Raw genomic sequence first — 60788 nt, 5'->3', positions numbered from 1 at the left:
ACACGCATATTATATATAGCTGCCACTTACCATTAGTCAAATTCTTTTCTGTAACTTTTAAACCCGATACTGCTGATAGAACTGCAAGAGAGAAACTATGTATATGTAAATGCTAGTATAAAATAACATAACTTCTGAATCAATCAATCCATATGAACATATAAATAAAAACCTGAAATAGCAGGAGTAAGCACACCGTCCCCTATGACCATACAAGCACCGAACAAGACCACGACAAGTAGAGCGGTCCTTAACCTTTTATGCTTCTCCATGAACCTCTTTAAGGCTGTTGTCTCGGACTGCGTCCCATAACCGTAGGATGAGAGTTGTTCATCGGCTGGTTGTTGATTGGGAAGTAAGCTAAACTTGGCATGCCTGCAGAGTAGTGAGTAAAGAGCAAATGTTCCACCTGCATTTATATAATATTGTCATGTTAAACACAGTAATTAGCCAAAAATCAAAAGAAAGAAAAAAAAAACAGATTTAAAAATAAATTGATAAAGATTCCTTTAATTACTTGCCACTTTTCTTATACACTTATAGAGAAAAGCGATAAGTAATTAGGGACAGTGGTAGTAGTAAATACATGCCTTCGCCATTGTCATCTGCAGCCAGCAGGATAAGGACGTACTTGAGCAAAGGTATTAGCGTAAGAGTCCAGAAAACCAAGGAGAAAGCACCGAAAATTGCTTCCTGGTTGTGATGCGTGTCAAGTTTTCCGATGAAGGTGCTCGAGTACACGTAAAGAGGGGAAGTGCTCAGGTCTCCATAGACTACCCCAAAGCTTTGGTATGCTAATACCACATTCCTCCAAACATTTACCCATGATTCATGCTGCTCCTCCTGCATAAATTAAAAGTGAAAAGAAGTTAGGAGCATTGGTAGTATATATACCTAAGGAATGATCAATCATCAAATAAAGCAGAGGAATTCAATACAAGCTGAGTTGGTAGAGAACTAAAATATATACGTATGTAGTAAATGAAAAATCAACCACAGTTGACTTGGATATACAGTCCTCCTCGGACGACAAATTCATTTAGATATTTAATTAGTCTTTACATATGAGTTATAGCAACTTATAACAAAGAAACGCATTGAGAGAGAGAGAGAGAGCACTAACTGTGAGTGGAAATGGATTTGAAGAAGATGAAGGCATCACTAGTTACCAATCTCCCCAGCTATACACTACTCCTTTATTTATACAATAGTAGTGGACTACTTGGACAATAGAAAATCCCGTGCGTATAATTAATTTAATACTTATCCGTCTTTAATTAACTGTAACGTTTATTATGTAAAATATATAAAAAATATGATGTAGGAAATAGTAGTAGTACTTTGTAACTACTGTATATGTCATTGTCTGCATGAGATACGAGTGACTGAGAGAGGGTACAAAATACGAGACCGACTGAATTAATCGCATCCAACCCACCCACACGTAATATACGCGGCTTATCATCAACTTCAACAAAGTAAACTTCAAACCAAAATACTTTAATTAGTTAACACCAACACAAGGTATTAGTACATATAATTAAGTATTAGTGTATCACTACTAGTAATCAGTTATATTCTATTATTATCTTTATATTTGATTAGATGATATTTTGAGATTTTTTTCGTATATTAATATCATCGATTTTTCTTTAAAAAAATATCATAAATTTCAATACAAAAATTATCTTTATTTTACAATTTTATCATTTTTTCTCTTATAAAAAAATTAATTGTGTTGGGAAGAGAATAAACGGAAGATAAAAAAATAAAAAAAAAATAGCAATATTATAAAAATATAATCCATTTAAAAACAAAAAATATTCTTAAAAATATTATATATTTATATACGAAAAAGAATAGCATTTAATAACAGAGTAATTAATACTCCCTCCATATACAAATAGAAGACGTTTTTACTTTTTAAGTTCATTGAAAAATTAATATATCTAATTATCATTATTTAAATACATTAAATTTACGATGAATCTCAAAAATAAAAACGTTATTTATTTATATATGGAATAACTATACTCCTGTCCAGAAAACAAAAACGTAGGCGTGTACTATGGTGCAGCAGCACTAAACAAAGCACAAGACAAAACAAAGCCACTCGTTTCATTGCCTAATCATATCCTTTCTTAACTAAAGTCACATCATATCGACCGATCATGTAATAGATTATTAAAAAGTCAAATCTTATTTTTTAACAGGTCACCGTCGCTCGACTTAACGGCAAAATATTTAATTGGAGCACCTTAATTATTGCGAATCTTTTACTGTGCATCATATTTTTTTTGAAGTACTCTGAAAATTAGGAGCGGACATTACATGGTTTAAACTGAAAAACCAAATCAATTCATCTTTTAAATTTAATAAATATTTATAATTTAAAAATAATTATAAAAAACCTTCAAAAAATTATTCTTTTTTAAACCTGAACCGGATCGAACCGGTTCGATTTGAACCGCACCGAACTGACTGGTTCTATGTTGAATCGGATTGAACCGATTTTTATGACGTGGCATGATGTGGTATAGAGCAAGCCACATGAAATTTGTGTACATGTCCTACGTCACGTGTCTGCATAAGATTGGCTAAACTTCCACGTAATCAGATTTAACGGAAATTAATACCACCTAGCGATTTTTAACGACAGAGAAGTATTAATGTTTAACGGAATAAATTAAGAGGGATATAATCCTCTATTTTCATCTAAAAAGAATTTTTTTTTTGTCATTAAAATTTAAAAGAGACATGAAATTGGATTTTTCAAAGAAGAATAATATATATATACCGTATTTGTTCCACCGTTCGGTGCAAACTGTATATATATTAAAAACAAAAAAAATGAAAAGAGAAAGAAAAGAGAGCGTTCGAGAGAGTGGAGACAGAGCCGGCCCAATGGGTAGACCAACTAGGCTGTTGTCTAGGACCCAAAACTTAATTCATTAGACAATATATCATTTAAGGCCCAAAAAAAATATTCCATTTAAATCCAAAAAAAATTGTCTAAAAAAATGAAAAATGAAGAATAAAAAAATATATTCACGTTGTTCGGGAAAAAAGCGAGTTTTGGAAATCCTTATTTGATTTCTAAATTTTTTTTGGGTTTATAATTTATTAGTCTATCTTTACATTATTATATTTTGTATTTGGTAGTTACTTAGTGCGTTGTCACTTATCTAAATATTACTTAAATTTTTCTTAACAGTGTATAGATTAAGCGACAACGAGGAAGCACGTGAAGACTTCGAACTTCTTATGTTGTTATATAATCTTTCATCCTTCTTAAATAGATATTATTATTCCGTGTTGATAGGGCTGGAATTGTAAAAATATTAATGAGTTCATAAGTTGATTGGTAAAGTATTTAATAATTTATATTTGTGAGATCGAAATTAGTAATTAGACTGATCTTGATGATTGAGACGCCGGTCACGACGAGGGTGGTTTTCGGATCGTGACACAATCATGACCATATATGAATAAACAAATACAAACAAACACAAAACCTTTCATTGCAGCCAACCTAGAACGATCACAAGCAGGGATTTGCAAGCAATTAAGGAATTTTGCCTTGTGCAAATGATTAGTATTATAATTATTATTGTGCCTTAATTTTGGACAAAAATAGCCGGAGTTCTCCATCGGGGAAGATTTGTCAACAGAATTGAAAACCGACAGCTTTGGAAATAGATCATTTCAATCGATATGGAACACCGGAATTGATCAAAATCCGACAATACATTTTGATCAATCACCACGAATCAAAACTCAAAATCGGATCAAACCCAGTTCATGAATAGCAGAATTAACACTCAAAGGCAAATGTTGTTGATGATAGAAGATTGAGTTAGAGATCAATAAGTGTTTGATATTTGTCTCCTGAGAAAAAGAATGTAAGAGAAAGAAGCCAAACAATAGACGAAGCAGAGCGGATGGATGAAACAGTGATATTGTAATTTCCTATCTAGAAAGAAAAAATTATCATGCCATTTAGATCGACTTTCAAAACTATGAAAAATAAGGTAGAGTTATCATTGACATCAGGAATGCTGCCACCCTACTCATATTCATATATACGGCAAGTTATAATAGCAATACGGATTTATTTTATTGTCTTTTTAAAAAAATAAAAATGGTGTATTTATTGTCTACTTTTTTTACTCATAATTTGTGTTTGTCCTTATAATTTGTGATTGTTGGCTTGAAGATAAAGAAATGTTCGAAACAATTGACATTAGTGAAGAAGGGATGTGGAATGATGTTTATGAGGTTTAGTGATATTCTAAAAGACAACACAAAGTTATTGGAAGGGATCAAACCGAGCTGCATTGTTCCTTGAGGCGAAACTGTACAAAGTTATGTCCGAAAATCTGCAGTGCAGAAAAATAAACGTAGGGACCACTAATCTTTCTAATGGAGGGTCAGAATTGACTCAAACTTGCGTTTGGTTCGACTTTCGTTTCAACATTTATGGTCTACATCGTTTTCTTTTAAAATTCGACTACAGTCATTCTCTTTGCTATAGCTAGTCTATTTGGTCCTTCAATATTAAGGTCCTAAAACCATGGCTGCATTGAGCTAGTCATTCAGAATTTAAGATTTGATCTTTAGTGTTGATGTGCTGATATGATTGCTCGCACATGGATTACTCTATGTTGATGTACTTATTAAACTTAACAAATAAAGCATATAAATTCAGATCCGTTAAAAAGATAATTCAGATCAGTTATGAGTAATGTTTTTGTTATTAAAAAAAGGAAATTAACTAAGTCAAAGAGTACTCGACTGTTGTTATGTTTTTGGATTCGCATGCATATAGTTTTGTTGACCACAGCCATGCCTCACGACCTAAAATATACTAGTTTAGTAGTTCAACAGAAATGACCCACTTTGATCACGTTCTCATGTGAGCCTTTTCTAATTTATCTATATACATTTAATTTTGCAAATAATAATAATAATTATTATTATAATTATAAATATAATTAGGTTGCCAAGAAAATCACGTCTCCTATTACATAAATTTTGCACCATATATAGTATTCTTTTAGTAGTTATCGTATTATCTGTTGAACTTTTTTATTAATAATATTATAATTATGTAGATTATAAGATTTAAAATCTTCATCTCACGGATAAAGAGTGGTCACTAATTGGAGCACGCTTTAAAGCATAGGCTCACTCACACTTACATTATCCGTATTAAAATGTACCACATATATGTGTTAACAATTACAATAAAACTGAAAACTTATGACCCAATTCACATGTTTGCTCGCAACCCAATAATATACATCATAATTTTAGGTCATTTTAATATGTCTGTTGAACAGAAAAGTTCGCAACTTCGAAAATAAAGTATCTAAAATATTGATCGTATAAAAATTTATCTTATAAAAATCTGTATTAAATTAAAATGATTTAATTGTATGTGAAGTACTAATATTAGATTAAAAGAGAAAAATAAAAATTACATTTATTAAGTTTAATTCGGAATATATACATATATTAATCCAATTATAGTTATTTTGATATTAGTTTTAATAATTATAAATTCTATTATAATTTTGTTTTAAAATTTTAAAACAATAAATAGAGAAAAAAAAAACAGCATACTAAGAGTCGATTCGCTAATAAAATATACAATAAAAAAAGCTCAATTTTATTCTTCCTCATTATGATCTGAGACAAACTATATCCTTTCGAGTTTAGCATTGGTCTGGTTCCAAAAGTATTGCTGATTATGATCTCAGACAAACTATATCCTTTCGAGTTTAGCATTGGTCTGGTTCCAAAAGTATTGCTTAGATCAAGTGAAAGGAGTAAAATGTTTTTGATTTAGAATTTTTCTCTTGACTTTGCACTTTATTGGTCTAAATCATCAGGTGCATGTTCATGAATTGCCAAGTACGGTTCTAGTTGCATTGCTGCAACAATAAATAAATGATTTGACCTGCATTACACTGTCTCGGAAGGTTGAGGATTCAGCCGACTCTATTTAGGCTCGTTGTTTTAGTTGTTATTATTGTACACTGTTTCAAAAAGAATTATAATCTCAAGATCCTTTGATTAGTGGATTCAAATGTCGAAACAGTAACAATTACTCCCTCCGGTCTAGTGCTTTTAAGTATTGGATAATATTATTTGGTCGAGTATACTTTTAAAAGTATCATTTTGTGAATTTAAGTCACTTCTTATCAGTATAAAAAATTATGTAGCCTAATAAATTCTTTAATTCATAAGAATAGACGACACATTTTTTCGTTCGACTAATCAATAACATACAAAACTTGGTGTCACGAAACATGTAAATGGATCGAAGAGAATATTATATTGATCATTCATTACTTAATACTTTTTTGTATATAAATAGATGATATTTTTAGAGATTTTTTATGTTTCTAAATACATGACGTTTTTAGAATGTCAATATACTTTTTACATTTTTATTTTTCCATTCATTATCTCTCCACAAATAATTAATGATTTAATAAAAAGATAAATGATAAAATTGTAAAGTAAGGATAATATATGTATTGAAATCGGTGATATTGATATATATAAAAAGTTTCAAAGTGTCATCTATTCAAATACAGAAGTAGTAGTTAATACTATCTCGTCTCAAAATACATGATATTTTAATTATACAATAGTAATCAAAAGATCATATTTTTTTTCCTTTTATGTTAAAAGATTACGTATTTTGAGACGAATATAATATTAGATTATAATACTCTTCCCAAAAGAGGGAAGGATTAGATTAAATAAAGAATTAGATAGAAAGTATAGTGAGAACAAAGAAGATAATACAAGCATATGAAACGAATTTAATGAAGAGATAACGCAAAGGCTGAAGTAATCCGACGGTAATTGTCAAAGTTGCAGTTCACATGGACGCGGCTTTGAATGGCTTGGGAGTGTGATGATGACACAATGTGATAGTTACAACTCCCCCAAATCTAAGCAGCCTACAAATGGGACCATTTAAAGTCAAACAAAATGAAACTCCAAAATTTACTTCTCCTTTTTCTAATCGTTTCATGTACACATAAGTAATCCTTCTAAAATTGTTAATTGGGTAGTTAGGTCGAGCAACTTTTTTTTATAAATTTTTATTACAAACCACCCAACTAAAATCCGTTCATTAACTAAAAATTGAATTCATATTTTTATGAAGAATTGTCTAATAATTAGATCATAAGATTTTATGGAATTATATCAATGATGGTTTGTTCAAGCCAATAGTTGATTCAAGTCGTTTGACATTTATTCTCTCAAATTATGAGTTTCGACTATGAAACCTGGAAATGGAGATCAAATGAATTCGTAGTTTTTATTATCACTAATTATCAATATTTTGAAAAAAAAATAACTATATATATTTGATAGAAATTTTTTTTCAAGAAATATGTACGTTTTTTTACCCTGATTAATCAATTTTTTGAAAAATCAAATTTAAAACTCTTGTCATTAACTTTTTAACTTAGGAAAGGTTGATTCCCCCTTGAACACATATGTTCTTGTTTTTGAATCGATGGGTTTGAGATATTAGACTCAAGCTAGTTTTTAGAAACAAGTCTCTTTAACGTCTTTGTCTCCCCCCTTGAACACATGTCCTTGTTTTTTAATTTTTTACCTAAAGAATTCAACGTGTTATTCTTATTATACACTAAAATAAAATAATATTATAACCAATAACTCAAAGAATAAAACATTATCATTTCAAAAAGTAACTTGAATGATTTACTCTGTTTTACAACCAAACCAAATTCAAAATGATTTTAGGACGTTGGATCAATTTGTTCGATTTGATGACAAAAACATATAATTGTAATTTACACGATTTAAAAATAATCGATTTTTTTTTTTTTTTTTTTGAGGAATGCTCATACGTACGTACTCGATCGGTACTATGCCACAATAGCTTAAATACTAATATATATATTTTTTCCATGATAAAAATTTTTAAACTTAGTTCGAATCTTGGTTGATTTTTGACATGAACGCTTTTAATTAACTACTCTTACTAGTTTTATGTGAACAAAAGATTTCCATTTGAATATTTAAATTAATTTTTTTTTGAAGTAATATTTAAATTAATTAATCACGACAAAAAAAGACTACCACATGTCTCTTCTAAATATATGTTCAGTATACTATATACTTTTTGCTAACAGAAGTCAATCTCAAATTATTTATTTAATAACATAAATTATAAAAGGAAGAAAAAGTACTATAAAAAAAAAAAGGGAAGAAAAAGTATTCATTTTATAATTTGAGAAGCAAACTTTATAAAACCTCCCAAGTCGTCTTTGAATTGCACATTCATAATTTCTCCTTTTCACTAAGGATGGCTGATCAACAGAGAATCCATCCAAACCACGACGTCGAGTCACCACCACCGCAACATCAACCAATTCCACCGCCGTCACAGACGTCACCTTCCGCTCCTTTATTACGAGGCGCTTCAAAATCCGACCAAAACGACGCCGTTGATCGGCCAATCCAACAAACCCTACCCGTAGTTATTCGACCAAAGAGGAAACGTCGTCATAGCCTATGTTGTAGATGCTTCTGTTGGAAATTCTCTATCCTTTTAGCTCTTATCATCGTAATCGCAGCCGTTATCGGAATCTTATACCTCGTATTCCAGCCGAAATTGCCTAAATACACCGTCGACAAACTGTCCGTCTCCGAATTCGATCTGAGGAACGACTCTAGCTTATTCGCGGTCTTTAACGTGACGATAACGGCAGAGAATCCGAACAAGAAGATCGGAATTTATTACGAAGACGGTAGTCATATAAGTGGATGGTATAACGATACAAAATTATGTCAAGGGTCGTTGCCGAAGTTTTATCAAGGGCATGAAAACACGACGGTGTTGAATATTCCGTTGACCGGGGAAATCACGGAAGATGCCACTGGATTGCTCAGTTCTTTGGTTCAAACGGAGCAACAAACGGGGAGTATTCCGTTAAATCTTAAAGTGAAGCAGCCGGTGAGGGTCAAACTTGGTGCACTGAAACTCATGGAGGTCAAATTTAATGTTAAGTGCAAGTTAACGGTCGATGATTTGTCTGCCAGTAATCCGATTACTATACAAAGTAGTGACTGCGATTTTAGCTTTAGCTTATGATTTACTATTCTCATTTATTTATCTAGCTACTATAGTCCACCCTTAGATGAGGAGGAATAAATATATATGAGATTTTTTCCTCCATCTTATTACTATTATTATTATTTTCATATATACTCTTGGCGTATAATAAAGTTTTGTTTAGCTTGTTGTAAATAAATACAATATTACAGTACTATTTCCATTGCAATTTATGAGATTTTCTCTTTGTTTCATTTATATACAGAACACATTATTCATTACGGATGTCTATTTCATTTATATATAGAATACAATATGATACATTGATGTTAAGTTTAATACGTATTTCATTTCTACAGATCTTAAAAAATTGTAATCATAGACAATGACGGACTTTCATATATATTTTTGACATTATATGATTTTGTTTAGCATAAATTATGCTTTCGTGGAGGGTGCGTCACTGATTATAGGGAACAGTCTTTGTGGTGCAATCATTTAGGCACATCAATACTAATGCATCAAATCTCAAATTCTTAATTCCTATCAAAATAATATCATTACATTATAGCTTTATAGATTATAATTGTTTATATATAGGTATGGTGAGATTTAATAAAAGTGTTAGGTCTCAAAAAACGCCAACTCTAGCAATCTTTATAAGTTTAATTGTCATAAAGATGTGGAATAAGACCGTTAATAAAAACAAAGATTTACTTGTTTGTTTTAGACTGGGAGTGTTAACGAACTCCTACATCGACTGGGAGCGACACCAATCCCTTATTCACTAGCATGATATAATCATTACAGACATAGAAAGAAAAAAAATTAAACATCTTGAATTTTTACTTCGTCGCCTCCTTCCGGTAATTTGCATCTTTTAAGATTAGATCAAGATTGAGAGCAAAATCAATTAAGATGTTTACTTCTTTTTCAATGTTCGGATCCTATCTCTGTAATCTAAAGAGAAAAACAAACCTAATAAATTTTCACCTAACCAGTTCTCAAACTGAAAGATAGAAATAAACTACGCTACCCTGTGTAGTAAGCTAAAGAGACTACACTACCCCTGTGTTACACAATGGTTGTGTGATTTTTTTATTTGCTCCGATATATAAAGGCCACCTATATCCACATTATAGAAGCTTCTTTTTTATCTATACTCATAGTTAAACTTATAACTTCCTCTCACAAGAAACTTTACTTTATTCGTTATTCATTGGACTAATTCCAGCGTTTATAAAATGTATCATTAGGAAATTTCCCTAGGGAGAAATTTGACTGAAGGTCTCCAAAGTCATCGACATATTATAACAATTATCAGCCGAAGCTTTAATTAATTAACCTTTGACTTTCAATGCTAGTGAAGAAAAAATGGTGCAATATCATCAAAACCGCTTCTTTCCTTTTCTTGGTATCATCAGTTGAAATTGTATGTCAATCATGACAAATTATAATCCAAATACATGGTCCTTACTATTTCATTTAATTTGTTTTACAAGAAGCACCATAAGGACAATTTCTAAATGCTATGATGTCTTATGCCTAGCGAGTCATGAAAATTAAATCAATATTATTATACTATATATTATGAAATCCATTATACCTAAATTTGCTTACATCCCTAAGAAACAAAATTTAACCCTCTATAATTATCATGACATCGGTTACTTGTATATAATTTACGTTATGTATTTCTTTTTTACTCTCTCAATAATGACATTATATTCTTGCTAACCAGAACGTGGTTTAATGATTAACGTATTTCCTCCATCGAGAGGTCATAAGTTCGACTCGACTCTTTAAAAGAGTGGATTTGAATAGGTAGATTTATGATAAGAATATTAAAAACAATGACTATTATATTCCAAAATGATAAATAGGCCGCAATAAAGCTAAATATAGTTGAAGTGGATATATTGGTGTTCGCATATTGTTTTAAAAGGAATATCTCGACCACTAGGGGTCCGTTCGTTTTGCTGTTTACGGATGCTCGAGTATGCTTAAACTTGCTCGAGCATCCGTAAACCGCAAAACGAACGGACCCTAGGTGTTTGATAAATTGCAATGAGTGTATAGGATTGTGTTTGTTTATGTAAATTATGTTCTTATTTTGTGGTCATTGTATTTTTGGTCTGGAATTTGATATGATGTTCATTCGAATGGGGACTATTTGTCCATAATTTATATAATCAGCAGAACATAAAAAAAAATTGTTCAATTTTGAGATATGACGATGCATATATAATTAGAAAAATGAACAATTAAACATATATCCACTTAATTAATTTATTCGACATTAAACTATAAACATTAAAGCTAAAGCCTGCAGAAACTTTAATTCTGTATAGCAAGGCTTAAACAACTTATAAGTACTTATTATATATTTTTTTTGAGGGTTTATAAGTACTTATTAACACATACTTCAAATACTAAATAAATACTCCTAAAAAATTTTATGCTAAAAGTCGAAATGTTTTAAAGCAGACACACAATCAATATATAGGGTTTTAGACTTTTAGTGCCATTATATTATCGGCCGAGCTTCTTTGTTTCATGCCATTTATAACCATCCCCTGGGCATTCGAAGCCACAACGTACATTCCGGCTTCTCTTGACGATGAGTTTAGGAATTAGGAGGCGGATGCATGTGGCGGATAACAGAGGTGGCGTCGTTCGACGTGGGGTAAAATTAATAATTGGTCTTCTGTTGAAAAACTCTGACAGATCTAGGCTGGTGCATTTTTGGGAGAATTTGATCGCAATTCAGTACCAAAATAATTTTCCGTACGTGGAGCTTGCAAGTGATCTCAATGTGGTCTTTTTCAGAGAACAATGAAGTAATAATATGTCGACTATTCAGTTTTTTTGAAATTCAAAGTGGTCTTGCAGGTTTTATTCCCAATGTGGTGCAACTATTGTTATCGAGCAGCATGGCCCTTCAAATGGGTACATTTAATCAAATGAACCCCACAAGGAAGTCTGGAAAGTTTTTTCGATCATCGGAAGTCATGAAAGTTTCATTTTTTCAAGACCAGTACAAGTTATTCATATCATTTGTATTAGTTTTTCTAGATTCCAGATTTCTCTTCATTGCTACATTATCATTGTAATCGGGTACATACCCAATCGATAGTTAGTAATTGGACGACGCTCTCCCTTATCACGTACGGCTCTCGCATAGAGTTTCATCCGGCGCGTCGGGAATAGCTGACTTAAATTAACTCGACACCTTAATTAATTACTAAATCCTTTTTCGTTATCAAAATAAATAAATAAATAAATTTAAACCATATCATGTTTTCTCTTATGTTTTTGGTCATTAAGACTCTCAATCCTGAATTTTTAAAACTTGAGGACTCCCAAACTGTATAAATATATAAGGTGACTATCATGAAAATGGTCAAATATGAGGATATAATCTAGGTAATATACCGAACTTGTATTAGGTAGTCATCTTTTAAGATAATTTTGACAATTCAAATTAAGACTCTCTCTATATAAAAAGGCTCTTTACTTACACAAAATGTATAAGTTCGATGTATTTAATATTTTTGTATTTAGTATTAAGAGAAAACAAATTCACCATTTTAATAATCAAGGAATCAATATAGGAAAAAATATATCAAACTTATCAATTGTATTGATTTAAAAACAAGTACTCTAGACTTCAAAGGGTTTCACATTTGTCACGTGTATCTTTTATATTCATATATTTATTTTAGGCAAATTAAAAGCATAATAATTTAAAAATGCTTTCTTTAAAATAAAATAAAAAGATATAAAAGGAAATCATTACGAAGATAGATATTAAATATTCATATTTGGAACTATGTGAAAGAGTTATTAATCATAGAAGGAGGATTATGGCTGTTTAACATTTTTTTATTTTTTTAGATATTTAACATTTTAACACAACATTTCAAGGAATTTTTATAGATATAGGAAAAAAATTTATATTTTTTTAAAAAAAGGATATTAAATATTTTTGACATACCTCGTAATCATCGACTTCATACATTACGTGTGACTTCTCAAAATATTTCCAATCTTCGTTATAAGATCTGTCAGAAAAAGAAAAGATAATAGATTAAAAAAATAATCTCTTAATTCTGTATAAATATAGCTTTTTAAGAGGTATATCTTTATATCTTTGATGTCGTCAAATGAATGACAATGACGGCGATCCTCCCAAATTTTCTTTTTTCTCCTCTCTTCTTCTCTTAAAAATCATTAAATAATTCTTCAATTCCTTTTGTAGGATAAAAAATCATCAACAAGGATATAATATGGATCCATCCTCTTCAAACGTTATGCTACAGGTATGGAAGTTTCAATCTGTTTGTAATGTGATCGAAAGGATTTCTTGATAATCTTTTTCATTGGAAATTTTAGTTAATCTCTAAGGCAAATGATGTATATTAAAAATGTACAAATATATATAGCACAATTGTACAAATATAAATATCCTCGGTAAGTATATATAGTATAGTGTGGCGTTCATGTCGACAAAGTGGAGAATTGTTAGGGACATTGGTCAGTTTTGAGTGATTGTTAATTATAAATTTTGCACATTTCGGTTGTTTATAGTTAGTTGTACATCTCGGTAGTGTATCATTTTTATTTTGGCAAACTTATATTCGTGGTATTCACGGTATCGCTTTCTTATTTAAAAAATCGTTAAATTTTTAACTGAAATCTGATAACCTCAAACGATTATTATCTAAAATTAAACTGGCCCCCACCACTTATGATGTTACTTTTGTCATATGCGAATCCGATCTGGCAAAGGAAACCACCTTAAATTTAATACGTGATAATTTTATGTGTTAGATGTTAGACACCTAAACCACATGTCAATTGATCCCTTAAGCTTCAGTTTTAAGTCAATAAACCTTATATATTCTATTAAAATAAAAATTATAAAGTTTAATATATGAGATGAAATTCATCCCTATAACATGATTATGTTATTTTTTGCTTATGTGTCCTAGTTAATGCAAGTAACAAATAAAAACCTGTTGTGTGGCTATAGCTCACACTTAAGTACACTTTAATCTCTAATTTTTTTTATAATTACTCCATCTCTCCAAAATTATTACACTCAACTTTTTAGCAGAATTAAATACATTTCAAAATTAATTTTATAATTTGATTTTACAGGGTGATCAAGAAGTTAACCGTGAGCGTAGAAGAGGACCAGTCAATTGGATTAATGTTCTATTAGGACTTATTTTCTTTGACTCGTGTTCTTCTCATCACCTGTCTAAGAATATGTATTGTCTGACTTGTGACACTCCATGTTGCAAGAACTGTAGGGTTTCCAAAACTCATGAGAACCATGAGCTCTTGAAAATATATAGACATGTTTATAAGGAGGTCGTTTCCTTAAGTACAATGGAGAAATACTTCGACTGCTCACAAATCCAGGTATCTTAATTATATCAATTTACATCAAGTTAATGTACTTCTATCGGAGTATTTATTCTTTTTTGTTGCTAACTTGGGGATTTTAATTATTTATGTTATACAATATTTGTTTCAGCCATACAGGTGCAACAAGAACCTGGTCGTATCTCTCCATCCATTGCCTTCTAATGGCTCGATACAAAATCCAGAGGAATTTTGCTGTAAGACTTGCAAGAGGAGACTAATGGATCCCAAATTATTCAGTTTCTGTTGTATTTCCTGCAAGGTATAGTTGATACTATGATGATATTCTTAATTTAGTTCATTAAATTAATTAGGCTTTAATGGTATATTTTTCTATCAAAATAAAAATTATAGAAATGATCAAACAGTATTCATATATGGTGTAGGTAATATCCTTTGGAGGAGATCAAATGGCTGGTATTGCTAATAATGTTGAAGTCGTTAATCCGGTTGCAAACATAGAAGAGCCCCCGGTTCTGGTTCCAAACATTGAAGAGCCCCCGGTTCCGGTACCTGGTCCTACCATTGAGACGACAAACAGAAGAAGAAGAAGTAGGAAGGGAAAACCAGTCAGGGCTCCTTTCTATTAGATCATATATATAATGGTTGGCCTTGAGTCAATTCATGTAATAAATTTCTATCTGTTTGCATAAATTTGATTATCAGAGCTAATTATCGATTAGCAAGACAATGTTTTATTTGTAATTTGGATTGAATTTCAGTTAGCTTAAACTTGTTATCTTGGGGGTGATATCATTTCCAACTTATTGAATGTCATGTCTTTGATAATTTTGTTCCTTCTTTTTGAATTAAAATCAATTAAATAGTTTAAGATATGTCGAAGAATGACTATGAGTCCAAACCCATAAGTTGGTGCATCATGTTTTAAACTATTATTTCGATTACCCCTATTGTTTTCGATTAAATTTGAAACCCCTAACCTTTAAGTAATGAACTCAATATGGTCCCTCTCACTCTCGACCCTGCTAATTGAGACTTGAGAGCATCATGATCAGTGCCTCCTCCGCTACTTCTGCTATATGGCTTTTGCTTCTTGAGCTTCCATCAGCACAACTTCCGCCACGGCGAGGGCAAACGCCTCCTCGTCCACAGCTTGTTCAAAAATCATAATAACCTCTTCTGCTGTCTGGCGCCTCATCATCCTCTCCAGCTCTGAATGAACCCCGTTCTTAACTGTTCGCTTAACAGGCGATCCGGTGGGATTTCGAGTATTACATGGATGCATGTTTCAGCAAATTCAAAGAAATTGATTATTTATTTTGTAAGGACTAAAATCAAATATGATCATATGAACACGAGAGACTATCAAATGGCAGACTATATATATAGTAGTCATGATAATAAGAGTCTAAAAGTAAAAGCTTCCAAATAGAAACATCCACTGTATACAAATTTCCCAAGTTTCATCCCAGTACAAACAACACAAAGTTTCAATACTTAATTCATAATTATTTTCCTTAAACCACGTCCCCTCGTCTCTAATTTTCCTTCTTCACAACAACAGCAGAAGTGCTTGGAACAAACCCAGCAACAAGAGACTCAACCGGAACTTTTGCCACGTCACGTCTCATCCCGATATCGGTAATGAATCTGCCAACACAATACACCCCACATCCAACAACAGCCAGTCCAGGAAAGCTCGTCGTCAAAAATCGAAGAGGCGAAGAAATTAAGCTAACGGCACCAGCAAGGAACGATGCAGCTTGCCCACTTCGACCCACACTGATAGTCGTCATCACGAGAAGACCGGTTTTACAATAAATCGCGAAATCCTCGCAGTTGTTCTTGAAAATGCTGTATGCACCGAAACCATTTTCGAGAAGGACCGAAGCACGGTGGAGGACGTCTTCTATTGGATCGGAGGCGGCAAGGGTGCAGGTCCCACCTCGAGGTTTGGCGAGAAAAAGTGCTGGTGAGACGTTGTACCCGAAAAGGTAAAGATCGCCGCCTCCAAGGAAGCAGTCGATGCAAGAACAGATGACGCCATCGAGATTTGATTGATCTCCACACTGTGGACATGGAACATCAGAACGAGGGGGTGCAGAGCTCAGAATTACATGGTCTAAGACTGTTCCGGTGCCCATTTCTAGGCCTCCTCCCCGAGTGAAGTGGACCACTTTCCCATCACCAACATATATAGCTGACCAAAAAAATAACACATAAGGACCAGTTGAAGGCAATCATAACGAATTCTTCAGATTCCACAGGGAACTACTAAAAATGACCACTTTCTGCATAAAGTATGAGCACATTGCCAAAAATTAATGTTTTGACACTAGCGCAGAAGAGCTAAACCTTGTGCCAGAAAGAATTTTAAAAAATGGTGGTGGTGCATCAAGGGTACTGAAATTTTAACACGAGCAAATGTTACATTAGGTATACATCCAAGTCATACACCAATTTCTTCGAGTCAAAATCATTTATCCTTGGCCATTTTTAAAACGATTGCATTTTAATTTTCTCAAAATCCATCATGAACTTTTTTTTCAGCCAATAGAACAAATAATGACTTCAATATCTTTCTCCTTTCAAATGATTCTTACAAAGTCTTTAAATGACAGGTACAACAATGTCAACAAATATTGATGATCAAGAAGATCGTGATAGAGCTGCCAGATCATGTTTTAAAGGAAAGTAATAATGTTCGCCAAAGCGTGTACAACCTGCTGGTATAAGATCAGAATTCTTTAGAACTATGTTTGCAAATTCAAAACAATCATAGCTGTCAAAGTTCTTCTTTGAGGATGAAGTAAACTCTAATTAGCTAAACATCATTCAACAAGTTGCAGTTCAAGTACAGTTATTTTGTAGATACAGTTTTTCAGAAAAAATTAACAGGAATTGTCAGATTGATCCACAGTAACGACTGAAAAAAAGAATCATCCCCATTGATTGCAATAACTTAATATCTTTATATCTAAACTCGTTATATCTAAACATAAGTATGCAAGTGTGGTGGCTTTCAGCAAAAACACACAAATATACAAGTGTGCTAGACTACAGAGAAGCTCACGAAACAAAATCGGCAGCATAACTCAAACAATAGTCCAAAACCCACAATCAATAGAGCACATATCGAGTTAAATCAGCAGCATTTAATTATCAATAGACACACAACCATATACAAATTCAAATGTATATACAAGCAGGATTGATCGGCGGATCCCATAAACAAACTATCGGGAACTGGTTCGAGTGATGAACAAGAGATTGCAATTGCAACTAACTAAAACCGATAAAGTACAATTATGGGTAGCAGCCTAATTACATCAATCAGCCATCAAACACAAAATGAAGATACAACACAATGAAATTGAAATTGAGAGAGAAAAGTAACCGTGATGGGCATAAATGTACGCTTGTCTCCAAGAGTAAATGTGATCTCCAGGCTTGAGTTCATCTCTCGATACCTTATTAGAGAGCAGCCCCATCTACTCTGAACCAGTAGTTGGAAACTGGAGAAACGATGGGGAAGAAGAAGAAGAAACTCTTTTTCGAATTCCTTCTTCACTAAGAATTCATTTCAATCAGACAAGGAATATTCTTTCTTCATCGTTTTTGGATTTGACTTTCTTTGACTGACCTTCATCGGACTCCTTTGACTTCTTTTTAGAAAAGGATAATGACACTGGAGGTCACTAAACGTTAGTTAATTTACTAACTAGGTCCTAAACCTTCACTCCCTGACATCCATACCCTTAAACTCTCATTCCGTCTATCAAGTGGGCCCCAGACGTTCAGCAGACGTAAACGTTGCATACATGGCACTGACATCTACGTCCCGTTAAGTTAAGAATTGAATAATATATACGTCAGATAATATTATGTTTAAATTATGAGGAAGCAAAGAAAACTTTACTTTTAGGGTTTTTGAAAGTTCTTTTCAATTTTCAAAGGTATAATACATAGTTACGTCGTATATTTAAATAAATCATAAACATCGATATTATAGAAAATCACGGCGTAGTAATATATATATTTCATAAAGCATCAACATATGTTCGTAATGAAAAAGAAAGTAACGCTCACTTTATTTAGCTCATCGATTTGTTCCGTCTGATTTATCGTGTAATTTGTCGACCTATCGAAATATCGATTATTAATTTCATACAAACTAATGCTTAACGAAAAATTATTCGAATTAAATCCTACGCGTCACACTTGTCGATATAATCCTAATTTATTCTATTTTGGTATTTATCTTAAAGTCATTTATTTAATTTAATTATTTAATTAAAAATTTATAAAATAGAAAAATATTATAAAAATTACATAATATTCCAAATGATTGAAAATAATATTTTATCATTTTTAAAATAATTTCCCAAGTTAAAATATTACTGTAAATAATTTTGAAAACACTTAATTACATATAAATTATTTATTGTAACTTAAATTAACTCATAATTTAAAATAAATTAAATTTCAACTCTAAAAATTCTGAAGTTTTGATATTATGTTCAAAATAATATTCTTTAGCTTGCTGTAAAAATTTTATAATTTTTGGACCAGTAGAAATGATTTTATTTGGTTCGGAATATAAAATAGGTTCGGTTTTTATAAAATAACCAGAATAACCTTTGACTTAAAACTGACACATATGTAATTGTGTAATTCTTTTAAAAACGAAAGGGTATAAATGACTTTGAACGTAGGTGCGGATGTTTTTAAATCAAACCGTTTCAATCAGATTGAATCAAATCGAACTGAACCGAAATAAACCGAAAGAACCGATTTAATACTCTAAAAAGACAATAAAACCATTGACGTTTATTTTGACTGAAGAATTTACGTTAATATTTTTATAAATACGTTAGAAATGAAAGGACAGTTTAGTCTTTTAAAGATAAAATCGATTTTCTGTTGATTTGTTATAAGAAGGATTGGACCGATCGGTCCAATCATTTCTTCTTCTTCTTCCTCCGTCTCCCGACTCTCTCGCTTCTCTACTGCTCGACGTCGCCTTTGACAATTCCGGCGACGTCAGAGCCCAAACCATATATCAAACTTCTCGCCTCGACATAATGATCATGAATACACAGCCAATTTTCTCTAATTCCGACCAGGTAAGTTTTAATTTCGATTTTAGTAATTTAGGGTTCTTCGTGTACATTTGGGGATTTTGCCTAATCTATATATATGTTATTATACTATCTCTATACTACGTTTCTATATAAAAATAGACTTAAATATCGTTCTAATTCGAACTGAATTGAAATTGGAAGTTTCGAATTTCTTACTGTTTCAACTGAAATCGTTCTGTTCTGGTGTCGAATGGCTTTGATATAGATTGTAGACGTCGAAGGGTGGCTCGATTTGGCTGAGAACGCCGACTCGTCCGTGACTTGGTTTTGTCTCGCCGCCGATTCAAAACCTCTCCGGTCGGCTGCTGGCTTAGCGACGGCTACGGGGGTGATCAGTGGATGATGGTGGACGCAACTGAGGTAACTTTCTATTTTTTTGGAAATATTTTATTTCTGGATTGTTCTGTTTCTGGCAGATTGGTTCTGTGTTGATTGATGATGATTCTGGTTGTTGCTTTGCTGTGATAATGGCTCTGAGTGTGCTTATATCGTGATAGAAGGCTTCTAGGTTTAGAAAAATAGCAGTAGGCTTGTTGATATTTTGGAGTTGATTTGAGGGTTTACTGTTGAGAGTTGAAGTTGTAAGGTTCTTGTAACCCAACTGCGGACAAGATGCATTTGTGTAGAAGGGTGAATTGTTTTTACTTGGGTGAGATGTCTGTTGTTTTATGTGATGCATGTCCATTATTGTAGGCTACCATGTGGAAAAAATGATTGCCTTGACTTGTGAGTTATTTGGTGTAAGAATGTGGATGACAAGCTATCTTGTTTTTCTTGCAGGAAATGGCTGCCGGATGGGAGTATTTTATGTAGGTAGGATTGTGTACAATTCATGTAATAGTAGTAGGTAGTATTTTGGTCATGTATTTTTGTATATACTTATGCATAGAATTTGCATGTAATAGCTATTGTAATTTGGACTATGAAGTAAACTTTCTTGTATAAATTTTTAATGTAGAAACATTTAATAATATTTGCTTCTTACTTAAATCATCTCAAATCGAAATCAATCGATATTATAAAATTTTTGACTTGACGTAAAAGTAACATATATCTAGCGTAGGAATCGAGATTTAATCGAAAGAAAATTGAGTCGTTACAAACTCTATAATCGAGCTTATGATAGCCATATTTATGCTAAGATTTGAATCTAATATGAGGTTAAATGTTGGAATCTAATGTGTTTGGATCCTAAAATCTAGTTTAGGTTCGATTTTAGTACTAAGGTTATCTCTCAACTTATCAATGCAACAAAAAATTAAAAGACTTTTAAACTAAAAAAAGAAAGATTGATGAACAGTCTTAATAAAAATGGAAAATTGCAGATCTAATTTCAATATTACTAAGAGCTCATAAAAATAAATAAAGAAAGAAAGAGATCTTATATACTAATCTCTACCAACCCTAGAAATCATAAAGTTTGAATTACAAATACTGAAAAAGAGAAAATTACAAGTCATAAATTCTAGAACAAAAGTTTTTTTGGGACCACTCTTAAGAAAATACCACATAATACTGTTGCTCGACCATTTCTTACTCTCTACTTATCCATATTGTCTTTTAATTTTCTGATAAAACTGTGAAATGAAAACTTTTTTACTGTTAAGGCTTCATTTTGATTTCTACAGAAAATCATTAAAGTGCTTGAAAAGTTGACTTGTAGGTTGACTTTTGATTGAGCTTCAAAACTGGCAAACTATTCTTGCATAAAGCTTTACTATATTAAGACTGATGTATTTGAATACAAACAACTTCATTTCCTTATTTCAAACTTGAACTGGTATGAAAAGTGCAGAAAAATAGACTAAATGGAAATCTTGAGCTTCAAAGCCATTTCTGTGAACTCTCATCTTCAAGTCTTCATACAAACATCTTAACAATGCAGAATGTGAGCTTTTTAAATCGAAAACCATTTCTAAAACTGTCCCCAGCAGAAATTCCCAAATCACAGCAGTCGTTCATGAACATTCAGCTAGTCGAGTAGACATTTTATTCCTTACTATATAATTGCTAAAGTTGACTTCATCATCAGACTCAGAGCATTTAATCGACCCTATATACCCTTTCGAATCATCAAAATCCATCAAGAATAGCTATAGATTAGCTAATCCTAATTATTCGAAAAGAGAGAGAAAAACTAGGAATAAAACAGTAACTGAAAACCCTAGTTGATTTGGAGATTTTGAAATTAGAGAACTGTGGATGAATTTCTACATATGTCGTTAATCAGCACGCTTTCTTGAGTCGAATGCACACTGTCCGGTGGTCCGACGATTCGCCGTCTGGCCACAGCAATGTCGATTGTATATCGGTGTTCAGGACTTTCTGAATTTGCAGCGACGTCCTCAACCTTTGACACAGAGACAACAAGATCCTCAACTTTCTGCCGATGAGCAGATTCGTCCTTGACAGACACATATGCAGAATCTTCTTTCAACTTTCCTGTGATGCTATCAATCAACCCAGTCTTGCTCCAATAGAATTGGGGCTTATCAATTAGCAAGAAAATATTTCATTTATAGTTAAGATTGAATTTCAGTATGCTTAATCCTTTTTTCTTTGGGGTGATTTTATTTGCAATTTGTTGAATGTTATGCCTTGGAAACTTTGTTTTATATTGATAAAATCAATTAAATAGTTTAAGATATATTAAGGAAAGGTCAGACTCTCCAAACCCATAAGTTGGTCATGTTGAATTAAATTGTTACATTCCAAATATTAATCCGTCAGATATAAAATTATTTTTAATTAATGTCATGCATATACGCATTCATCATATAATAAAGCGCATGATTAGAATTAAACATTATCGTGACGTTGCGTACATTGTTATAGTGTTACATTAAAAAAAAATATATAATATATATGTGTCCCACGTGATTTTTTTTTTTAAAAAAAAGAAGATAAAACGGGAAGCTAGAAGCTTCCCTTAAAAAAAGTAATTAAAAAAATAAAAATAATAGAAAATGGTGGAGACTAACTCCACCGACTCACCAATAAAGATATATATAGTATATATTATAAAGAGAGATCACATTTCATGAGGAGAGAGAGGAGGAAAAAAAAATAAAGAAGGAAAGTAAAAGGAGTAGGACGAGGGAGGCAGAAGAGAAAAGAAAAGACAAAAATTAATTAGAAAAGAGTGAAGTAGAGTAATCGAAACAGAGATTAGAATGAAAGAGGAGAGGAAGAGCTTTATCTAAAGTTTCACGGAGTAGAAATTATTGAAGGTAAATTATTTATTATATGATAAATAAATTTTGGATTTCCGTTGTTTTCATTTTACATAGCATGTGTATTTTTCTAATTAGTTATTAGTAGGAGGTTATGGTGGTAATATATAATTAAAGATTAAGATGGAATTTTGGGAATTTAATTATGAAATTGTAAAATGTATATATATTTTGATTTTGAGTATTTATATTATATATAATTGTATATGTTTTGATTGGTTAATTACTTACATTTCTATAGCGCAAAGATACTTAATTCGACTTTTGGGGCCATGAGATGTGTCAATTCTCATGATTTGATGATTTCAAGTTCAGGTTATGTCAAGAGAATGAATATTTTGAATTTTTATAGATTATAATGTATTTTGGGAAGTTTTGAAAAGATCATATGATGACTTTTTATTAATACGTTGATTTGTGTGCAGTTAAAGCAATATCAGCTTGCATTTCATGCATTCACGGCATTTCATGTAGAATTATTGGTTGATATTAATTCTCGAAATTGTTATAATAATATTAATATTATAGGTGACGGAGATCGAGCGGGTGACCAGACTTGAGTGGTCCCAGTTTTTAGTGCATTTTGGGGGAGGTAAGTACCGTATATAAGATACTACGTAATATAACGGTTTACTAATAAACCGTTGTCTTAAGTGTTTCCTTAATAATAAATTACTATAGTATATGATTGGGTTTGGGAAGTTTGATTTTAAATTGATATTTGAAGAAATGCGGTAGTTTTCTATGTTATTGTCGAAATATATTTGGAAATTTGATTTGATTCCCATGAATTGTGATATGCCATATGTATAATATCGAGACATTCTGGAAATTTGATTTGAGTTCACTTTGATTTTTGAACCGTGATTTGACTTAAAAATGATTACTTTGAGAAATCTGAGACTTGATTGGATTGGCATGTGTAGGATACGGCCGTATACCGAGTATAGGACTATCAAGTTTTGGGTCCTGTCACTTGCTATCATTGAGGATAGAGTGACCGATTCGTAACGATGACGGGCCCACGGTGAGGCCAAAGGTTGCGCACCTAAGCCAAAAGACGTGGTGGCGTGTCGTTACTCGTACCTAGACATGTTCTAGGGAGCACGTGCCATGAAGATTAACCCATGATAAGAAACTGTGATTTTATTGAGATTTGAAATCGAATTTATATTGGGATTTAATTAACTTATCATGAGATCGTATTTTGATGAACTACACTTTTTGAAATGGATGTTTTGGGAGTATTCAATATTCTTTCAATTATATGATAAATCAATTTGTGATTTCACATATGGTTTCAAAACAATTTTTATAACTGTTTTGGAGATTACTTGGGATTATAATTTATTAGATTATGGTTATATTGCTTAGTATATTATATTCGGTACTTACTGAGTGGCCCCCACTCACCCAAAAATATATATTTCTTTTTAGATTTTGCAGGACTAGGTTCCATACTCTAGACTCGTCTACTCGAGGACTTTCTCCAGAAGCTTAGGATTCTTTTTTGGTATATCCCCTATGTACATTAGTCGTCTAGACTTGTAAATTATCCATGTAAACTTTTGAAATTAGTGTAACTCCGTATTGGTAGAACTTGGTTGTATGACTTGCGATTTCTGGCTTGTGGGATTGTTGTGGGCATAGATGTTATAATGCCGATTTTTGTTTAAGTCGGAAGTCGTTTTGTAATTATTAAACTTTGTTGTTGGTTATATTTGGACGAAATTTTGTATTTTGAGGCTGGTCGTAGTCCCGAGGTTGAATGGATTACGACGCCGGTCATGACGTGGGTTTGGGTCGTGACATAGATAATCTCAAAGAACTTAAAATTGTTGAAAGAATGCTAGCTACAGCAAATAAAGAGAAGAAAAAAGTAAAAGGCAATGACGACTTGCAGAAGAAGAAAGCTGCAAAAAAGAAGATGATCTCTACCAACTTGATCGAGAAGATAATTCTAAACCTGTTTATGAAGTTTTTGAAGTTGAATGAATCAAAACAATACATTGAAGAGATGAACAGGGAAGAAGATAAACCTTTCTGCAGAAAGGATGTCACGACCCAAACCCATGTCATGACCGGCGTCGTAATCCATTCAACCTCGGGACTATGACCAGCCTCAAAATACCAAAATTCCGTCCAAATGTAACCAACAATAAAGTTTAATAATTACAAAACAACTTCCGACTTAAACAAAAATCGGCATTATAAAATTTATGGCCACAACAATCCCACAAGCCAGAAATCGCAAGTCATACAAATAAGTTCTACTAACACGGAGTTACACTAATTTCAAAAGTTTACATGGATAATTTACAAGTCTAGACAACTAATTTACATAGGGGATATACCAAAAAAGAAGATCCTAAGCTCCTGGAGAAAGTCCTCGAATAGACGAATCTAGAGTATGGAACCTAGTCCTGCAAAATCTGAAAAAAAATATATATTTTTGGGTGAGTGGGGGCCACTCAGTAAGTACCGAATATAATATACTAAGCAATATAACCATAATCTAATAAATTATAATCCCAAGTAATTTCCAAAACAGTTATAAAAACCGTTTTGAAACCATATGTGAAATCACCAATTGATTTATCAAATAATCGAAAGATTATTGAATACTTCCAAAATATCAATTTCACAAGTATAATTCATCAAAACGCGATCCCATGATAAGTTAATTAAATCACAATATAAACTCGATTTCAAATCCCCAATAAAATCGCAATCGCTTATCATGGGTTAATCTTCATGGCACGTGCTCCCTAGAACCTGTCTAGGTACGAGTAACGACACGCCACCACGTCTTTTGGCTTAGGTGCGCAACCTTTGACCTCACCGTGGGCCCGTCATTGTTACGAATCGGTCACCCTACCCTCAATGATAGCAAGTGACAAGACCCAAAACTAGATACTCCTAATATCGGTATACGGCCGTATCCTACACATATGCCAATCCAATCAAGTTTCGAATTTCTCAAAGTAATCATTTTTAGGCCAAATCACAATTCAAAAATCAATGTGAACTCAAATCAAGTTTCCAACATATCTCAATATTATACATATAGAATATCACAAATCAGGACGAATCAAAACTGATTTCCAAATATATTTCGACAATCTCATAGAGAAATAACGCATTTCTTCAAATAATAATTAAAATCAAATTTTCCAAATCAAATCATATAATATAGTATTACCATTAAGGAAATATTTAAGACAACGGTTTATTAGAAAACCGTTATATTACGTAGTATCTTATATACGGTACTTACCTCCCCCAAAATGCACTAAAATCTGGGACCACTCAAGTCTGGTCACCCGCTCGATCTCCGTCACCTATAATATTAATATTATTATAACAATCCCGATAATTAATATCGACTCATAATTCTGTATGAAATGCCGTGAATGCATGAAATGCATCCTAATGTAAATTTTAATGCACACAAACCAATAAATCTATAAAAAGTCATTATATAATCTTCCTAAAAACCATTCCTGGTAAAAATATATTATTTGGACACTTAAACAGACACCTAATTCCTTAGCTATATATATATATATATATTTTAATCCCTATTTAGATCCCAACTCATTTATTAAACATAAAATTTATTTGCTATTTAGATGTTTAGATACAACCTCAGGACAAAATAATAACAATAATAAACTTGTTGTAATTAGTTTCATAAAAATTTGGAAACATAATGTTGCGACAAGAATTTTACCTTGGTTGATGATAAATCTATAAATTAACTCTCCTGAATCTACATAGTCTTTCATAAAGGAGGTTGAGAAGATTTTGACCAAAATAATTAGTTGTTATCTTGGATAGCTAAATTCGGTATGGTTTTGGACATGGAGGGCTTTCTTCCGTTTCTTCTTTGTGTAGATAAGTCTCTCTGTCTCTCTCTTTTTTTTTTCTTATCTCAAAGCTCTCTCTCGTTCTATGTTATCTGATCTCCCTTTCTAATAATATATACTATATATATGTCTTATTAGTGAGTCGGTGGAGACAATCTCCACCAATATTTTTTTTTTATTATTATTTTTTATTTTTTAGAGTAAAAAGTATATGTATATGTATATTATTATTTTTCTTCTCCCTTATCCTTTTCTATTTATATAACTAATGATATATTTGTGAGTCTATGCTTCCATATTCGGGAAGTCTCTAGGCCATTTTTATTTATTTTTTTATTTCATGTGAGACACACATATATATTATATATTATATTTTTAACGTAACACTACAACAATGCATGTAATGTCACGATATCGTCTAATTCTAATCGTGCGTCTTATTATATGATGAATGCATATATACATGATATTAATTAAAAAAAATTCTATATCTAACGGATTAATATTTAGGGTGTAACAAAGGATGCCAGAGCACATCGTCAAAACATTAGAGACCTTGGTGTAACAGATGCAAACCTTGGGGGTCCAACTGAAAAAAACAAAGACGGTGTTGGAGAACGATTTGGCGGAGGTCAAGCCACCCACCATCAAATTCAGGATAAGGTCAGGATCATCGACATATCTTCGAATTAGCCTACAATTCTCTCTATCAAAAGATTCTAATTTTTAGGATTCTTAGTTACTGTTCATGTTTCAATTTCCGGTTTTAGTCTACCGAATAAGATTAGATTAAATTAATCAAGTGGGTAGCAACGTTTAGTATCTATGAAGTGATTTGCAAGTTTACTTTGGTCTACCATGGTCTGAGGTTCATAATGTGTGTTCGAATTGGAAACTATGAACTGAAATTAGGGTTTTTCATTAGAAGTTGTTGTAGCTGGCTTTGTTGATTCAAAATCGTTAAGGAAGGTCCATTGATGATGTCTGAATGCTAAACTTAAATTTCTAAAGCTTGTTTGAAGATTGTATTGGTGGGTTGCTCTGTTTTTTCAGTTTAGTCAAGTTTGCATCTGTAACACCCGTACTCTAAATTAGACGCGTAATAAAATTAGATGTCGCGATTAGCCGTAGTTATTTTTATTTTTCGCGTAACGACCCCAAACTAAATTATATTACTTCTTCGTCAAGTTACGATTTTAATGTGACGATTGATTTCGTTTGAGATGATTGTTTTGAGTAATAAATACTATAAAATATTTTTACACTAAAAATTACTACAAGTAAATTGTTTACAATGTCCACTTACAACTTTGACCATCTAATTTACAATGACCAAAATACAAACCATTACAAGTGATCTCAAGTACATAAACCTACCAAATGCTACACTTTTCCTATACATAATACTACTCTACCATTTTCACTTGACAATATACACTTGTGTGAAACTACAGTTTTTCAACTTTGAATAGAAGATCTACAAGGCTACGGGAGACAAACCTAGCTACTTCATTGAGTATTTGGGACTACTCCACCGACACCACATTCACAGCATTCATTCATTATATACTTTCTCCGTCTCGCCATTTTCATCACAGAAGCAAACATTTCAAACATTTCAAACATTCAACAATTCAATAAAAAAAATTTCAAACAACTCAATACAGCCAATATTCAGTCCCAAACACAGTTCAATTACAGTCCATTTTCTTCCGCAACAAGCCTACGGAAGATTATAACTGACGAAAATAAAATCAATCGTCTAAATGATACACAAATTACCTTAATTAATCTCTGCCAAAAAAATACAAATTTTCCAGAATTTCCTCAAATCAAATATGTTAAACTAGAGGCTGTAAGGAGTATTTTTTCGTCAAAGAGATATACCGTTTCGATGGCCGGAATCTGCCGAGTCGGGGCCGAGTGAAATCTGAGTTGAAATTTGGTTGAACACTTTTTGATCGGAATTGAGTATCAGGAGTTGCCAGGAACCCCGGCGACCTCAACCGAACCAACGCCGCCGCGATTCGAGTTGATCGGAGAATCCCAGAGGTATAAATTCAGAGCTTTCCTGTCTTTATTTTGACTCAATTCCAGTATAAAAACCATCCCCAAACACCATTGAACAACATATTAAAAGTTGAGGATCCAATTCCGAGTTTAAACAAATTCTCACCGTAACTAAAAATCCAAATTAAAAGAAAACGAAACGAAATTGGAGAAAACTAACATATAATCGTGATCCTTGTGATGAGACGAGTCGATCGATATATAACTCGGCGTCTGCCGCCGCCGGAATCGTCTGGACGGACGACGAATAGAGGAGACGGTCGGGAGAGAAATCGCGTCGTCGCGAGGAGGAAGAAGAGATAATGACTGAACCGGTTTGGTTCAGTCATATTTATAACAGAGGAGAGAAATCGGTTCAATCGAGTAAATTACTATTTTACCCTTCATATTTTAAAGTATTTACAAAACTACTAACGTGTTTTATTTCGGTCAGTAAAAGTCAAAGGAAACAATTGTCTTTTCACAATATTAAAATCGGTTTCTTTCGGTTCAATTCGAATTGATTCAATCTGATTGGATCGGTCTGATTCTGTTCATCCATACCTGCGTCAAAAGACATTTATACCCTTCACTGTTTTACAAAATTACAAAGATACCAACGCGTCAGTTTTAAGTCAAAGGTTATTCTGGTTATCTTACAAAACCCGAACTTATTTTATCTTTCAAACCAAATAAAATTATTTTTACTCGTTCCGAACCTACCAAATTTTTACAGTAGATTAAAAATATTGTTTTAAACATAATATGTGAAAATTGGAATTTTAAGATAACAGATTTAATTTATTTCGATTTTTAATTAAATTAGAATTAAAAGATATATTGTTAAAGTAATTAATTGTTTTAAAAATAGTAAATCAGTTTAGAAAATTATAACATATTATTTTAAATAATTAGTAATATTGTGTAAATTTCCTAAATATTTTCATAGTATAAAAGTATTTAATTCAATAATTGAGGAAAATTTATTTTATATAATTAAAGAGATGTTTTTAAAAGTAACTTAGAGTTATTTCGACGAGTGTGACGTATACGGATTGATTCGTAGTAAACACTAATACGACTTATAGATCTAGTCTAACTAAAGTAGAACGACTAGACATTTCTTTTATCCTAAAATTAAAAAGTAATGATTGTTATATATCGTCTAGTAGGTAACGAAACTACGGGGGACTTTGGAGAAGTAGCTAATACCGATTAGCTAATTAACGGTCTTCATCACTGTGAGTAGACTTTTAATTATAGAAGGCGATGATATTTTTTATTATGTATCATGCATGTTGTTTGTATATAATATATATAATAACTATTTATGATTGGTATTAGTATATATACATATATATATATACGAATTGGGAAATAAATTGAAATTAAAACTTATATATATGTTTCGGGGAAGATATTATGAACTATATGATAAATAATCATATATATATATAATTTGGGTGAATATCCGGAAATAATTCTAAATATATTAAGTGGATAAATATCCATAAAATTTTATAATAAATTACTATTACATGTAACCCACATGTGGGAACTCGGACGGATACATACATAAACTAATTCGTGAGTTCGACGGGACTCACACTATGAATCTACGCTTGTTCTACGGAACGCCTGGATTTGGGTCGTCATGACGGGGCGCTGGGCTATGGAGGCCACGTGTCGTAGTTCAGAAACTCGACCAGAGCCTGGTTGAGGAGTGGAAAGGTAGTTGTCATGAGTGGAAGGGCAACTAGACTTTATCGATTTATCGATAGAGGTTCGACTGTGGGATAAAGTGGTTACTATATAAATAAATAACATATTTTATTGTTTGAATTGATTGGAAAATATATATATTTTGAAATACATAAAAAAAAACACTATTTGAGATAAAAATCATTTAAAATTTTGGATATGCATTTCATGATAATATTTTTAAATATTAATATGGGTAGAAACTAGAATATATAAGGGAGGGAAAAACCCTCCTATAATTAACGGCCTACTCACGGGATTTTATATCTCATAAACGTTGAACTAAATTTTTACAGGTGACGAGTAGTCGAGTAGTTCGTGTGGATTCGTAGAATAAGTTATCGCGTGGAGATCGAGGTAGATTACTTCACAGCCTCGAGCAGAGCATAGTATAATCCTTGTTAAATAACCCTGTTGGGCGGCACTTGTGCCGAAGTGTGTCTTAGACTTGGCTGTATTATTTTGATAAACTTATTTATAACTAAAATATTTTATTATGTTTTATGGATATAAATCTCGAATAAAGATTTGTTTGCTAAAATGTTAAGTGTTAAGAAACCCCAGACGCCTCTTGAGTGATCTCTCGTCTTTGGAGGGGAATCCTTAGAGGGAAATCGCGAGTGGGGTGTCTCAGCATCAAAATCATTTTAGAAGGTTGTTTCTTGTCAAGTTAAGTTTTGTTCAAGTTAGTAGAAGTATGTTGAAGATGTTCAAATGTCGATGTGTGATTGATCAAGCTTAGAACAAAAGTCCAGCAAAAAGTCAACAAAAATGGTGTCTTTGTCGATTTGGAAAAGACGATGATTCAGCTGTAATTTTTTCTTCTATTACAGTTTTCCTGACTGATAAACACGTTATGGATTACTTTAAGGTGAAAATACAATATGATGTCACGAGAAGATTCGATGAAGAGATCGTGCAAAAGAAAACCATTTTTAGTTTTGGATTTTTGGTTTTGCTTTTTTCCTGGTTTTGTAAAATCCAGCTTGTAGTTTAATTTTTCATTTTCATGTCAATTTAGGTTAAAACTTTGGACACCTATATAAAGTTTTGTAATCGTCTCTTTCATTTTAAGAATGGTATGAAGTAATTTGACATCGCCATTTTTCATAATTTTTCAGTTTCAAAAGCCAATTGCATTGGTATTGAGAGAAATTGTAGATTCCGATCACCAAAATTTAGTTTTAAATCCCAAACACCTTAGATACCTACGTTAAGCTTTAGATTTAAGTTAGAATCGTATCAACATGGAAGAGATGATCATTAATTTTATTTTAATATATTAGCTATTCTGTGTGCTTTGATTTCTCTACAATTTGCTTTTGGATTGCTTCGCTGCAGTTTCTGTGCTGTTTCTGATTAGAGCTTGAATTTGCCGGCGTTCGATAGTTCAGGATTCATCCAATAGATCCATCATGTTTCAAATTATTTGATTAGCTAGACTATGCCTAATGATTTCGAATAGATTTGAAATCCATAACATTTACATATGAATTAAGTATTGTCCCTCTCAGTTAGTCTTAACACCGTTAGTTTCTGTTCTACAACAGGATGGTATTTTTTCTTGAAGATATTTTGAGGATCTTGGAATGTTCCAACTACGGACGCCCAAAAGTCATAGGGGCAAATCCATAATTTCTTGTGATAGAAATAAGACTACATAAGCTCTTTCTAGGGTTCTATAAATATCGGGTTTTATAAAAGCCCTAAGTCATTCCAGTACAAATAAATCACTTTCCACCACTCACAATTACAAACCTCTTGTACATGCGATACCCTTCTCAAATCAATCTCTATCAAGATATTAATCCGACCAATCAAGTTTCTGCTAGAAACAAACCTTGCAGGCCACTTTCATGCCCTAGACAATCAATCATCAGTCCAACCACCTTATGTTTGAAGACTCTTACTAAGAAACTCCATCATGACCCCTATCGTCGTTTCGAAGAGACATTAATAGTATTGATCCTGACTTTTTTCCCTTAAAGATCTAGATCTGTAGGCTAGATAAAATAATTTTTTTTCTATTTTTTATTTTTACAAACAATGATCTAGGACTGAAATGATTATCTCTACTTGCAGATATCATCTCAATCGGTGGAGCATGACAAAGTTTTGACAAAACAGTAAGCTTCTGCTAATTCCCCAAAAAGCTTCTGCTAATTCTACCAATCTCAACCAATATTTGTTTATAATCATGATTGGCATCATACCCTCTCCAATCTCAACCTTATTGCAGAAAATCTATGTTTTTTATGATTCTACTACGACATCGAATTTACGATTTACCAGAATACATATGATATATATCTTTTTACCTCATTATGTCAAAACATTATTTTATTATATATATATATGGGAGATTGATTATTATAAATTTTATTATGTTGTAGTATCTTTCTAGCCTTATGTTATATAACTAGAGTACAGCCCAAAAGGTAGATCATCCATTAGGAATTAGTTATATTTCTCGAGTTGACGTCATTTATACCCGCCATGACCCTTCAGATGCATCACACTAAGCTGTCAGGATTTCTTAAGAGGGCAAACCATTTTTATTAAAGTTTTTTTTCATAACTTACAAATTGGTTGGCAAGCTTTTCTTTGTAACGTTCAATTTGATTGGAATATAGTAAGAATGAAATATTTTAATTTCATTTGAAGATTTTATTGTCAAATTGTACTTCAACACATGTCTATATATTGAGGACCACCTAAAATATTGGCTTTGTGAAGATTGTGATGGAAAAAGGAAAATCCCTTTTCATTTGTTCGGACAGGGACCAGGAAGAGCATTTAAGGAAGATTGGTAAAAGTATAAAAGTGAAGCTCCTGCCTCCTGAAGATGTTGTTACCGAGCCTCAAAGGGATTGCATCCAAGGATCAAAATCAGAGTCATCGGTTGGATGTGATCCAATCGGACATGAGTTCTCGTATCCAAGGTTCCAAGCCAATGGTAAAAGATATTTTGTTGCTCAGAGGAGTTTAATAACTACTCAACAAGAACTCAAAGTGTCAGAGAGAGAAAACAAAGGTGGCTACTAATTCCTTTTATACGTATATGTCTTTCTAAAGAAGGCTACCCTACCCGAAAACCACATTGATTTTTTATAATTTCAATGCTATATCTGAAATTTTTTCTTCATGAATAACTTTAATCTCATGAGATTTTTCATATGATGTTTTATGATCTCTCTGTATCAGGAAAACGGGTTCCGGAGGGTATCTTGAAAGATCATGCCGGTAAGGACCAGCCAATACCTGCGGTTGTATCCCAAAAACGAGTCAGGTTTTCTCTTACAGAAACAGAGAAGAAGACAACTTCCTCACATTCTGAGGAGATGATTCGTCACGGCCTAGGTTTACCGCCTCAAGTAAATAAAAAATTCAAACATATAATTAATTATTCGAGTTCATTAAATTGATTTTCTATCACTTCCAAAGGATGCTATAAATATAATATGGCTATATCTGGGTATTTTCTTGTTGAATGAACTGTAATCTTATGAGACTTTTTCACATGTTGTTTTATGATCTGAATCAGAAAAACAAGTTCCAGGAGGTATCTTGAAAGATCACGCCAGTAAGGACTAGCCAACACCTTCCGTTGTATTCCGAAAACGAGCCAGGTTCTCTCTTACAGAAACAAAGAAGACAACTTACTCACCTTCACCATGGGGTGATGCCACTAGTTAATCTGAGTCAATGGGGTCTTCTTCCACAATTATAAACATCTATTTGATTTTTAACCCATAGATTTAGGTATATGTTCTTACACCAAACTGTAATATAAATAAAGAGAAAAGGTTTTGCATTTAAATATCTCGTATTAATTTCTTGTGTTATCTTTTGTTTGTTTGAATTTATATTGTGTCGCATAACCAATATCATTTGTTCACTTATTTAAAACCAAAAGATAATCAAATAGTTCAACTACTTCAACCAAATCATCTGTGTAAATTGTTTGTCATGATTGTAACAAATAAACGAGTCAATACTTGATTCAGAGTTAAAAGAGCTAAATACTTAATGTTTCCATACTAGCTAGCATAAAAGAGCTAAATATTGTGCCAAAATTTGAGCGGGAAAAAGCGACAAATTATAAAAATATTATACAACCCTAATACCTGAACATGAAAATAAAAAATTTGGGTCACCTGAACACTTTTACCGTTCCCGATTTTCTCGTTACCGGGATCATTAAAATTAATTACGTAATTAAGAGTCTCGGTATTATCGTTACCGGGACTGTATTCCCGGTGTTGGGAACACCGGGATTAAGAAAAAAAACCGATCCTCAGCATATGTTAAGACCAAGCATTAATTAAATTATGGGCCTAACTATATATAATTGATCCCGGTGCTCGAGTCACCGGGAATGAATATGTTGTTTCCGGTGTTCTTGTTACCGGGACAAGCTTCCCGGTGTTGTCGTTATCGAGACAAGACTTAATTAGCATTTCCGGTATTGTCGAAATCGGAAATGGTTATGTGCGTCCACCTTCTAGAGTTACGTCATACAACAGTGTCGTGCCCCGGGAAAAAGTATCCAATTTTGCACATGAGCAAATTTTACATGACCTACATTCAAGTATACACAAATTTCTTCTAATTTAAATCATTTATCCTTGGTCAACTTATCACAAATTACAGTTATTTTCTTCTTCACTAAATTCACCGGGAAAATTCTTTCAGTCAATAGAACATATTCATTTATCCTTGGTCAACTTCATTCTAACTTAAATCATTTATCCTTTGTCAACTTCATTTCTTTTCTTTTTTTTTCCTTTTGTTCCGTTTCAATGACTAACTACAGAAGAATTATCCCCATTAATTCATTGCAATAACATAATCTCTTTACATCTAAACATTAATAGGGTTTGCAAGTGCATACGTGCTTCTACGTTAGTGTGTTGGGCCTCAATGAAAACACCTTAGAATGTTTCTTCCCATTGTAATTAGCTACTATGTAAAAAGTATCAAATACATGTTAAGGATTCTTTCGATGCACACTTTGATTCCTAAAAGTTTCATGCTCTCCTCTTTGCCGGTTGATGGAAATATGGATTGAACCCGACTAATATTGGTCGAGTTGCCCACATATCCTATCTATGGGGAATCAAGTCATCCGTAGCTCTTTCTTTATTCAGTGATCATGACAGTCTTTTTGATATTTGGAGCCGTCAAGAGTCTTGCTACTACTTTGTAGCTATTGCTTGAGAGCATACGAACTCTTGTTTTAAAGTGATTCACATATTGTGCTGTTGTTTTATATTACTTGTGTACGATCTGATTATATACGAAGGGGTAAGATAATTTTTCTTGTCCTTCAAGTAATAGTAGAGTTGAAAAAGAGGAGATATATGAAGAATAAAGGGGGTCATAAGTGTTAACTAATTAAGTTATTTGACCCCTGATTTTGATTATGTTAATATATTTTAGGATATATCAACTATTCGCTACAAATTAAAAAAGTTTTCAAATGACAGACTTGAAGAATTTTAAATTTTTATTTTTTATTTTCGATACAAGAGACAAGCTAGAACATTAAAGAGTACGAGACTTAAAATTGAAAATAAAACCACAAAAAGCAACAGGAAAGAAAACTTAAACATCTTGAAGGGAAAGTTTTTGCTTCATCAATTGCTTTCGAATAAGTTGCATCTTTCAAAATTAAATTATGCTTAAGACCAAAATCGATTGTAACCTTTGCTACATCTTCAATGCTTGGAGCCGAAGGACGAGAGGGAGAGCAACATAATTGAACTATTTGGCAAAATAGTTGTATAGTTTGATTGGCGATTTTGAGTCTGATACATTTTAAAGACTCGTATATTGATTTGTGCAGGTGATTCCGATGATGACTTTTTTCCTTTTGTTTGCCGTCTTACGATGTTATGGCTAGGTCTAACGTTATATCTTTTATTTATCGCCTTTCTGTATTGATGCGACTTGTTTTGCCTTGGTGCCACAAAGCCGAACTTTGATCTTTCTTGTTCACAGTATATAACACAGACTTTAATCACTCTGGCATACTCTTGAAACAAAGATAAAATTATGGCTCATATTAGGAGGCAAATTCCCAACAAAGATTGAATAAAAGCGACACAAACTTTCTATTTTACAAGTGTGCGGTCTTGTCGGTATGAAATTTTCCTTAGGGAGAGATTTGACGGAAGATCTCCTTGTCATCAAGACACGATAACTGTAATCAGTCAATGCTTTTAATTAATTAGCCTTTCCCCTTGTATTCATATAAGTGGAAATTGAAACGATCCGAGTCAATGACAAACTAATCCAATTGCAAGGTCCTTACAATTTTATTTAAGCCTTTCACAAGCAGTAATCATAAAGGCAATTCCTAAACGTAATGAGTTGTTATGCTTCACGAGTCGTGAAAATTAAATCAATATTAATTACATTATATTACGAAACCCATGATACCAAAAATTGCTTACACCCTAAAGAACCATATTCAATCCACCTCACTATTATGACATCGGTTACTTATATATCAATTTGCGTCTTGGATATCCATTTGCCTCCAGTATATGTTCAAGATTAATTATTATATTCGAACTTCGAAGCATGATAAATAGGCCACAACAATAAAGCTAAATATGGTTGAGGTGCATATATGGGTGTTTACCATTGCTTTTAACAAATATCTTGACCAGAAGATGTTTGAAAAAATTGCAACAAGTGCAGGATTGTTATATGTTCTTATTTTTGTGGTCATTGTATTTTTGGTCTGGAATTTGATATGATGTTCATTTAAATGCGACTATCTGTCCATTAAATATTCAGCATAACATAAAAAAAATTACTCAATTTTCAGGTATGACAATATGCATAATTTAGAGAAATGCACAATTAAACAATAAACACCTACATTTAATCGACATTAAGTTATAAACATTAAAGAGAAAGCCTGAAAATTTAATTATGTTGCAAGGCTTGAACAACTTATATTCTTGCTGTAATGTAATAAAAGATATTAGAAACTTAATGAACTCTTTTGAGGCATGTAATTTTATTTTTGTTAGGCTAGAGAGAAATCACCTATCTCACAGTGTCGCTAATTCTAAAAGCAACTGATTAGGTGGTCTTACCTCTTCGATGTAGCTACTTCCGATACTTAATACAATTGGTCGTTTACTTCAAAAAACTTATATGTTATAGATATAACACATGACTCAACTATGCTCAACATCTTCCCCGCCGTCGCCATCCCTTTTTGGGTGGTGGGGAGGCATCTAATTTTTTTCTCCCTCTCCTTATAATAATCTATCTTTCCTCACTCCCTTAATCTGGAACGTTCCCATTACTGGACGCCCTAAATTGTCAAGGGAAAATCTGTCATTCCTTTTTTAAAACTATGGCATAAAACTCTAAGTCATTCAATCCAGACAAGTCACTTTCCACCTCACACGAATACAAAACTCTTGTACAGATGCAATTGTTCCCAAAGCAATCTCTATCGAGATATTAATCGAACCGATCACATTTCCGGCCACAATGGCCCTTGCGAGCTGAGTTCAGGTCATAGAAAGTTGATCACCGTTCCAACCACTCATGTTCGAAGACTACGGCAAATAAACTCTATTATGACCCCCCAGTTTGCTTTTCCAACGAATCAATATTATTTATCTCTATTATTTTTTTATTTTTTTTGTTTCCTTAAAAGATATGAATTTGTATGCCACATAAAATACTTTTTTAAATTTGTAAATTTTTTAATTCTTACAAATAATGTGTTTTAGAACTGAAAAGTTATTGAAAAATGTTAAGAACATTGCATTAGACCATTCATTGCTAGCACTCATCATCATATCATTTATATATATATATATATAACATTAAAAATTATTTATCTTTGCTTATTTCGTTTACAAGGTGTGTCATAAGATCATAAAACTAACTTTAAACAAGATTTTAAAATAATAATAACAACACTACTAAATAATTTGTAATTTATGTACGTTGGATGAAAAGAAATTGTTGCTAAGGGAATTAAGATTAAGTCAATAAAAGGGTGAGGGCCAAACTGTTAAACCTAGAATAGGTAAAGGACTGGATTAAAAATAGATCCTTATAATTAAGATCTAGGGTTTGTGCCCCTAGAATAAAATTTTTCGGCAGCCTCAAGTCAAACATCTTCTTCTTCTCTTTATCTTGTTTTCGCGACTGTTTTGAGAAAAAGAGGTGGTGAGTCCTTATTCAATTCTCAATGATGATTAATTCCCAATGAGTTAATTAATTATTTGTCTTTTGTGCATAATATAGAATTAATTGGCCAATCATTACGGCTAGAAATTTGATAATTCTTGTGGGTTAAAATCAATAGACGGATGAAGAGTAACATTTTATGGTTTTTGCATATTGAAGGGCATATTGTCGATGTGTATGAAGAATCTCACTGTACCATTCTTTTTTGTAGAGCAGCTATTCTCAAATAAGGCATACAAAGTCAATTTCTATAATATATTTTCCTCAATTGACTTTCATTGGTAAAGATCTATTATCATTCTTTTTTGTAGAAATAAATTCAATGTTGACATTATAAATTAGGCGGTGTACATGTTGATTTGTTACAAGTGTTCCTACTATATCTATCTTGTGATATGTAATTCTGTATGTCGACTATGCTATACCAGACATTGCATTCATGGCACCATTACGTATAACATGTAGGATCGATAATTTATAGTTTCTTGTCATGATTATAGGTGACGATTCTATTACAGTCGCGGAAGAAGATCAGGAATAGTTAACTTAACAAATTGGTGAGTAGACTTTTATTTATTATCGAATATATATTTAATGTATATATAATAACTAGTACAAGATATTTGTATTATATATATGGAGAATTACCTGAACAAACTTAATTAATAAATAATAATTGACATCATAACCTCTTTAATTTAAAATATTAAGATTGGCTAATTATCCATTTCAAATTTCTTACTTGCATAAATCATTTTTACTCCTATCACATGTACATCATATATGTTGCTTCAATGTGCTCAAATAAGCTATTTAAACCTTCAAACAGTAAGCTCTAACTAACCACACACGTAAGTATAAATTATTTTTAAGTTATCAACAATTCCATCTCTCATCCAAAACCCATCTTACAATATTAAAAGTAGATCTAAATCGATATTATATTCAAAATTATTGATGTATCACTCTTCATATATTAAAGAATGAATTCATTATATGAGATATTTATATTGTCTTTTCACTTATTTATTGCCCTGATTTTCAAAATAAGCAAATAAATTTATTCTACATGCCAATTAATTACGAGTAAGATACTAAACGTCTAATTTTGAAAAAGTAATTTTTCACCGTATTTTATTATGTATAGGATTTAATAATGATTATTGTGGAACTTTTTTTTCTAAGATAGAAGATAGATAATTAGATTGTATCCATCATAATGGAATCACGTCTTTGTTTGTTTGTGAATGATTCTCTAAATTTTGACAAAGAAATATTTTCCTTCATCCTAAACGAGTTAGGATTTGTCTTCTTCTTGTCCTCTAATTAAAGAAAAAAAACTAAATATATTTTAATGAATTTAATAAATTTAATTTCTGCATAATAGACATACCTAGTTTGTTTAGCCATGCGATAGGTTATGACATTGTTTTAGACTTGAGCACTCATTTTTAAAGATGCTTGAAATTAAACTCTTTATGATATGCTTCCGACTTGAAACAAATGTCAATAATTAATTAGACAATTATTGTTCCATTCATTGTAAAAGTGGTCAACATGTCACACCTCAATTAATTTCGAAAGCAATGAAATATGGGTTGTTATGTTTGAGCAGCAACTACTTATAAACAATCTTTTCATGACTTTTAAATTTGCATAATTATAATCCAGTATTTCTTCAATAAATTTTTTTTGAATTTACATCATTTCAATCACGCCTTATTTCAGTCACATGTATACCACCAAAACATTTAATTGGCATTTGATGCTTTTGCCACTTTAGATTATAAATTTTGATACCTTTAATGCTATTGATTATTGTTTTAACGGAGAATGTATATAATCGTGTAGGAATCGAGGAAACAAAAATGGGAAAGAATCTATGTTATTTGTGTTTCTAGTACTACAACATCGGATAAACGATTTATCAGAATGCACGTGGTACGTGTCTTTACATCTTTTATTGTAAAAGTAATTTTATATAATTATATATAGTAATTGAGAGATTTATTATTATATATTTTATTATGTTAATGTATGCACATAACATATATCTTTCTACCCTTATTGTACATAACTATAGAGTAGGACTCAAAAGCCCAACCAAGATAGATGATCAATTAGTAATTAGTTATATTCTAAGGTTGACCTCATTCATACCCGCTATGACCCTTCGGATACATAACAATAAGCTGTCAGGATTTCTTAATAGGAATTAAACGGTTCTAATTAAATTTTGTTTCTCAAGTTACAAGTTGATTGGAATACTTTTTCTTTGAAAGTTCAATTTGATTTAAAAATTTTATATCTAATAGACAATTAGAGAATAACATTGTGTTGTTCCAATTAAAGATTTTCTTGATGTTGCTAATTTTGATCACTTAAAGAATGTATAAATACATAAATGCAATCTTTTTCTGCTTTATTTATGTGATCATCAATTTATACATTACTGGATTTCGCAGGTTGATCAAGAAGGTAATTAGAAGAGCACCCCTCGAATGGGTTAATGCTTCATTCGGGCTTCTTCTTTTTTACTCCTGTTCATCTCATCTTCTTCCTAGGAATGAGAAGAATGTATATTGTATGACTTGTGACACTTCATGTTGCAAGTACTGTATGGTTTCCGGAACTCATGAGAACTATGAGCTTCTGAAAATATACAGACATGTTTATAAGGATGTAGTTTCCTAATGGAGAAATACTTTGACTGCTCTCAAATTAGGTAATTTATATATAAATATTAAAGTTAATTATCTACCAAGTGTGTTTTTTTTTTTTAATAATAACTTGGGAATTTTAATTTATGTTTTACATTGATGGTTTCAGCCATACAATTGCAACAAGAGCCTGGCCGTATCTCTCCATCCATTGCCTTCTAATGTCTCGATGCAAAATCCGGAGGAAGTTTGCTGCGAAATTGGCAAGAGGAGACCAATACGGATCCCAATTTGTTCAGTTTCTGCTCTATTTCGTGCAAGGTATCTAAATTAGTTAATACTACTTCATGGTGATGTTCTTTAAATAATTCATTAATTATATATATCCTAATTATTTAGCTTTAATACTACTGTTATTTAAAAAATAAATATTTTTCCTATTTTATGCGTGATCATACTGAATGATCAAAACAATCATGCTGGGTGCAGTTAATATCCTTTGGAGACGAGATCAAATGGCTGGCATTGCTAATAATGTAGAAGTCGTTGATCAAGTTGCAACAGAAGAACCAGTAGTTCGGGTGTCCGGAGCTATCATTAACGAGACAGCAAACAAATGATGAAGAAGTAGAAAGGGAAAACAAGCCAGGGCTCCCCTCTTTTAGATCATCTATAAAATGGTTGGCCTTGACTCAATTCATGTAATAAATATTTATCTGTTTGCGTAAATTTGATGAATTGAGGCTTATCAATTAGCAAGTCAATATTTTATATATATACTTAAGATTGAATTTCAGTTTGCTTAATCTTGTTATCTTGAGGAAGATTTTATTTGCAACTTGTTGAATGTTATGCCTTGGAAATTAACTTTGCTTTTGAAAAGTAACTCTATCATACTTCTCAATTTTTCAACTTCAAATTTTTTATGAAGATAATAAAAAGTTGGATATAGTTACTTTTCAAAATCGTTTCAAAAGTTGGAACAAACTAAGCCTTAGTCTCTGTTCATTTGTGGGCATCTAACCGGCGAATTGGGCAATCATAAATTGCCACAAGCTATTTACTGATGTAATATAGCCTGCTGTTCAAAGCTAGTAGTGATATATACTACTAGAAAGAGGAGTAGTGTCTATGTTCAATCCTTGTAGAAACAATTTCAAAAGAAAATGTTACACATAAACATACTAGCTAGTTATTATTTTTGATCTAGACGATGATTCTTTTTACGTATATTAATTGTTTGAGCTTTTGTGGTCCAAGCAATGAATTCAATACGAATTTGTGTGATGTTTTAGCAATGTTTTAGAAATTATTTTATGTTAAAAAAGAAATATATTATAATATGCCAACTGATATATAATGTTAGAAGAGCACATAATCAAATATCAATATTCAATAGTGACAGTTAGTCGTGGTGGTGCTATTCCCACGAAAGAAATTTCTAAACACACGAAGATTCGACTTTTTTTTCTACAAATACACCTTTTGTCACTATGTTTCTGTCGTTTCATTCAGATTCCACAGGAAACTATGTGCACAATTCCAATTATTCATGTTTCGACATCAGGGTCATGCCTGTTACGCAGGACGGGGCAAGGCATGATAAAGATTTTATACTAGTGAGGCATTTGCAATCATGCTTAATATGTAGATTGCTTGGCATTGGCATGGGTCACGTTAATTTTCTTGATCATGATATGTAATTTTAAAGTAACAAACACCAGTGACAGAAGTTGAATGGGGTCAAGGAAATCGTGGAATTCGTTTGTAATGAGATGAACAAGGAAAGCAAAGTCGTGTAGATGAACATCAATGTTGGGACATTTGATCCATAGATATTCACCTATATAAATTATTAAGACATAAAGAGAAGGAAGTTGAACGAAGGTGGGATTTAATTACTCTTATAACTGGCTTAAGATTAGTAAGACATTGTTGTTGTGTTGTTTGGAGATCTTGAAACTATTGGTCATTTGTTCTTCGAATGTCCGTTTTCGAAGATGGTTTGGAGGGAAGTAATGCCAAAGGCTGATATAAATCGGTCTCCTTAATTTTATTTGGCATAGGGAACTTGGTTGGTCATGCAAAGAAAGCTACCAGCAAGTCAGTTTTCGCCAGTATCTTTTCTCGCTATTGTGTATTTTATTTGTCAAGAAAGAAACAATTTAATTTTTTAGGAGAGATGTATGTAATGGTCTCAAAGTAGTTAGTTCTGTAAAGGACATAGTTACTATGTCTTTCATGCATTTAAAGAAATACATAGGTGGAAATGAGGAAGTGCAGTTTGTTGCACCGATAATCTTTTAATATTAAGTTATATACAATTTTTTTATTAATAAAATTCTAATTAGTTAACCAAAAACGATTAGTAAGAAAATATGTTATTATGTTGTAATATTTGCTGCTAATGAAAAAGCAGAGATATTTTTTATTTATTCGAATGAAGTTTGTTTTCTTTTAGAAATTTCTGTCCAAGTTTCCAAATTTATTTTTGGTTTCATCTCTGAAACTTGTGATATTACAAATTCAAAAACCTCGACTAGAAGCTTACAATTTTGTTTTGGCAAACACTCTCAGTCAGTAGGTAGCCGATACTGCTACTTGTTGGATGAGCAGAAAATTATTAAAGACACATTTTTATCAACAACAATCGACCATAATTCCACCAAATATCGTCGGCTATATATGAAAACTCGTATTTAATTTTCAGCTTCAATTGGGGGAACCAAATATTGTTCTAACTTCTAGGAATTTTGTAGCAATCACGCATTTTGCTAACAGGCCAACTACAAGAGTTCTAACTTCTAAGACCAGTGAATGTGGGCTGAGAAGCCCAGCACAAAACCGAAAAAAATTTAGGCAGAAACTTCTTACCATAGAAATCGAATTATCTTTTGTCAGTTGTGTACGGTTAAAATTTTCATTTTTCTAACCATCGGAAAATTTTTTAAAAACGTACACATGTGGATTACTAACATACATGCCTAACCGATGACGCGTTAGAAATTTTCTAACAAAAAATTCCTTGAAAAAACGCTTCATGTAACAGAAGCAACTTAAATAAAAAGCCTAAATCCTTGTGAGACACCTAATTCCCACCTTCAGTCAATGCAAAACTTGCCCTCTGCCCAAATTTTCCTTTGGTTTTACTTTTAGACGTCAATGATAATTTAAATTTTTAAACTTCATTCAAAAAACAGTAAATTTAACTCAAATTAGAGGAAAAACTTCAATCTTTCTCAAAGGGAAAAAATAGTAACAGGGTAATTATTTCCCCATCACCAGGATCCAAAAAAACTATGTAATTTTGGTTACATCCTCCAAAAACAATTTTAAAGATGGAAAAACTATTAGTATTGCTATTATTAAGAAGGATTTGTAATCTTCGTGAAAATCAATCTATTGGTATAGAAAAGTCTAATTGCTCAAATGTTGTTCTTACAAAATTAGGCATATTTTATATGACGTCGTAATCTATGCGTAATGTTATTATTGTTCATGTAATTTTTTATTTTAAACAACAGAATTAATAATTAATAGTACTGAATTAAATAATAATTTTACCAAAATAATAAATTTTTTCCATCCTCAAGTATTATTACTACTATCATTTTCGGTCCAATGTGGGACCCACTTCGATTAGCCCTTTTAACAAATATACTAGTAGTTCGAAACGCAATTGAAATTATTATCTTCCAGTTTTTCAGCAAAACGAAAAATCTCTCAAAAGCTTTCCTCGTCAATGGCGTCGTCGTCGTCAATTCGTCATCGTCTCGTCCTCTCCCTGACGATTCTCATCGGAATCATCTCAATCTCCGCCACAACCGCAAGGCCTTGCAGAGGAGGAGCGTTCTTCATCTCTACCTATTCCTTCTCCACCGTCGTCAACAACAACAACCCCAATCAAAACCCTAACCGCAACTCTCACAATTTCCTCCTCCTTAAGCCGCTTCCTTTCGGATCCCTCACCATCTTCTCCGACTTCAAGAACCCCAACGGCGACGATACCTTCGAGATCTTCGTCGAACGCCGTCTTCGATTCCCCCACGAGCTCGAGATCCTCCGCCAACAACGTCTACAGGAGGAAAGACATCTTCAACAGGCACTCTACGAACAGCGCCAAAATAATCCTTTTGAATTGTTCTCGTCGCAGGATTTTACTTCTCTCCGTGATCGCACCAAGGATATTCTCAGTGTCGTCGTAGCTCTGCTTTTCGGCGTCGGTTGCGGAGCTCTCGCTGCCTCCACAATGTACTTGGTCTGGACTTTATTCGCTCACCGGTACGAATACCTGCACGCCGATCAATTTGATTCGGATTCGGAATCTGATGAGGCTGATGTTGAATCTCCCAAGAAGATGGGCTATGTTACGATCCCAGCTGCAGAAAGTAAGTGAATTTGAGAACTGTGTATAGATTTCATCGTCGAATTATCCTTAAAACCAGATGATGAATGTTTTTAACGTTGTAATTTCGCTTATGACAATGGATGGATTGGATTACCGTATTATGTTTGAACAACTGCTGCTACTACTTTGTGGTATTGTATTTGTCGATCCTTATAATGACTTAAAGCATTTGCTTTATATATGTGGAGTTCATGTATCTATATTTATCCAACATATATTTTGTTTCCTGCTTCAGTATATACACATAATTGTGATTGTTGAGATTTTAGTAGTTGATTTGTGGAATGGTTGCATCTTTGTTGCGATTCATGAATGGTTTTGTGAAACATTTAAGTATTTCGTTCCTCGAAAAGTTAAGGATTAGAAATCCTTTTTATCTGGAACTGAATCATTTCCTTGTATCTTAAGCAGAAAAGGTTAAATCTCCATTGTGGCTCAAAGTTGGGATTTTAAGAAATAAGATCATATGTTGGTTACAGTACAGGGTTACAGATTGTCATTTGACAACATTTAGGTTGTGTATATAGGCATAGCTTCTGTATTGGCTCTCTTGAAATCGGAGTAGTTACTATGGAGGTGGTAGTTTTCTGTGTCTCTTGTGTGCCAATTGATTTTTATCATTTTTGTTGCTGTCTATCTTATTATCCTTACAAGATCATAAGCGAAAAACATTGTTTTTCGGACTGATGAGTGCATAATAAGTCTTAGAGTATCGATTGAGAGATGAATCCACAGCTCTCTTAACACTGAAATCTGAACACTATCAATATACATTTGTCTTTTCTCCCAGGCCACATCTAATGTGGGATGGCTTTCGAAAATTTGGTTTTTCATATATTTTTATGCCCCTAGATGATTCTTAATCTTATGCATTGTTCATGTGTCTGGATTTGTCAATATATTTAGTTTGCCTTCAAGTTCTCCCTCCCGACTTTTTTTACACCACCAGTGCTTCTAGACTACTATCAATAAATTGCATACTCCTCGGCAATGTATTTTTCTTTTTCGTTAGTTTCTTCAGCATCCTGTTACTTCTTCCGGTCTCAGATTTCAAACCCAACAATGATCATTTTTATGTTTCTTAGAGACGTGAAAATTGACGTTTTGAACATGCCAGAGTTCCCTAACAAAAGTTTGAGTCCTTGTCGGAAAAACAGCTTTGTTTACATGATGTGATTATCGGTTTACTGCATGCTTCGGTTTTACTATACAGTATCCAATGATGTCTCCAAATATATTGAACTCTTGGCTTGGTATAAAAGATCCTAGAAGCGAATCTTTGTTTGTCATAGACTGGTTTTAGTTCAAGTTTATATCTGATGTATGCGTTTTAGAGTGTCCATTGAAGAGATGAAGCCACAGTTCTCATAACTCTGAAATCTAAACTTACTTGCAATCAAAGAAACATACTTTTGCTATCGATATCAGTTTTCTTCGGTAAATAACATCTTAATAAATGTTTATTCAAGTCCTAGAGTTTGAAATTCCAAATGGATTATGAGTCGATCACGATGGACTAATTATCATCAAAAGTTTTAATGGCCATGGATGTAAACAAAATTTGATTAAACATTAGCTTCATCATGTCCGAGTTGCTACTCTTTTCATGTCATTTAACCATATCTAATGTCTCATCCACAAATATTCGCTGCAAAATTTGTCACCTGGTGGTGTATACTTGTTCGTTCTATCCAAATCCACGAAATAACTGGAAAGAAATATGACACGTCACTTACATTCAAACAAAACAAATGACAAATAACAGTATAGTACTAACAACTGGCTAGAACCAAAAAAGGCTAGTAGTAAATGTAGTTATCCAATAGAGATCTTAGATCAGCTTCTAAGTGGGACATATGCTTTCTCCTTTTCTGCCACGTGTGTCTCAATATCCATTGGCCCATGCTCATGTCTGGACAACATTCTTCCATGGCTGGGTAGTTGAGCTCTGCTATGTGGTTCACATTGAAACTCAATTCACTATATATGTTCAAGTCTAAATCCTGAATTGCCAAAATACAAAATCTCAAACCTTATAAAAGAAACTGTCAGTCATGGAAGCTTGTTTTTTCACTTGTAGATCATCATTCACCAACTCCATTGAGCTTGTTCCCTCTACGAAAACTAGAATATTCTCACAGCCCAAGAAGATTTCTAGTCAAAGATCTGTTGTTCCTTCTACAATCACTTGTAAGTATTTAAAGTTTGTTGGCAATCTAACTCTTTGAGCTTTAGAATGATGGGTTGACTCAAATTCTATGTATGTATCAGGTTGCAATCTGGGATCAACTTCTTCTCCATTGGACGATGACAGCAAACCAATAATTCGTGGGATTGGCGGGAGCTAAGAGCGAGATTAGTGGCAGCAGAAAGACTATCAAGGCCTGAATCTACACTATCATCATCGCCAACGATAATTCTGGGCTAGAAATGGGCCAACGCCATTCACCATCCGGAAAAAGAGGCTGCTTGCTAATCGCAACCGAAAAGCTAGATGGAGTCCATATTTTCGAACGGACGGTGGTCTTGCTCCTATCTACCGGACCGATGGGCCCAAATGGGATCATACTGAACCGGCCGTCCCTGATGTCAATCAAGGAGATGAAATCGACGGCGCAAAACTGCCGTCTTTCTGTTGAACCCGAAAGGCAGCGACAACGGCATGGAAGGGAGCGGGGTGTTTGATCCTGTGATGAAAGGATTGCATAACGGAACGAAAGAGAGCGTCGGCTGTGCAGTGGAGATGGTGAAGAGGAATGTTGTCGAGGTCAGGGATTTCAAGTTCTTTGATGGGTATTGTGGTTGGGAGAAAGAGCAATTGGATGAGGAAATTAGGAATGGTTATTGGAGTCTTGCAGATTGTAGTCCAGGTGTTGTTGGGATGGCTACTGTTGGATGTGTAGACTTTGGGAAGAAGTTACCTTCCTTATGGGTTCTAAAAGTTTGGTGACTTGACTCGCACTCTTTCTTCTCAAATGTACAAATCTTGTGTGTACTTACTACTTACAATTCGTGAATTCTAAGTAACAGTTAGACTACTACCCCTCCCTCCGTATCACAATATTAGTCACGAAATAGCCGATAATGCTGCCATTTAACGTGTAGGCCAATTACAAACAAAATCAGATAATTGAAAAGGGGCTTTTGTAGTACTGACAAACAAAATTGACATTTGGTACACAATTCAGTAATTTTCCATGTCAGCAGTCCATTACAAACCAGCAATTTTCCATGAGTAAATAATTTTCAGATATACTTGAGAAACTAAATTGCGAAGAAACAAACAATTATAAAAGGAAACTGACACATGACATCTATTATTCATTTGGAAGCATTGTTTCAACAGCAAGTACTTTCCTTGTTACGAAATGTAATACAACAAAGAGGAGTCTTTACCCAGAGAGTGTCCTTTTGCTAATGACATCGAAAGACATACCATTCTCTTGAAGCCGTTGTTGGAGATCTGTTGGGCCAAATACAATCCCAGGTGGGAAAACGCCTCCTTTTGGTAGATTTTCGCGTTGGCTCAAAACAATGAGAGCACTCTGAACTAATATTATCGGAGTAGTCAAGTAACCAATCTCAGGTCCCATTACTCGTGTAACTATTTCCATGTTCGGTTTCTGTTGTGGGACAACACTGCTACTGTCGCTAAAACCATGCCCCACAAACCACATCTTGAAGGAAGCGCTTCTTACCTCCTCCTCTGTGGGACCCTTCTTCTTAAACCATCCAAGACTGAAAAAGGAAGGGAATTTTAAGAGTAGCCGTCTTCCTAAACCAGTTCTTCCCATCACTCCCATGAAAACCCCAACCATGATGATCCGGAAGATGCCGAACACGGATTTGGTGCCGATTTTCACTCCAAAATGAGCAGGCTTGAACGCCGACCAAAAGGCTTCTCTCTTTTGTCTCCACTCGGCACTCTCATTAATCCCTTGAAGACCATGGGGGTTCTCAGCCAAAGTCGCAAGTGTTCGTCGGACGACGATAGAATCTGCCGAAGGCAGTCTCACAGCCCAAAGGTTTATGTCCTTCTGGTGTTCAATAGTTGGTCCTTTGGTGGGAGGAGGACCAGGGATCTGCATGTATGAAGAAACTTAGACAATGGCATATACAAACAATGCTAAAAGAAGATACTTTTTTAAAGAAACTTTGTTCTACTTAATCAGAAAAGTTCAGCATCAAGCTCTTATGGCTACTCTTAGTATGAAAACTTTCTCACCACAGGTCTTGCTCTTTTGGGTCGTGATCGTCTCAGCTCTTGCAGTTTACTCATATTGGCAACGCCCAAAACAGCAGATTCATAAGTCCCGAAATTTCCAACAATCCTCTTGTCAGATTCCAAGCTTAGGTAAGCCTCAACACTATTAGGCACTGTTGGAGCTTCCCATTGCCTGGAGTTGAACATCAACCCTAATTCCGCCGGAATCGAATCAAACCCACAAGCAGAAATTACCAAAGCACCCTTCTCCAAAGCTTTTTCATGGTAATTTGCTTCCATCCTCTCCATAAACTCTGGTTCGCCACATATATCCAAGTAATCACACCTCGAAAAGAGAAAGTAGCAGTACAAATCAATGACGAATTCACAATTACACTACAAATCATTTCCCAGAGTTTTAATTTAAACAACTGGAGGTACTAAATGATGGATTAACTACCCGGTCTCGGCGCATGCGGCAACGACGGGATCGCCGTGGAGGCGGAAGGGGCCGACACAGTTGAGGATGAGTTTGGTCTCGGAGCAGAGACGGCGGAGGGAGGAAGGATCGGTGGTGTCGGCGGAGAGGATGGGGATTGGAGGCGGAGGATTGGGGTGGGCAGCCCATCGTAGAGTGTCGGACAACTTAGTGGAATTCCGGCCGGCGAGAGCGAAGGACTTGAGAGGAGGGCGGTTAAGGAATTTGAGTGCCTCTTTGACGACGTACTTTCGGTGAAACCAGAAGCTCCCAATATGATAAGATCATATGGTGGGTGATTTTGAGTTGGTTCCGCCATTGTTAGTTATTTTTTGAAGGAACTCAAAGTTACTCGTTATTAGTAGTAGCTACTTAGCTGTTATAGGCCCCCCCGCCTGCTGATACAATCTTAAATAATGTGCCAATGCCTAAGAACTTGTGCTCGATTCCTCTAGGGCTAATTTGGATGATAGTATTAATTTAATGGGACTCGACATGAGAGTGAGATTAAGATTCAACATAAAATACATCTATCCAAACAAACGTATAAATCGTAATATTGAATTTATCGGATTGTCTGGTCCAATCCTATCGATCGTTTGAATAGGTATTACTCGACGTAAAATTGAACAATAATTGATGAAAATGCCCATGTTTTTCTGATGTGATATTTTGGATGGGGCGATTGCTACGTAGGATAGCATGACAAAAATTTCTATCATTCTACTCTATCTCGTCCCGCATAATAACTGCATCTATAAAAATGAATTTGGGTAATACAATTAGAGGGAACTTGGTTAAATCTATTAGGGAGTTGATTTTGAATGTAGAGATTGTTTTGGTGCGAGTTAAATTTCCAACTGATAATAATTTTGAAACATTTTTAAACGAATCATTTGGAATGACATTCTCATTTTCTTACACCGTGCGCAGTTGCAAGTTTGTAACTTCAGTTTCACTGTCAATTCTTCAATTTTTCACTTCCCTATAAGTTTATAAATGAGTACGAGCTTTGTGGTAATCAATTAAGATTATTTTATTTTATTTAGAGTCTTGAATGTAATAAATTCGAATTATAAAAATAATATTTTTCGAATTACGGGAAAAAACTTTAACGCACCGAATTGTCCTTTTATAAATTTATAAATATATAACTTTTATAAATATATAATTTACAACAATTTATTTTATTTTATTTTATTATAATTGTATAATCTATTTCATAAAAAAAAAGGGAAGATTGTATAATCTATATAAATCTTTTTTTATACAATTATACAACCTACCCATCTAAAGTATGTTTCGCACCAGTCGAATTCATCTGCTAATTAATGATGATCTACATAAATTGATTCACGAACAACATCAAATTAACATATCAAAAAGTGAAATAAAGTTGGGTACTATTTAGTATTCCTACCCCAAAATATATAGTATACTGAACAAATTTCATCCAATGCATATATGAAAATAGTATTTGCCACATGGTATTAATTAGTATTCAGCTTCCATCGTGGATAATCTAATGAGAAAACATATATATGCATCAATCAGAAACAAAACTGTTAGAAATTAAAACAAGAGAAAAAAGTAGATGAATTTTTCAAGAAAGACCGATATTTTATATTATTCAATTGTCTCATAATACATATCCAAGGATTATGATGTCTTATAAATTAAACATTCATCCTTGAATACTTAACTATGCCATAAACATACCTCATTAAAAAGCATAAATAAGAGAAAACAACACAACATAACGTTATTATTTTCTTAACCTAGCTAGCTTTTTCAATAGAAACCGGGCGGGGGAGGAGGCGGCGGCGGCATCTCATTGTGGTGGACAATGTTTGGCTTCACCATGTCAGCATCATCAAAGACAGCATTGTTGTTTAAAGTACTCGGACCCGCATGGTGATCACCATTAATGTTGTCAGCACCAGAACCGCCGGTGGTCGACGACGACGCTCCATTCATCAATTCCTTCTTACGAATCATCAGCTTCTTGTACACATTGGAGACCACTAGGCCAACTTCTGCACCATAACAAGTCGAGATCTCAGACGCCTTCTTGTAAATATCGGATCTGCGCTTCGAGAACGTGAGGATTTCATTCTCGATTCGCTTGATTTCAACATGTTGGCGTCCGCTTGTCTTCTTCGCCGTGGACTGCATGGTTGAGGAGACAAAAAAGTAAAATCGAAAATAAATATTAGAAGCTAGAGAATTACGCCCGATTGCATGTGTTATGCTCTTAACTATATGAGCATATATATAGATGCTTAGAACATATGCACTACAAGATAGAATAAAAAATATTGAGATATTACAGACTTTTATTTTACGAAATATAAATTCCAAAATATGCCTTTGCATGTAAATGTTATAGACATTTTATCTAGATTAAAATAACAGTATTGTAGTTTTTTTTTTTTGGAAGATTACAGTTTTATAGTCTTACGTATTAATTCCATGAGTGTAAAAATTTATAAATTTTAGAAAGAAAAATTCCTTAATTTTAAGCATATCATAAAATAGTAAACACATTGAGTATGTAAATTATTCTTTAACTGTCCAAAAAATGAAAGTAAATATAGTTGGTAAACTTTAATTTAAGTTAATATAGATATGATCAAGGACATTAGAGAGCATAAATAATTGAATTATGTTAATTATATAATTTATTGATGTATCAAATTTTAATATGTTTATATTTATATATATTTTTTAAAATAATAATAAAATAATAATTCTTACGAATAAAATATGGTATTACCTTTTAGAAACTTTAATAAAATAATAATTATTAAACTTAAACTCAATAAATTATTATTGTTTTATTACACCATATAACGACACCGTAACGGTGACTAGTTGTTCGACAATGAAAGATACATAATCTTTGAGTAGATATATATTATATACTTTCTCAATATTTAAATGTGAACATGAAATTTATGTATGCAGAAATATATGATATACCTAAATGATATAATAGATAATATTATTTAAAAAAAAAATCATCGACTCCAATATGTACAAATAAACTATTTGAATGTCTATTAACATGCCAATCTATTGTCGAAAATAAAATGTGTTTATATTGACTTAAATGTATGTTTTAACTTGATTATATTTGAGGTCAGCTCATTTTTTTAAGACACATTTTTTTTTCTTTTTATATTTCTTATCATGTGAGATATTTCAAAAATCTAAAAAAAATAATTTTTAATATTATAATAAACAGTCGGTAGTTTGATAAACTATTTGTATATTTTACTAGATACATGAATGTCTAAATTTTTCTTTATTTAGAGAACACATATTCGATTAAAATATTTCTTTTTCACTCTATTAATTTTTTTTTTGTTTTTGAAGCCACTCTATTAAAATCTTTAATATTATAACAAACAGCCGTTAGTTTGATAAACTATTAGTAAATTGACAAGATGCATGAATGTCTAATTTTTTCTTTGTTTAGAGGGCACATATATTCGGTGAAAATATTTTATTCACTTTATTAAAAACTTCCTCTAAAAACAGTATAATTTTTGCTAACATTCAAAGAAAAAAAAGTGTAATATAGTGTTCACATTTTCTTATAAGTAATAAGAATAAATAATTAAATTGTTCAAATTATCGAATTTTGACACGTGATTTTTATTTTTTATCCTATTAGTCAATAGTCATAGGGACATCTATTAGACGATAGTAGAATAGCATATAATATATATATATATATATATATATAAATATATTGTTGTTTTGATAAGAAAAAATGAGAATATGAAAAAAAATGAAATGATGAGATTTTGATTAGAATTAAAGAGTTTAATTATAAAGTTGAAAGAAGAAAATAGTGTTTTATAAGTTTGATTTGGAATAATTTTTAAATGATAAATAAGAAAAAACGATCTATGTGTTAAATTTAATTCGCCAATAAAAATGTGTGTCGGATTTCGATTCGATAGTAAAATGTACAATTATAAAAACTCAATTAATATTTATACGAATTTAAAACATACTACTCTTTATCAAATTAGATGCAAATTTTATATATAAATATTTTCATCTGGTAGTATATCTATTTATTTAGTAAGGAGGCCCACAAGTCGTATGTCAATGTATACTTTTTCAAATTTTATTTAAATAATTTTTTAAAAAATTAAATAGATGTTATATATAATTATTTTATTGAATTTTATATTTAATAATGTTATATTATGTATGAGTTAGAAGTTTTTCTAATCATGTTAAACAAAATATAATTCACATTAATAAAAATTAAAAAAAATTAAACTATAAAATTATATCATGTGATATGTATATATATATGTCCATTTTATTTAGACAGAATGAGAATAGTAAAATAAAATAGAATATAATATAATTTTAATTAAAAATGAGAATCTAATTAGAAAATTGAAAAAAAATATAAGTTAAAGGGTTTTTTTTTCTAAATCACGTTAAATAAAATACAGTCCTATTAATAAAAATAAAAGAGTTTTAACTATAGAATTAGTGTTATATTTATATATATATATATGTTCATTTTTTTATATATATATTAGTAACCTTAAAAAGAAAGAAATAAAAATTAAGAAAAATTAAGCTTTTAAGAAATTTATTCCAGCCATGTCATCCATAATAATAGACCTTGCATTTATAGGAGGAGAGTCCCAATTTGGACATACATAAATAAATAAATAAATATCTATTTTAATTAGAAAAAATAAGATTAAGGAAATAGAATATATGATAGGATTTTGATTAAAAATAATAGTTTAATATCAGAAGACGAGAAAAAAAATTGTATATTATAATTTGATTAAGAATAATTTTTTAAATAATAAGATAAAAAAAATTATGTGCTAAATTTCAATTCGTCAATTAAAAAACTACACGTCAAATTTCTATTTGATAATAGAACAAATCAAAAAATTGTTCTTGTATAAAAATTTTATTTATTATTCTTTTTTATGCTAGATTTATTTATTATCTTGAAAAGTAAAAATAAAGCATTAATCTATAATTTGGACGTGAACGTTTTTAATGAATCTACTCTTACTAGATTTATGTGAACAAAAGATTCCCATAACAAAATATAACTGTGAAGTCTATTGATTAACATTACATAAGACTATAACTCGGAAAAAACTTGTGCGTACTTACTACCCACAATTCGTGAATTCTAAGTAACAGTTAGAAACCTAGAATTCTGCTCAGCTCCCTACCTTCGTATCCGAATAGTAGTCGCGAAATAGACGATAAAGCTGCCATTGCAGTAATGCGTAGGCTTAAACAATCACAAACAAAATCAGATAATTGAAAAAGGGCTCGTGTTGTACTGGCAAAACATAATAGCTATGTGAGCAATCCATTACAAATCAGCAATTTTCCATGTGAGATTAATCTTCAGATCCTACTTGACAATCTAAATTGCGAAAAAACAAACAATATAAAAGAAAACTGAAACATGACATCTAATATTCATTTGGCAGCATTGTTTTAACAGCAAGTACTTGTTACGAAATGTAATACAACAAAGAGAAGTCTTTATGCAGAGAGTGTCCTTTTGCTAATGACGTCGAAAGATATCCCATTCTCTTGAAGCCGTTGTTGGAGATCTGTCGGGCCAAATACAATCCCCGGTGGGAAAACCCCTCCTTTGGGTAGATTTTCGCGTTGGCTCAAAACAATGAGAGCACTCTGTACAAGTATTATTGGAGTAGTCAAGTAACCCATTTCAGGTCCCATTACTCGTGTAACTATTTCCATGTTTGGTTTCTGTTGTGGGACGAGACTATTACTGTTGCTAAAACCATGCCCCACAAAGCACATCTTGAAGGAAGCGCTTCTTACCTCCTCCTCTGTGGGACCCTTCTTCTTAAACCCTCCAAGACTGAAAAAGGAAGGAAAATTTAAGAGTAGCCATCTTCCTAAACCAGTTCGTCCCATTACTCCCACGAAAACCCCTACCATGATGATCCCGAGGATCCCATACACGGATTTGGTGCCGATTTTCACCCCGAAATGAGCAGGCTTGAATGTTGACCAAAACGCTTCCCGCGTTTCTCTCCACTCGGCACTCTCGTTAATCCCTGGAAGACCATGGGGGTTTTGGGCCAAAGTTGCGAGCGTTCGTCGGACGACGGAAGAATCTGCTGAAGGCATCCTCACAGCCCAAAGGTTTATCATGTCCTTCTGGTGTTCAATAGTTGGTCCTTTGGCGGGAGGAGGACCAGGAATCTGCATGTATGAAGAAACTTAGACAATGGCATAAACAAACAATGCTAAAAGAAGACACTAAAACTTCATCTACTCAATCAGGAAGCTTTTACTGCAAATAAACTCATAAAAATAGCCGCACTCATGAATATTGAGAGATGTCAAGAAACAACTTTCCATTTTATGCATCATTTGTTTACAAACAATAATATAATTTAAATATAATCAATCAATAAATTTAACATAGGATATTAATTATTTGAATATATAAAGGATATTAATTATCATATGGTCCTATAAGTTTTAAGTAATAACAAAAATTGATTATAATGAATCAATAAACTTCATACTTGATATTAATTATTATATTGTCATATACATTTTGTTTATTGTCATATACATTTTGTCCTTGTTATTTGTTAAAAAATTAATTTAGACATCATATGTTTTTATTTTAAAGTTAAAATCATTTCAATTTCGGGGCCGTGCATTTAATTTTTGAGAATAAATGCAGTTCAAATACAGTTTTAATCAAAATAGTTTTCTAATAACTTTACAAATCGATGCAATTTTTTCTTTTTAAAAATTTAATGTTCAATTAAAATTTAAGTTGGCTTAAATATTTTTGAGGTAGATATTATAACTATATATTATCAGTATAATAAAAAATCGGTTCACTGTGTAATGACTGGTAAGTACATCATTTTTAAAATTTAATACTAAAAAAGAATTTCTCATAAAATTATTTTCAGTTCATTTCTTATAAAAAATTTCCAGTTTATGAACTTTTTTTATTATCATTGTCTCCTCAAACCAAAATAAATGTTTATATAGACTACTTTTTTAAAAGAAAAAGTTATATATATTTTTTATAGACCTGATTTAAATCTATATTTATTGTGTATATTGAGTATACATTTTTTCTTTAATAATTTGAAACGTATTTGTTGTGTAAATTGACATAAACTCATCCATCATATAATAATATAAGACAATTCATTAATGACTTGATATTATTTTTTCAAAACAATCAATTCATTTTTAAGATCGCATGTAAAGATATATAATTGCATTTGTCATTTAAAATGTGTATGTTTTAAAAAATTTGTGATGCAGACTCTAAAAAAGGTATTGTCACTATTCAGTATACAGTCACATGCACATTCATTCCTGTTATATACTCTGTTATATATTCTTTCCGTCGAATAATACATGTTCTTTTAATTTTTTTAATATATTTAAAATAAAATATATAAATTTATTAAAATTAATTAAATATATTTATTTTTAAATATATGAAAAAAAATTAAAAATATATATATTAACGGAGGAATAATATTTAAATCCCCCACTGATGATTATAATAAGCTAAAAATAATAAGAATGAAAACTTTCTCACCACAGGTCTTGGTCTTTTGGGTCGTGCTCGTCTCAGCTCTAGCAGTTTGCTCATATTGGCAATTGCCAAAACAGCAGATTCAAAAGTCGCGTAATTTACGACAATCCTCTTGTCAGATTCATGCTTATGTAAGCCTCAATACTATTAGGCACTGCAGGGAGCTTCCCACTGCCTGGAGTTGAACATCAACCCTAATTCCGCTGGAATCGAATCGAACCCGCAAGCAGAAATTACCAAAGCACCCATCTCCAAAGCTTTTTCATGGTAATTCGCTTCCATCCTCTCCATAAACTCCGGTTCGCCACATATATCCAAGTAATCACTCCTCGAAAAGAGAATGTACGTAAGAGGAACAAATCAATGACGAGTTCACAAAGTACGAAATCAGTTCCCAGAGTTTAAATTTAAACAAATATTTTCTCCGTCTGTTAATTAATGTTATTTTTAACTTTTCTTCATACATTTAAAAAAAAATGTATTTAGTTTTAATATTAACGAATATTTACATTTTTTCTTGAATGTATTTAGAAAAGTAAGACGGAGAGAGTAATATTTAAGGTATAATAAATGGCGGATTATATAACTATCCGGTCTTGGCGCAGGCGGCAACGACAGGATCGCCGTGGAGGCGGAAGGGGCCGACGCAGTTGAGGATGAGTTTGGTCTCGGAGCAGAGGCGGCGGAGGGAGGAAGGATCAGTGGTGTCGGCGACGAGGATGGGGATTGGAGGCGGAGGATTGGGGTGGGCAGCCCATCGGAGAGTGTCTGATAACTTAGAGGGATTCCGGCAGGCGAGAGCGAAGGAGTTGAGAGGAGGGTGGTTGAAGAATTTCAGTGCCTCTTTGACGACATACTTTCCGGTGAAACCAGAAGCTCCCAATATGATAAGATCATATGGTGGGTGATTTTGAGTACTGTTGATGACCATTGTTCAAGTCAGAGATCGAATACTCTAGTTAGTTAGTAGTGGCTCCTTTAGCAGTTATAGGCTCGCCTTCTGATACAATCTTAAATTGTGTGCCAATGCAGGTGATATAAATAATAACCCTAAACCCTAAAAATAATTAATAATCAAACTCAATGGGATTTCGTCTTCTTAGTTTACTTCCGGAACGGTTTACAGTCAAAAGTCTTTACCGAATAATTTTTTTTTTTTTTATTTATTTATTTTTTTTTTAACTTAGAAGTAAATTATTTAGAGCTTATAATAGATAAATTGTATCAATGATATCTTAATTCCATCTTCTCTTTCTTTCGGTGTCCATGAGAATTATAAGTGCAGTCTTGAGAGATACATCGAACCGATTAACATAATTTTAGATTTTTTATACTCCTGCATATATAGCTATAAAGCCTTTATGAAATGTATAAATTCCATTATTATACATATAAAAAAAAACATTACTTAAGTTTTTCGTCCAAATCCTAACATTATAATTTCACAATGAACAAACTCATTCTTAAAAAAATAATAATGAAGGAATAAGCTGAATACATCTATCACATTAGACGATATATATATATATGTTAATAAATCGCTTCGTCGAACTCCGGCACTAGGTCAAGGTAAAAGTGACATATTCTCCTATTTTATCTATTTTTTTAATTATGTGTATTTTACACTTTATATATATATTAAAAAACTTATTTTAACACACATTTTTTAGTTCATTTATAATCAAATTTTATAAGTGATTATTCTATATTCATCTATAACATACGTAGAATACATTTAATTAGTTATTTGGAAAAAATAACATACGACCTCATATAAAAATTTGATCAAAGTAAAGTTGACCAGTTAATTTTTTCAACACATTTTATATTGTATATGAATCAAACATATGTCAATCTTTATTAAGGTTATATCGGTGAAATTAATTCTTCTATCTTAATTTATATCAAAACCTGAAAAAGTCACGATTAAAAAGGGATGGAAGGAATATAGCATAGCCATTTCAGATCATTGCGCACTCTAGCTTCTTGAACGACACCGTATCAACTTTTCTATTCAGAGATTCAAATCCTCCGGATCGACATATTGAATTGTTTTTTATAAGAGTTCAAATTATATGGAAATGATTAAATTTATGTATGAACTCTCTGATTTATATATAGTACACACTCTCATGCTTTTTAGGTTTCTTTTTGCTTAACCATGCACATTATAATTCTAAGAAATTATCGTGCTGAAAATGTTTTATGTTAATTTCAATATTCTATATAAAAAACGGAAAATGATTAAAGTTGTTGACGAATACTCCCTTTATTTCATAAAATGGTTCATTCAAAAGAATAATGTATATGGGCATAATTATTTATGTCCACATTTATTACTTTTAAATGAATAAAAAATAAAATGGAAAAATATTTTAGAAATGACGGAGTATATAATAGAAAAGGTGACAATGAACCTTGAACAATAGACAATACCAACAAATATAAATGCATACCATATAATCTTTTCATTCCATATTATTTTTCTAAAAATACCATTTCACATAAAACAAGATAATAGATAAATGTATATTTTTTAACTAATTTATCTTTAATCATTAATTTTATAATTTTTAAATCACAAATCACTATATATATAAAATAAAGAATAAAATGGTAAAAAATC

The 60788-nt window shown here is 32.3% G+C and overlaps 4 protein-coding genes and 2 pseudogenes across 4 annotated transcripts; 2 read left to right on the top strand and 4 right to left on the bottom strand.

Moving 5' to 3' along the window:
• Window positions 1–30: 30 nt before the first annotated feature.
• On the bottom strand, window positions 31–2567 carry LOC139884367 (potassium transporter 4-like; the record flags this gene model as incomplete). Its single annotated transcript, XM_071868404.1, has 5 exons — window positions 2438–2567; window positions 1341–1483; window positions 591–843; window positions 173–409; window positions 31–81 (listed from the first exon to the last, which is right to left on the bottom strand). Coding segments are annotated over exons 1-5 (814 nt in total), but the record flags the coding sequence as incomplete, so codon positions are not given.
• Window positions 2568–8359: 5792 nt separating this feature from the next.
• LOC139884369 (NDR1/HIN1-like protein 6) lies at window positions 8360–9148 on the top strand. Its single transcript, XM_071868405.1, has one exon. The coding sequence runs from the start codon at window positions 8360–8362 to the stop codon at window positions 9146–9148; it is 789 nt and encodes a 262-aa protein (XP_071724506.1).
• A 6893-nt stretch (window positions 9149–16041) lies between these two features.
• Window positions 16042–17994, bottom strand: LOC139884366 (protein LEAD-SENSITIVE 1). The gene is made up of 2 exons (XM_071868403.1): window positions 17901–17994; window positions 16042–16703 (listed from the first exon to the last, which is right to left on the bottom strand). The coding sequence occupies exons 1-2, from the start codon at window positions 17992–17994 to the stop codon at window positions 16042–16044; spliced, it is 756 nt and encodes a 251-aa protein (XP_071724504.1).
• Window positions 17995–45190: 27196 nt separating this feature from the next.
• On the top strand, window positions 45191–45844 carry LOC139884365 (uncharacterized). The gene has a single exon (XM_071868402.1). It carries the CDS (start codon window positions 45191–45193, stop codon window positions 45842–45844), a length of 654 nt encoding a protein of 217 aa, XP_071724503.1.
• Window positions 45845–49248: 3404 nt separating this feature from the next.
• Window positions 49249–50857, bottom strand: LOC139884364 (probable mitochondrial saccharopine dehydrogenase-like oxidoreductase At5g39410; annotated as a pseudogene).
• Window positions 50858–56094: 5237 nt separating this feature from the next.
• Window positions 56095–59093, bottom strand: LOC139884368 (probable mitochondrial saccharopine dehydrogenase-like oxidoreductase At5g39410; annotated as a pseudogene).
• Window positions 59094–60788: the final 1695 nt, after the last annotated feature.

This window comes from Rutidosis leptorrhynchoides, unplaced genomic scaffold (assembly GCF_046630445.1).
Source record: "Rutidosis leptorrhynchoides isolate AG116_Rl617_1_P2 unplaced genomic scaffold, CSIRO_AGI_Rlap_v1 contig540, whole genome shotgun sequence".
NCBI classification, from domain to species: Eukaryota; Viridiplantae; Streptophyta; class Magnoliopsida; order Asterales; family Asteraceae; genus Rutidosis; species Rutidosis leptorrhynchoides.
The sequence above is the reverse complement of the archived record's forward strand: the minus strand, read 5'-3'. Positions and strand labels throughout refer to the sequence as shown.

Coding starts and splice junctions, on each gene's coding strand:
- LOC139884369 (XM_071868405.1), top strand. CDS start 8,360: ATGGCTGATCAACAGAGAATCCATCCAAACCACGACGTCGAGTCACCA.
- LOC139884366 (XM_071868403.1), bottom strand. CDS start 17,994: ATGGGGCTGCTCTCTAATAAGGTATCGAGAGATGAACTCAAGCCTGGA. Junction 16,704..17,900: donor GTACATTTATGCCCATCACG/GTTACTTTTCTC, acceptor TTTTTTGGTCAG/CTATATATGTTGGTGATGGG.
- LOC139884365 (XM_071868402.1), top strand. CDS start 45,191: ATGGCGTCGTCGTCGTCAATTCGTCATCGTCTCGTCCTCTCCCTGACG.